The sequence below is a fragment of the Symsagittifera roscoffensis genome, chromosome 4 (genome assembly GCF_963678635.1).
Source record: "Symsagittifera roscoffensis chromosome 4, txSymRosc1.1, whole genome shotgun sequence".
NCBI classification, from domain to species: domain Eukaryota; kingdom Metazoa; phylum Xenacoelomorpha; order Acoela; family Convolutidae; genus Symsagittifera; species Symsagittifera roscoffensis.
The window spans coordinates 64,835,692-64,907,780 of NC_087065.1; the positions used below are offsets into that span (position 1 = coordinate 64,835,692).

The 72,089-nt window shown below is 38.6% G+C and overlaps 2 protein-coding genes across 2 annotated transcripts; one reads left to right on the top strand and one right to left on the bottom strand.

Annotated features, from left to right (window-relative positions):
• Nucleotides 1-26,783: 26,783 nt before the first annotated feature.
• Nucleotides 26,784-28,438, bottom strand: LOC134843522 (gelsolin-like protein 1). The gene has a single exon (XM_063859618.1). The coding sequence runs from the start codon at nt 27,946-27,948 to the stop codon at nt 26,878-26,880; it is 1,071 nt and encodes a 356-aa protein (XP_063715688.1). The 5' UTR covers nt 27,949-28,438; the 3' UTR covers nt 26,784-26,877.
• Nucleotides 28,439-29,616: 1,178 nt separating this feature from the next.
• LOC134843521 (serine/arginine-rich splicing factor 5-like) lies at nt 29,617-34,984 on the top strand. The gene is made up of 8 exons (XM_063859617.1): nt 29,617-29,745; nt 30,281-30,418; nt 30,990-31,060; nt 31,406-31,489; nt 32,262-32,331; nt 33,430-33,503; nt 33,631-33,765; nt 33,888-34,984. The coding sequence occupies exons 2-8, from the start codon at nt 30,293-30,295 to the stop codon at nt 34,741-34,743; spliced, it is 1,416 nt and encodes a 471-aa protein (XP_063715687.1). The 5' UTR covers nt 29,617-29,745; nt 30,281-30,292; the 3' UTR covers nt 34,744-34,984.
• Nucleotides 34,985-72,089: the final 37,105 nt, after the last annotated feature.

Consider the following 72,089-nt stretch of genomic DNA (forward strand, 5'->3'; position numbering starts at 1 on the left):
AATCTTCTAGCCTTCACCGTTTGGCCAATCATTCAAATAACGTCCTTATCCGTTCTAAATCGCCAATCCGGAAGGTTCACTGCTAAAATCCTGAATTCTGCAGAGACTGCATTTTGGCCATTCTGGTCGAATGTCACATACTCCCCGGACAGTCCGGTCAATGTCCTCATTGAATCGCGCAATGTTCTAAATGGTTACAGTGTCATCGAACAGAATTTACAAAATGCACGAAATTACTTTTACCTACGTCACATCGACTCACTGCAGAATATAAATGGCATCATACTACATCACTATAGCCTTCAAATTCTTTCATTAATCTGCACATTGAGGATATGACTTAAGATAAAACATATTTTCTGACTTCCAGTGTCAATATCCCGATTGAAACTTTTTCTCCTAGATTTAAAAGGTGTTGGCTTGCAGGACAGTCCTGCCAACCAACAAGCTAAAATTATCCTACTATGCTCCTTCCCTTCGGAAATCTTGCTTGTTTATTGTCCTGAATATTAAAACCAAGAGACCTTGTGGTTAGAAAGAACAATGCAACAACCTCCCTTCTCAAGAAGTTACTCAAGTTTTTCATGTCACCACAAAGTGATCAGTCTTCCTAAGTGATTAAAAACAATCATGCAGGCTGGAATATTTAAATATACTCTTCCCTCAAGCCTTTCTAAATAAATAATAAGTGTCTCTAAAGCCACTTCTGCTAAAATCAAAATGCAAATTTATAAATGCAACATTTTCAAAACTCAACAAAATGTTTCAGTTTTCAATTACAACTTGGTTGCTTGGTTTCTCACTTGAGTTTTTCACACACACAAAACAATTCTGAGTTTTGACTTTTCTTCATCATCCCTTTGTTCTCTTCTTTTTTCGTCGTTTAGAAGTTCTAAAACTTCTAAATTCTTCTAATTTTTTTTCTTGCTGCCTCTTGTTTTCTCGACTATTCGTCAATGCTCCATTTCCTCCTCCTGTGACACTGACTCCGCACTTTCGGTTTCCGTGTCTTGTAGCACGTCATTGACTATCCTGACGCTGTTGGAAGCCGTCCTCCAACACTTCTGCTCTTCCACCCTCTGTTTACAGCAAGGTAGGGGATCCACGTTTGATTCTCTGTTTCTACAGAAGCTGTTGTGGAGACACAACGTCACGTTTCTCTCCAAATCTTCTTTCAGCATCTCTGCCTTCTCATTTCCACTACGCTCGCTCGTCCTGGAAATTCTTTTCACAGCGGTGGTCACTGCATTCCGATGGGTCACGAAAGCTCGCTTGAAAGCTCCTGCCCCAATGTCCAGCTGATATTCACTGTACACTCTGCCATGTTTCGACATATGCTTTTTCGCATACTCGTACAACCATGCAGTCATGCTAGCTCTGAACCATGGCATCAATCGTTTTCTTGCCCATAACTTCTTCACTTCCATCGGAATGTTTAGAACTTTGCACATTGTCTCAAAAAGATCTAAATCTTTTAGACAATCTAATTTCTGCAATTGTTCTCTCGTCGGTGCCTCCTGTCTATTATTTTCTCTCACATGAGCTTCCAGCCATCGTATCGCCATCATAACTCCCACTATCACTATTGTTATAGGCTGTGATGAATCTGGTAAACCCATGGAGAGCAGCTCTCCAGAGTCCCAGATCAACATCAGATTACTACGCTTGGGATACCACCAGGTCTGCAGCAAGCAGTGGCAAGGAAACTCATCATGCGTCAACATGATGCTCCTCCAATTACGTTTTCCCGAAGCTTCCAGCAATGGTTCCACTTCCATCATCACTCGGTGGATTTCATCATTCTCATCTACTGCATTGTAATCTGTGACAGTTGATCCTCTCTGTTTCTGTTTTTCAAAGTCACTGAAGTTCCCGCTCACATATCCCATGAACTTCTTTCCTAGTATTGACTCCAACTCTTCTTTGGTTCTCTCTGGAATTGCTGAGAACATCTTACATAGTAACTCGTAAGACTTTTCAGACATCCTCGCTAACCTCACACACTTCGGCACTGAGAAGGCTTGATCCACAATCGTTCTTGTACTCTTCACGTCCACAGCTACGAAATGTACAGGATATCTGCTCTTGCACATTGGAGCCAACGTTGAACCCACCAAATATCGTGCTCCTGATGGTCTACAATAAGTTTCGCTGTGTCTGATGTTCATCTCCGTTTCGATTGCTTCCCTCCATTTTCCTATATACTTCTGCTCAGTCTGCAGAACTCCTGGGAATACTTCTACGCTGATGGCTGTGACCATCTCATGTTTCTGTTCTAGATTCAATAGTGACTCTAAAGAACCAAACATGCTGTAGAATCCTAGTGCTGTCACTAGATTCACATCGGTTCCTCCATGGCAATCTGCTATCAGTTCCGTTTCCGTTCTTGCTTTCATCACTACATTTCCAAACAATACCGTCAACTGCTTGTGTTGTTTCTCCAGGGTTTTCACACAGTCTAGACTTCCACAAACGTGACCCTCTAGTCCACAGACTTCCGCCAGACAGCTACCAGGTTTGACCCAGTCTTCTGGTCCCCAGCCAGGCAACTCCACTCTATCTTCTCCGTTGCTCTTAGAGGCTGTTATCATCACATTATATATGATGTTGAGGTCACGCAGGTTACAGTCCGCATTCAGTTCCCTCTGTATGTCCTGTGTCGCCCGTAATATTGAGTCAGCGTTGGGACTAGGACACCACGATGGTTTCATCAATTCCCACACTGCCATCAAGCTCGTTCTCAGTAATTCATCTGAGAATCCCAACCCAAATTCCACTCTCTTGTCGGATTTTGGTACTGAAGGTGCAGTCACCTCTTCTTCCAAGACCAGTCCCAATTTGGCCTGTGAATTGTTGACGCTTTTAATCATTACAATCCTGGACGTCCAGAATCTTAGTAACACCGCCTGCTCATAATCAAAGAAGCAATCGCGTATGTCTTCACTCAGGAAAGGATTGTACGCTATCCCTATGATCCCGGATACATAGCTATATGACTTCTTCTTGATCGGTCCACAGTATTCACTGGATTTCGGCAATGCTCCCATAGATTCTTTAGTGAGCCTCAACTCCTTGTTTGAGAATCTCCTGATCTCGTCTATCTTTTTCATGGGTTCCAATTCTTCAGGTTCTTTCATGTTCACCCTCATCGGTTTACTTTGCTGCATATGCAGCATTGCTAGTAAGAACATGGCTTTCGTTCGCTCATCGCCTTCCTCCAACATTTTAACACAAGTGCTTAATGCAGGTACTGAGATCTGCTCTATCAGGAATCGAATGAAACAGAGAGCGTCTCTCCGCTTTGCACACGCTACTGCTGCTCCCTCCTGGACTATCAGATCCCTCAGATTCGTCATAAGGAAAACTTTTTCCTCCTTTGATCTCTTCCTTTCTTCCGAATCATATTCTTCGCGAGTTAGTCCCATCATGCACCAGGCGAGCCTGAGTTGTAATTCTGTCCTTACGTAAGGTACTGCCACGAGAGCATGTATTCTTGGCGTAGTCCTCATTTCCTCTTCGAAATACCTCAATACTACTGCTTTCCATGGAAGGCTCACCAACTGCTCGATCGTCTCCGCCTGTACGTCAGACGACGCCAAAGTTCCATACGCCTTCTGCTTGAGGGTGGTGCCTTGCAACATTGTTTCCAGATAACCCTCCATGGCTTTTTCTTCTTCCAGGGCCATTACATGCCCTCTAGCCGAGTTTCGGTATTCCAACATCTCCATGTATCCACCGGTGGGTTCATCTATCGACACTGTCTCAGACACTGTCAGTCTGTTGTATTCCACTGGTGTTAGTTGTCCTGCAACACTTCCCTTTCCATGATTCATGGGAGATGGCTTGAAGTCCCTCATTTTACTCTCTCCACATTGACTGAGTATTTCCATTTCTAAAGTCGCTCCAGTCAGAGTGCGGTCACTCCTTTTGGATTTATAACCGGTTGACTTTAACCCCGCCATGAGAATGGGTGGCACCATCGCTATATCAGTTAATATTCTATCTGTGCCAGACAATTGATAATCACCTTGCCCCAAATCCATGACTTCCTCGACTCGTTTTCTTTTCGCTGAGTTACCAGCTTTCATCGATATTTCCGAATCCACTTTCGTCTTCCCAATCCTCCTCGGCATCACTCTGCTGCCTAACTTCATTTTCATCGCATTGATTTTATCAATCACCATTTTCGATCGCATCGTTCCTCTCCTGGTCCTTGACAGGTACACCACCTCTCCTTCATTGTCCTGCGGTGTCATCTTGATGGGAGAATTCGCTTCACTCTCATCAGTGGCTGAGTCGATCAATAACTCACTCAGTCTCCCTTCACACTCATCAAGCTTGTCAAGTACTCCTCTCATCAAGGGTTGATTGAGACCTGTTTTGAGAATGGACTGGGTTCATGAGGATTCTCTGATCGTTATTTCTTGTATTGCCAGGAGAGCTGCTCTCCGGCAAATTCCGTTTCATCTCCTCAAAGGCTGACGGAGGTTCCAGTGTCGAGATGCCTTCATCCGCTGGCTCAGTCGTTTCCAACGTGTCTGCATTATTCTCAAGATCACTGAAGATATTGAAATCCAGGCTGGATGTTCCTCCTGTCGATGCCCTGTCGTCCTCCCCACCAGCTTGATCTTGTTGCATAGGTTCTTCAGTCTGACGGTTTCCACCCTGTCCGTCATCTCCTTCTGACTTGTCCCTATTCGAGTTCGATGGTCCTTGTTTGTCATTGTCAGCTTCTTCCTGGAATCTCGGTATGAGCAATGTACCGGCTGATTTATCTTCCTCTTCTCCATGGACCACTTTGATTTCTTCGCAGCCGAAGGGTGCTAGGAAAATTCTCGTCTGCAATACTCCCGCAGCCTTCATCTCTTTTCTCACACTGGTCAGGATTACTGAGGCTTCAGGCAATTCAGTCCTGCCTCTCATCCTCATTGGAGTTAAGCCTAGTCCCCTCCATTCCTCATCAAATCCTTCAGGCTTGGGAGTAGCAGCGTTGCTTATTCGCCTTCTCGTCGCTTGATCCGTGTACGCAAATCGTGTGTACTGTAACACGGCGGCATTTCTCCCCACGAAGTATGGATCCATCGTCGCCGAGAAATTCCCTACTCTCCTTTCATTGGTTTCGAATGCTCTCAACCTAGGAGTTTGTACTACGGAGACTGCTCCGAGCAACATCCTTCTTATCAGAGGGAATTCAGGGATTGCTTCGGGTAGCTTCTTGTAATCGCCCCAGTCCTTCGTCTCTTCTCTCACCTTGTGATACGCTGCTGTGAGACGAGGCACTCTGGTCATTTCACCATTCGTTTTGTCATAGGGCCTCAGATTCCAAAGCTTTGGAAACACCTCGATGTGCCCTCTTTCTACTTCTCCCATGCGGTCACAGAAGTGATCGTCAAAATTGATGACTGTCATCTCTGGCTCCGATATTTTCGCAAATAACAGATCTTCACTCATGAGCTCTCGCAATGCGTGCTGCTCACACCAGTTCAGTGTACTACCGTCCACTGCCGATATGAGGTTCAGGTGCAACACCGACCTCCTATATGCTTCCACTTTAACGTCAGGGAACGCAAAGGTGACTGCTGGTCCATAGATCACTGTCACGAACTCCGTGACTCCTCTGATCAGCGCCAAGGGATCGATTCTCATAGCTAAGCTCAAATCTGTTAACAGCGGCATGCCTCCAACATGTCGTCTAACATCTTCCTCTCTTTCAATTGTCTCGTCTTCTCCGGTTCCAAAGCGATTTTGCTGCAAGAGATACTGGATAAGAGTGTGTCTCAGGTCTCTTATTTTGTTCCACGAGTCTGTGGATTTCTTCATATCCAGATTCCTCACTCTCTCTCTTTCATCTGCTCTGGACAACGTGCCAGTTTCATCAGCCCTCCCAAGTTTCCGTGGGTTATTGCGATCAATGTCAGAAGTCCATCTAGTCGCAGGTTCTGTATTCCATCCGTAAGCAGTATCACCGGTCCTTTCACGAAATTCTCCGCTCCAAATGTCACAAATAGGGCTATTAATTCCACTATCGATACTTTCACTACCGCTTGGAGGAATTCCTTTATCAAGTAGTGCGAGACTTTCGGGTAGACTTTTGCCAAGAAGGACGCGGTCCATCCGGCTCCCAACCCTTCTAGCATGCTGTCTGTCCTTTCAAATCCCTCCTGTCCTTTCACTCCCTGGGTCCAGAAGGTTTCCAGAGTAATCTGACACATTCTGTTCACGAACTCAGCTGTCTTTTCTCCGGCATTTTCCGCCAGGTTCACCTCCTTCAACAAGTAGGCGTGTATTTTAGTGAGCATTACTGGGCCTTGCTGAAAAGCATCTGCACCCAATGCCGCTACTCTCGGATTCAGGTGTAGCCACTGGTTTGCTTCCGGCTTGGTTCTCAGCACCATCGCTTCCAGATGAGCTCTCGTCTCCAGTGAATTTTTTCTTCTCGTGTCTTCACTCGCCACTTCCATTGCTCGGAACCACAAGTCGTTGGACATCGCCGTGATCACTCGATGGTCGTCATCTATTCCTGGTTTCAGTTTGAGTTGCCGACTGAAGTTGGACAGTTCCAACCCCAGCACTTCGTCCAACACCAACATGTGTAACGCGTGGTCCTTGAACCCTCTCATCGCGTTTGAGATATCTGACCATACTGCCGGCAGTTCAGCCTTAAGTGGCCTCAGGTTCTCCATTTCTATCATGCGATTCGGGGCTGATATGATCACATCATATTTTCCCTCCGAAAGTAAGGCTACCATTGCATACACAAATTTCAGTCCATCCGGGAGATATGCATATCCCGGAGACAACGCAAATACTACTCTCAACGTCACTTTATTGAATGATCCCTCCTTTGTCGCGTCTACCACTTCACCCATTGACTCCAGGATGTCTTTTATCGCTGGCCATACTGCGTTTTCTGCTGTTGCAGGATCTCTGAGCCTGCTCAGAAAACCTCTACTGTGTAGATGGTCATTGATGCCAGCAAACACAATCGTTATCGGGTTCATTTCTGTCTGCCTTTGTACCCCTATAGCCAATGACACTGATTGCAATAGGTCTAGGTCAACTGCGGCCAGCATTATGACGTCCGGCCAAAACAAAGACTTAGAGGTGTACACGAACTCTGAATTCGCTACTACCATGATTTTGGCCTTTCTCATCTCTGCTTTGTCGTAGGCGGCGAAGATGGTCTCATCTTTCTTTATCGCTGTCAATCCGCCATATCTCTGGGCATCACCATCTTGGTTCACTAGTTTTGGGTACACTCTCTCCTTCACATGACCAGGTGGTGTCGTCAATTGCCTAAATATCTTCACGTGTTGTCCAATCGGCGCTCTCGCCGTCAGGAATCTTCCTGGCCTTTCTTCACGATTCCTCTCATCATGGTTCAATCTCACATCTTGCAACGGTCTTGCATTCACAGGTCCTATTGTGTTGTTGGAGGGCAGTCGGCTATCATGCTAGCGGCTATCTTTGCTAGCGGCTATGAAATTTATGCTAGCGGCTATCAACCAGTCTACGCCGGTTATCGAGTACAATCTGCTGACGGATAGCGTCGCTCCATTCAGCATCCTCCTTGCATCTTCGATGAAGCTCACTCTCTGTAGGTCCAGCTTCATTAGTTCTTCTTTGTATATATGCCAAGGAGACGGTATGGATCGCGACCACATCAATGAGCCTCTGCTCGGTCTTTCCTCTCGACTGGTACTCGTCGTCTCCGATCTAGTGTCCGATCTAGATGTGCCGGCTACTTCTTCGATTGGTTGGTTGACAGGTCCTATCCTTCTCCTAGGATGAATTGTTCTCCTCATCGGTGCCTCTCCCAACCGATCCTGTACATCTGTTCTTCGACCTGGTTCACTGGAGCTTTGTTGCCGGTAATTTATGGCGGCTGGGACCGTACCCAAGCGTGTTTCCAGGTTAGGAGGCACAAAGGTGGTGATCACCGCATCACTCACCGTTCCCTCTTCCTTCAGCACTCCTGTGTCAAAGAGTTCTGCTTCCAGCTCATCCAACCGTTCTTGGAAGACTCGATTCAACCAAGCTTGTCCTTCGACACTGTCGAAGTGGATGCCATCTGTGGTCAGTCTGGCTTGATCCATGGCTCTCAATTCATGTTCAATGTCCATGAGGATCATTCTTCCGGCATTTCTATTTGCTAGGTTTCTCAAGATGTTGTTCCATCTCATGACTCCCTCGTTGTGCCTTCTTCCTGATACTGTCAGGCTTCTTGTGTTCATTGGCACAGTGCAAACGGTCAGTACCGCGCAACTTAACTTCTGCCAGAGAGTAGTAAACAAACACACCATCATTGCTTCCCACAGTGCTTCCTGCTCATCTGATCCTCTGGAGATGTCATTCGTCCCAACTAAGATCATCACATTGGGTATCTTCCCTGGATTCATCAGCTCCACCATGCGATATAATTGGGCAATCGTCGCGCCTCCAAAGGCCATCACCGTGGTGACCCACGAGGTCCTCAAATTCGACAGCACTCTGACTAAGCTGTCTCCCAATATCAGGTGAGATGTCCCGAGTGGTGGTTGCTGCAGGTTCACAGCCGGGCTCCAGGTAGCTCGATTGAAGCAGGCTCTCGGATCTGTCTCCGGAACTCCCGTGAAATTATACTTTAATTGATTATTCTTCTGCACGTCCATTACACGAGACACTTTCTTCGCTGGCATCTTCCTTACTTTTCTCTCTGTGATCTTCGAACTCCCCCTGAGTGGCGTCACGTCACTTATCCCTTGTCTGATTATTGTCTGGGAGAGTTGTACTCTGCCCGTATCGTCAATCGTTCCATAGGGTGCAGTCACCCCGGAACCTGGTGCATTCTTGTTAGCGACCAATCGTCCAGCGGTCTCTATCAGTTTTCTCACTGTCTGTTCTACGACGGGATCACCCAAGGTGTCACTAGGATCCGGGATTGTTACTCGGTTCGTCTCTGCTGGAAGCCGTGTCTCCGTTGTTTGACTCATTTCTCGAGGTGTCAAGAGCTCCATCGGGGACTGCCCACGAGGAATATCCCTTGCAGGTATCACTTTCTCAATGGACGTCGTCAACGCCACCTGCTCCGATCGCTCTTTGTATTCCTGCCTTAAGCGTTCGATCTCTTGACCCTGCTTTTTGTTGCAGTCTTCAAACAACTTTCTCCACATGTCCCGGTCTTCCTCCATCGCCAGCATGGTCTTCGTCATATCGTTTAACTCCTTCTTCGTACTTCTCAACTGATCGTTCATCTCGTCCAGATCTTGTATGGTTCTGTTCGTCTGAACCTTCTGTGTTACTTTCGCCCCTTTTGGTGGCACAGCTGCTCTCAGTGGTGAACCAGACGAGGTCGCCTCGCTGTTCATCTCCCGATGCATTCTCGTCAGCCCAGGTTTGGGCTTGGAGGGCATTGGCATCTCACCTGGTTGGTAAGTCCTAGAACTTCCCAACCCAGGCTCATTCGCCAAGTCACTCCCTGAGAGAGCCCCGTTTCTCCACCTCATCACTCTCATGTTCGGGCGGTCTAGTACTCCTCTTTCTCCATATGCTGCCATCAACAGGACTTCCGTGGGGCGGTCCCCACGGTTGTCGTGCCCCAAGATGTTAATCAGGGCGGTCAGCAACATGACCACCTCTGGGTCCTCCAGAGCGAAGTCTCGTTCGATCAGCCGACGATAGATCGCATCTACCATCGGTCCTACATATGCCTCTGCCAGGTCCATCAATTCATCCAGGTTGAAATTGTCCATACTGTTCTTTCCAAGTTTGATTTGATTTCGATTTCAAGTTTTGACTCAAGTGAGCAATTAAATGATCAATCAGGATCTAGAAAAGAAATCACGAATGTCACACTTGTCAATTTCACCTTAACATACATCGTTAAAATTTGCTTAAAGACAGTTCAGATAAAAAGATATTTATCCTAAAATTTATTAAAATCAATTGGTCTCTAAAATATTGGAATTCGACCTAAGATTGGACAGTCCAAACTTTGGATCTATTCCCAAGATCGTCTTTTAGTTTTTCATGGTCACTAACCCCTACTTGCCCATGATCTTAATAACCTAACACATAACATAACATAACGTAACATAACACACATATCACATATTACATGCAGCTTGGTCTTTGGCCTAACACCCTCTCGCACATCACTCAGCCTATACTTAAGTAATATTTCTTATGTAGATACACTTGTATGCTCGTATCAGAGAATATCACGTGTACAAGCGCGTACAATTCCCGAGGATGCAGTCTTCCTCTATTTGGATCGTACACTGGAAGCGAAAGCTCCTTCACGTCCATTTCCACAAGGAAGTCCCTCAGCCTCGTCAAAGACAAGACTAGGTTTTCTGGGTCCACGTGCTGCTTCTCTGTCGCCCTCGTTACCAAGAAGCATAAGTACTTTCCCGGTATCTGCGACACCGCCGGGGGTAAGGCTGCTACGCCCCCTATCCCTGGTCTTTGCTTCCAAAGGAATTCCACGTTTTTATATTCCCTCTTAAAATCTGCCGCTAGCGCCGTCCTAAAACTCATGTCTGCGGTGATAGCTACCGCACATGTTCTGTTTGTGAGTATGAAATCACTGTCTGTTAGTATTATGTTACTAGAATATTCATTTGGTAAATTAAAATATGACTCAACTACCCTGCCTATGTCAGGTTTCTTAGGTTCTTCACCTGTTTCTGCTTCTAAGTTTCCTGTTTCTCTTGCTATTCTCAATTTTTTTATTATCAAGTTTTCAGTGTGGGTAAGTCCTACCCCCACTCCCCGGACAAAAATATCCATCGGCGTCCCCGTCGATCGCATACCGGGTATTAAGTCAAGATTAGAAGCTGGAATGAGAAGTTGTCCTTCCTGGGCAGCCCAGGAAGGATCATCTCGTTCGGTCTTAATGTATTTCGCGCTTTCGCGATCTACGTCTTGAATCGTAACGCTGGTCTTTTCAGGGTCTGATGTCATTTCGTTCAGCCACTCTAAGACACGCAGGTTCGTCAGGTCTTGTTCATTTGACTGCTGTTGCTCATCGTCGAACTCCGCCTCGGGTTTCGACCAGTCGTCAACCCACTCATCGTTGTGATCATCGACTATGTCAATGTCCTGTGACACTGTTATTTCCTCTAAACCCACTACTTCCTCCACTATTTTCTTTAGATCTATCCTATCTACTACAAAGTCGTCACCGTAAGGATTGTATTTCTTTCTTAGTCTCGTCCCGTCTTTCTGACGAGTCTGCATCGTGAACGGAAGATCTGGTTCCATGTTCTTGGGAACCTCTGTCTGTTCGGAATCCTGCCAATCTTCCTCTGCGTAGGGCAAGGTTTCATCGTCCGCTTCGATCTGTTCGTTTGGATCCAGGTCCAATGGTGTATCCGTACCTTCCTCTACGACTTCGTTTCCATCGTTCTTCTCCCTGGTGCCTTTTTCATTGACCTCACAAGCAGGATCCATCATTAGATAATCCCCTTCTTCCATGTCTGCAGGTATACACCAGTCTTCTGTCGATGGATTGTGTGGCTTGATGTTCTCGTAGTGGGCGGCTCGGCCAGTACTCAGTCTATAAAAGCGTCCCTCTTGGTGCACCTCTGTAATCATGAAGGGTCCCCTCCACTTCTTCAGAAGCTTTTTTGTCCCTTTCGGTGGTATAACGTTCTGAAATACCCATACGTAGTCTCCCACCGAGTAAGCCTTTGCACCAGCTGCTTTCTTGTCGAATCTTTTCCTCTGCCTTGCCTGTGCCTGTTGAGTGTTTCGTCTACACAAGTCGTTCAACTCCTGTTGGCGTCTGATCACATCCCTCACGTAGACCTGTGGGGATGTTTTCTTTCCCTCATACTCTGGGTAGAAGAATGTCAAAGGTAAAGACTTCTCGTGTCCCGTCAGCATCATGTGTGGACTGACTCCAGTGGTGGAGTGTTGCGTGCTATTATAAGCTCCCATCACCTGTGGAAGGTATCTGTCCCAATCGGTCATGTACCTGGAACAATATACCCTCAGCATCGACACTAACGTCCTATTCTGTCTTTCTACTAAGCCATTCGTCTGAGGGTGGTATGTCGTGGAGTGAGCCTGAGCGACTTGTGACCGTCTCATAAGCTCTTTCGTAAGCTCGCCTACGAAAGCCGTTCCATTGTCCGATTGAAACGTCATTGGACATCCGTGTCTTGCTATCCACGTATTGATCAGGTGGTCGCATGTCTCTTCCGCCGAGGCAGTTATGCAGGGCACGGCCTCTGCATACTTCGTGAAGTGATCTATCATGACCAAGACTTGGTTGTAACCGCTGTCTGTCATGCATATCTTCTGGTGATCTATCTGCACCACCTCGTTGAATTCAGACGACTCAATTGATTGTAAAGGAAATCGCAACTTCCTAGGATCCTTGACCTGTTGGCATGACAGACATGCTGTCACCCATTTCTCGCATGCCTTTTTCATCCCAGGCCACTCAAAGCGCTTCAGGATCCTCTGATACACTTTGTCGATCCCTTGATGGCCCATCTGATCATGCGACCTGAATAATAGTTCTGTCTGATAGAGTTGCGGCAACACTATCGCGTTATATTTGTATAAGACCTTGTCTTCTTCTCTTCTCCTGCAAGCCACGATCCCGTCCTTGTTCAGATATAATCTCCCCTCCTTCTGCATGAAGTATTGTCTCAGGATCCTATAGCTGTCTTCTTCCAGGTCACCTTTGTCAGGTGCACCGTTTTCTATCCACCTTTTTAGGTTGCTTGTCATGCGATCATTTCTCTGCGCCCTTAGAAGGTCCGAGAGTCTGTATCTCGCCTTCAAGTACGTCTTCATGACTCTCATCTGACTGTTCAGCTCGTTGGGCTGATGTGTGTCTTCTTCCATCTTAACGCACCAAATCTTCGCCAACGGTTGTGTTTCTTGTTGAAACGGCTGAAGATCAGTCCTGACTACCTCTTTCTGCGGCAACAGGCTTATCGAACGTTTCGATACCGCTATCGTTTCTAAGTCATCCGCTGCGTTGTCAAAGACTCTTTCGCTTGGTATTAGGTAGCGATCACTGTCAGGATCCTGGTACACCTCTCTGTCCAGGTTTCTCGCCCGAGTTTCCACTAGTAGCGTGTGTATCGCCAGTTCTGACAGTTCTGATCCCGAGGTCGAATCCTTGTCTGAATAGGTGTTCATTCTCGAGCTTTCTGACTTATCATCCGTCGAAGGTGTTGTGCTGGAGACTGCACGCTCCTCCAGATCATGTCCGTATTTCCTTCGCATCCATCTGAACTCCCCGGACAAAACTTTGTTCTCTAGGTCCTGTTTCTCATCAGGAATTTTCTCGTCTATCTCGGACTCCCCGGACAAATTTCCTTGTCCCGGGTGTTGATCTTGTGATCGCTGGTTTTTCTCCTTATCCTTCTCCCCGGACAAATAGTCTTGCAGCAGATTTTGTTTTACAACTCCACCCTCTTTATCCCGGTCTACAAAGGTGACAGTTTTCTTTTGCTTGCCGCTCTCCCGTCCTTTCTGTCCGTAAGAAGTACTGGTTAAAATCTCTTGGGGTATTGAGGATACTAGTTGCTGAACTATTGTCCTACAATCCCTCTTGTTCTCTTCGTGCTGTTGTCTGGACGGCATGATCTTCACTTTCTCACTGACTGTTAGCGATGCCACTGCTGCTGTCCACTCGGGGTCATCTCTGGTCACTTCTCTTTCTAACAATCCACCCAGCATCCGCATTACTTGTGGTGTGACTTGCACCGTTTTATCCAATAATGAGAGGCTGTTTATATTCATGCGAGAGAGTTCTTGCTGGACCAGGTTCGAGCGCAGCAACAAATCCAAGGGGACCGGGTCCTCCCTTGACAGGATCTTTATCTCGGCTGCTTTCTCTACAGGTAACTCAGGATGCCCCGGAATTGGATGTCCAGACTTATCCAACCATCTCGTTAAGGGAAGCGCTTCATAAGTTTCTTTGTCCAGAAACGAGAATCCCTCCTTTACTTCCGCCTGATTGGCCTGCTTCTGCTCCAATCTTTCATAGAACTCAGTTTTCTTGCTGAGACTGTCAGCATTCTGATGTTTATCACGCATCCTATGTTCGATTATCATATGGTAGCCATCCAATCTGACTATCCATCTACCAATATAACTCTGATCCATCGAGTAGGTCTTCAACCAGGATAACGCTCTGTTGTCCACGCGTAACTTGAAGGGAGCGCTCCCCAAGTATGCACGGTACTTTTCCACGAAGGTGACTACTGCAAACATTTCTGCTTTCGGTGCGCCATATTTCATCTCTGTGTCACTCAAGACCTTGCTGCCGTATGCAATGGGACGGAGGACTGTTCTTCCGTTCCATTCTTGCTCTTGATGCAATATTCCTGAGATGGCCACCACCGATGCGTCTGTGTCAAGAACATACATGCCCTTTTCTGTAGGCATGCCCAGCACTGGCGCTTCGCACAGTTCCCGCTTTATGTTCTCGAAAGCAACTTGTGCCTCATCGTTCCATTCGAACTTTTTCCCTTTGTTGCGCATCAGCTTCTGCATCGGGTACACCTTGTCCGCGTATCCTTTTATGAATTCTCGGTAGTAATTGGCAAACCCTAGGAAGCTCATGAGCTGTGTGTCCGTTCTAGGAGCTTTCCATGTCAGCACAGCCTCTACTGCTTCTGGATCTGGCCTCACACCATGCCGGTCCACCATTCTTCCCAGGTACTTGATCGAATCCCTAAGGATTTCACATTTCGATGGTTTGCATTTCAAGCCTGCTCCTTTCATACATCCGAAGACCTCATCGAGTCGATCAATGTGATCCTCCAGGGTTGGTGTCGCTATGACTACGTCATCCACGTAGCACATCAAGAGATTCCCGTACTTTTTGGTCACTCCTGTCAAAGCCTGAGCCATCAGCCTTTGAAAGGTTGCTGTTGCATTGCACAAGCCGAAGGGCATCCTCTTCCACTGGTACAACCCCAATATTCGCACGCGAATCCGGTTTTCTCCCTGTCCTTCTTTCGCAGAGGAACCTGCCAGAAGGCAGAACCCAAGTCCAATGTGGTGAAGAACTTTGCATCACCAAGTTTGGATAGGCTCTCGTCTATTCGTGGTATCGGGTACGCATCTTTAATCGTTACCGCGTTCAAGTAACGAAAGTCGCAACAAAATCTAAGCTGCCCCCCTTTCTTTTTCGCCATTACTACTCCGCAAGCCCATGGTGATTTCGAGGGTTCTATCATGTCGTATTCAAGCAACATTTCTATTTCCGCTCGGCACGCTTCCGATTTATGTGGCGTCATTCGCCTTGCGCCTTCCCTATGGGGAACGGCGCCCTCTTCTAGTTCGATTTCGTGTTCGACGAAATTACAGCAACCGATGTCCGCCTTATGTTTTGAAAATACTTCGGCGTTCCGATCTAGGAGGTCCCGCAATTTTTCAAAATCTCCCTCACCTATTTTTCCTTTTAAATGTTCTATTTCTGGCAAAACCGGTTTGTCAGAATCTAGTTCATATGACGAGGGGCGTTCCGGAAAATTCGAGCAGCTTGATAAGCCGTCGTCCGTTTCGGATTTCATTGAAAACAATTTACGAATAGATTTTAATTCATTAATTCTCTTTAAGATTTTATCTTTATTTGCATGATAAGGACAGTCTTTCACACTATATTTCTTCAAGTTTTGTGTCTCTTCATAGTCGGTCCTCATTGGCAATGCGTAACCAAGCTTCTTTCCACGCTGGATTGAAACCGTGGTGTCCAATGTGTTCAACAACACACTGACACACAGTCCGTTTCGCGTTACCGAGAAGCTCCGGCCTAAAATCACCGAACTCTGACTATTTGGATTCGGTACTAAGCAAACCTGTTTGCTATCACTTAACGAATTTAAATTTCTCATTCTAAAAATTGCTACTACAGCTTGTCCTGGTTGTAACTTTACTTTTCTATCCAAAAAAACTGGTACCTTATTTTCATCTGTTATTATCCTATTAATTGGTCTCTTAACATACTTTCGGTCCGGGTTTCTAATCCGTATTAGACCGTTGTTCAAGTCAATCATCACGTCAAAGTTCCTGACAAAATCTCTGCCCAAGATGAATTGGTCGGCGTCGTCCAGATTCTCTACCACCAAGAAGCTCATCCAAAGGTTCCGTCCTCCCATGTGAAGGACCGTCACCGGTGTTCTTCCGGCTACGTAGATAGCTCCTCGATTTGCAGCGGCTAGTCGGAGATTCGTAGGAATCAAGTCTTCCCGCGTGAAGCCCATTCTCTCCCAGGTTTTTATCGGCATCACACTCACCACCGCGCCTGTGTCCAGAAGCCCTGTGACTCCGATTTTTGTTCCGTTGGTGTCAAGCAGGTGTGCTGTCACATCTGCTTCATATCCAATATGTACCGCGTCTTGTTCCATCATGGCGTCATGGCCTATCCTGCGGACTTTGAGTTCCTCTTCACCTAAATAGATCTGCCCCATTTGGTCATCATCTGTTGTTATGTAAGTCCTGGTGTAGATGCTGATTCCATCCACGTTCAGCATTATTTGATACGGCCCATAGACCTCCAAGTAGCGTCCATGAAGTTTCTTCATGCGAGGGCCACCCGTCGTTAGTAGTGCTCGCACAGCTCTCGACTCAGTGCGTGGCTCCACCTGCCTCAGATAATCTGCATATGTGTCCAAATGCATTAAAGTGAACTCTGATGGTTCACTCAAATTTCTTATTACCTGGTGTCCAGCCACTGAGATTATCGACTGTATCTTCTTTCCTAGCGGCGCCATGCCGAACCTCTTACCGGAGATCACTTTAAGTTTCATATCTAAACTGCTTGGTGTTTTCGTCTCTTCGAACTCCGTTGCCTCGAAGGTATTCAGTTGCTCCTGAAGCTTTTCATTTTCCAGTTCAAGTTTCACTTTTTGTTCGATCTCTTTCGTCACCAATTCCTGCTGTACTCTATTTAAAGCATCCTTTGCGGCTGCCTTATAATCGATCTTGAAGTCATCGGCCGCAGTTGCTGGTTCCGGTTCACGTGCTTCTTCTGTTACTGCTTGCATTTTCTTTGCCGCCAGCTCTTGAGGTTTGTCCTTCCTGCGTGCCTCTGCTTCGCTCAAAAGTCGAGCCTTGCTTGCTTTCACTCCTGACAAAGCTTCTTCATGCCTTGGATGCTTGATGTCCGCCACTGCATCCCAGAATTGCGGACAATCTGATTTAAAATGACCTTCCAAGTTGCAAAAGAAACACCTCGGGCCGAATTTCGCAATTACTCCTCTCATGAAATCCTCATGGTCCAACTCTGACGCATCTTCGTCCTCGAGGCTAAAGCCTATTGCTCTCATGCCTTGTTTGTAAGCTGGACATGCTGACACATGATGGTCTGTTGAACTACAATTAGCACAAGAGCGTCTCTTGTCCATATCGTCCCTCGGTTTGTACCAATTGTTCCCTTGGTTCGCTGGTCCGTTGTTAAAATTGCCATAATTGTTCTTGTAATATCCAGATCTCGAAGGAGGTTTCAACAAAAGATACTCTTTTGATTTGAGCCTCAACTCCTCCGGTGTTGGCGCATTGGTTGATAGTGGTGTGTAATGCGTTGCTAGCATCGTACGAAGTTCATCATTTTTCACACCATCGATGAATTTTGAGGCTACGGCCAGGTTCATCCTTCGGTTTGACTCATCCGGTTGGCTGCGTCTTCTCAGCATTTCCAAATCATCGAGAAACTTGTCTATTGTTTCATCTTCTCGTTGCCTCCGTTTCTCGAAGCGCATCATCGCCTGGTGCCCCTGCACCCCTGATCCGAAACGGTTTAACAAGATTTCGAAGATTTTCTCAGCAGTGTCACGTTGATACTGTTTCTTAGCCATGACACAGTTCAGGGCTGTCCCTTCTAAGTTGCTGGTGAGCGCGCTGCATTCCTGTCTCTCCGACAAGTCCTCTTCCTCGAAATGCAGCTTCATTACCTCTATCCAGGTATCAATACAGCCATCAGATTCGTCCTTGTAGCATCTTGGCTTCTTAAAGACTCTTCTGGACTTTTCACTGCGTTCATTGGTTCTAGATAACCGCGTCAGGAATGTCTCCAAAGACCTGTTCAGGGGTTCAAATGCTGTGGCCATTGCCGTAGCATCCCTTGAGTGTCCCGCCTGAGTGTCCTCACACCTTGTCGAAGGCTCTGTGTGCGGTGCATCCCTGCAATCCGAATCACCTTGAGCGTTTCCCGCTTGGCCCATGTGACTCCTCCTCGGGCTTGTATGCCCCATGTTGCCAGAATCGCTTCTCCCAGTCGCATGTGTGCTTTGCGTTGGTCGTTCGTTCGAGGTTTGTCTGTTCCCCGTTGAACTCGCTCTACTGTTCGGGCCCCATGCTGTATTACCCCTTGTGGCATAGCCTGATGAACTGCCCCTGCCTCTAGTGGATCCATTTGTCTTCCTCCTTTGATGTTCATTGAAGTTCACCCTCGGTTCCCTGCTGGGACCTCCCGAGTTCGGCTCTCCTTCTTTTGGTCCACTCTTGCTGCTTGGTCCACTCTTGCTGCTTAGTAGCCCGTCCAACCTATCCATGATAGCCTGCGTTCGCCTCTCCATCATCGCGTCTATCTTTGTGTCAAGAGACCCAAGAGACTGCTCTTGCTGAATTCTTAACTTCTCCATGTCGGCTCTTAAGCGTAACTCCCTCTGTTCCGCTTCTCTTGTCATTCGCGACAAGTTCCTCGTCATATGTTCGTCCGTTCTTTCTTTCAAGCGTTTTTCGCTTCTGTCAACTTCTTGTCTGTTGCGGTTTATTTCTTCCCGCAGACTTTCTCTTTCAATGTGAACTGCTCTTTCTAGTTCACTCATCCTTATCGACATCTGTTCATTTTGTTCTCCTAAACTGCCCACTATGTTGTTTAAGGCTTCTTCTAGTGCTGCCCCGTTATCCACGAGTGGCGTCACTAGTGGCGGTGTAACCCTGTCGGAGCCAGGTAACTTCGTGCTTGTCGAGATCCGGGCCTTGACTCTGTGCTTCAACGTCTTTTCATTATTTATTTCAGGATCCATTAACGCATTGCCGAGCCCTCTGGTTCTATTCTCTTCAGGTTGTGGCTCCGAACTTGTCCTAATCGCGAAGTCCTTTGACTGGCCCGGTGTGTTTGCCTCCTTACTTATCGTTGTCACTACACCAAATTTGTCCATGGTTCCAGTCTCTCTTCCGACGTGTGCCTCACTCTCCTGGATCGAACTATTGAGACTGACTTGAGATCCAAAGTCCCCTTGCTCCTCTTCATCCTCTTCCTCCTGGGACTCCCCATCGTTTCCTGCTCCTCCTCCCATGCTGAATGGAAAGATGTTTCCGAAGGTGTTCTTCATTCTTTCTGAGAATGATGATGACGTTGTTTGTTTCCCCGTTCCGCCTGCCATCATAGTGTTGTCTGTCGGAGATCTTCTAGTCGCCGTTACTTCAGTTGAGATGTCGGACAGTTCCGACATCTCCTCTCGATCCAATGTCCCGGTGGAAGTGGCAAAATCATGGCCTTGTTGTACCGGAGTAGATTCACTCGTCAGCCTTCTGCCTCTCCCTTCCAGTCCATTTACTCCCTGGTTGTCGTTCATGGTATGGTCCGTATTGACCTCCACTTCTAATAGTTCTCTTCGCTCTTCTGAGGTCTTCTGACTTCTCGTTTCAACCATTCTGCCTGAAACCGTCCCCCTTTTGTCAGACCGGGATCGCTTGATCCAATCCACAAAAGGATCGGTCATCGTTTTTCTTTGCTTTTCAGGTATGAATTTCCTAGAGCTATTACCTCGTTTTGGTATCCTCGACTTGTCTAAACTCATTCTTTATTTGTCACTTTCCTATGCCTACTCTTGACTCAATTGCTAGAGACCTTATAGTTTTATTAACAAAAATAATGACACAACACAATAAATTTCACCAGAATCTATTAAATAGTGACCACGAATCCCTGTATGTTGTCAGAGTACAGTTTGTATAAAATTTATTCACACTAGCCGATTATCGGTCCAAAGATCTGGAAACTAGCACAATATGATGTTATCAGTCAATTTAAAAGATAGTGTAGTCACTACCCAATCAAGCACAGTTTAGGTTGATTTAAAATCAAAAACAAAAAAATATATATATTGACACAATATGAATGTATATATAAAAAAACGTATGTGTCTTGTACTCTTAGTCGGTCGCAGTACAATAGTCGAACCTGTCTTTTAAAGAAAAAGCTTTCCCTGCTTGGTGCTGCACCAAACAGACAAAACTTTGAAGGCAGTAATTTTCTCAAGTGGGCGTCTATTGCACCCACCGAGTACTGTGTTACCTATCTGCCTTCGGACTGCCCGAGCTAGACCTACTAAAATCCTCAGGGCAGTCACTTTCCCCAAAAACGTATTATGTTTCAATCCACACCAATGAGTCACGCTCTTTTTAATTTAGACTTAGTGTCGCGAATATCCGAGTTCGGACCTGTTTTGTATTAGTCTGGTTCTTTTTGAGAGGCAAGTTACCAGTGCAGTCACTGATACCTAGCCTGTGTATTAATAACCTAATACCTCTCGCTTTTTAGTCTTTCTTTCGTTTACCTAAGTCCTTAATAAAATAATACCCCTCCGGATTGGCACAAATAGGACCCTTCCGGACTGTCAGAATATAGACCCCTCCGGATTGGGACCCCTCCGAGTTAGTTAATAGTAGACCCCTCCGGATTTGGACCCCTCCGAATTAGCAACTATAAGACCCCTCCGGATTCGGACCCCTCCGGTTTTGTGGAAAGTAGACCCCTCCGGATTCGGACCCCTCTGACTTCGGAGCCCTTAGCTCTGTCAAAGTAGCTTTTTGTACTTTTCTTAATTTCAGCTTATACCCCTCCGGATACGTTCTGCGTTGCTATTATGCTGTTTGAATTAACTGGGAAGGGTATAGGGTCCTTTCCTAGACCCCTCCGGGTTGAAGTTAAGGCACTTATTTGACAATTCACACTAACGGTGAAGGGTCTTATCACTTGCCTAACTTCGACTCTATTATGGTTGTCTTGTGCCTTCAGCCTTCCCTTTTTGTCTAGAACTGTCCTAAGTTACTTAGTTCAATCGCTATCAACTTTTGGTAGAGGTATAAGGGTTTTTCAGAAAAATTTATAAAACGTGAAGGGTGTACCCCTCCGGATTTGTGTAATTTGCTAAAAACAATCTCAAAAAATTTTCTCGCTCGCTTTTCCGAAAAATTTCTGATCCTATTAGTAAGCTCAGCTAATTTCTGATCTATTGGTACCAAGATCAACTCGATATGATCAGTAGTTCCAAAGTTATTAACCAAAACGTCTTTTTTCCGAACTCAAAAAATTTTCTCTCTTATAGGTTCCGCCTAACTTTTTCCGCAAATCTGGTCCTTTCGACCTAAAAATTATTGATCCGAGCTCAGAAGGCCTATACTCTTCTAGTTCAATGCAAAAGACCCGATCTAAAACGCTATTGTAGAAAAATTTTGCGAAAAACTATGCTACCTGGACCCCTCCGGATTGATGAATCCACCAAATCAAACACGTTATGTTCGATTTCTCTGCGACCCGGAAGGCTTTCGGGTAGCGGATTTTAAGACTTGTAGATTCACTAGTGGACGTTGTCCGAACAAATATTTTTACTGTCCTACCTCAAAAATTTCAAAAAAATTTCTAAATTTTTAATGTTTCTTACTATCAAAAAATGGGAAAATTTGGTTTTTGGTACCAAACTAGTTCCAACCACTTCCGAACTAAAGTTAACCGGTTCTACTTATTACAGTAGTGCAGTTACGATGTAACACACTAACTTAGCGCTTTTTTCCGTTTCAAAAAATATCGATATCTCAAAAATCGCGACTTGTGGGGGGATCAAAATATCGCTATTTTGACCCTAAAAACCGGTCTGTTTTCGTTGTTTTTCACTGAAAAACGATATGTGACTATTAATATAGGCTATATGAATAATAATATTAGTAATACTATACCCCTCCGGGTTTGTTTATTATCCAAATTAAGGTGCTTAACTCGGATATTCGCAGTTCGGTGAAGGGTCACTACAGTGCAGCACTGTCGAGCCCCCCACAGATTACTATCTTACTTTTTGTACCAAAAGGGATACAAAACTTGTTAACGATACCCAACAGTCGATTGTTGTTGTCGTTGAGCCCCTTCTTGTTGCTCCTTGAACTGCTTGCCGGATCGGTCTTCACCCAAGACCCTTCCGAATTGAGCGCAAATCAGCTGACCCTTCCGGATTGAGCGCAATTTATCATTAACGTGCTTAAATGCTCAAATAACCCTACAGTACAAGCCTCACAAACGGGCTACAAAATTGATCGTAACGATCCTGACTGATATAAATGCCTGTAACAACAATATACCTATCAACAACAAACGGGGGGGTTGAATCACATCTTGTCTGGGGGATGATTTCTACTGATTTTTTACTTTTTTACTGTTTTTGGTTTTTCCGGTTATTTTTTATGTTTTTTTTTTCTTGGGTACTATACTACTTTTTGTTTGGTTTTGCTTATATCTTTAAGTGTTTTTGGTCACAAACCACTCAGGGGATGAGGGGTTCATGATTCCCCCCACCCTTCCTGGTTCGTGAATTTTCGGTCTTAACTAGGTTAAAAAACTATTCACGGTAATCCGGAAGGCTTCCGCGTTCCGAACTACCCTTCCGCCCCGGCTGTTTAGGCCTATTAAGGGCGTTAATGTGAGCATCCGCTCGGCGCGGAGTGCTCGTTAACGGTTCCGCCGGTCATGATGTTATGAAAGAATAACACCCAGGAGCGCCATAAAAACATACATGTAACATTCGCCCGGAAGATACATATCGACGGATAACAAAACTAAGTCTTAAGACGACTGGCTAGCGTCTAAACAGAGCTTTGCATGTTTTTCACCGTCTCTACCAAGCCAGTACTTTTCGGTGGTCTTTCTTACATCAGGCTGACAAAAACGTTACTGTTCTCCGGCTTCGACCAGAACGCTCAAATTAACTGAATTACATGCAAAATTAGTGAGCTCATGGCTGGGTCTCAGTATCCCCAGACCACGAGGTCACTCCTAAAAACAGGGCTACTACTTATCATATTACTATTGTTTTTGTTCAGTAGATAAAAATCATCATCTCCATCGAAGATGGATCAACCCTTTCCCCCCAACTCCTAGCACCTCATCCTTGTCAAAACTAATCAAAATATCAGTTAAATTCAAGTCAGGACATGACAGGATGCTAAAATTCAATACAAGTTCATAAAAGTTCCCGTCCCGAGACCCTTCCGGATTCTTGAATCCGGCGAATCAAGCTCCTTACTCTTGATTTCTTGCTAATCCGGAAGGCTGGTTCTCACCCTTCACCGTTGTTGGCAAGGGCCTTGCAACTATTGTAGCAGCACAATAGTTGCAACTCGGAACGCTCTCTGCTATTCTGTATTTTGTTGTCGTTCTCTAATCTCGATTTTCGTACTGTTCACAATCGCAGATAAAAGTTGTTCTGTTTCTTTCTGCTATTTTAGCCAAAATGGCCGTTTTAACATTTCTCAGAAATGTTACGTCATCACTTCGAAAATTTAAAATTTAGAATTCCAGAATCTTCTAGCCTTCACCGTTTGGCCAATCATTCAAATAACGTCCTTATCCGTTCTAAATCGCCAATCCGGAAGGTTCACTGCTAAAATCCTGAATTCTGCAGAGACTGCATTTTGGCCATTCTGGTCGAATGTCACAAATTTCAGACCCCGTTTCTTGGGTTCCTGGTTGTCCTCTTCTTTCACTGCCTTCTCTAGGATGTCAAGTTTCTCGCGCAGCTCTGTGTTTATTAGTGTGGTGGCCAAAGCATATCTAGAAAAATCTGAGGAATTTGACTGGATAATGTGATGAAGGGACTCCTGACTGTAACCTCGTTAACTATGATACTTTCGACCTTCTGATTATTTCCTTTAAAAAAGGTAGACTAATTGACAAACGGAAAAAGCAGTCAATTTTATAACTGAGCATCCATTTCATGGACCGACCACGCAACCGAAATTTCACTCATCCGAACATTTGTAAATGGTCCAGTGACTTGAATGAGCAATCAGTCTATTCACTTGAAACCAATAAAAAGTCAAATCTTTCTAAAAAAACTTTCAAAAACTTTAAAACGATTCGAAATCCTAGAACGATACTAACTACCTATTTTTTGTATGCGTTTTGATTGTAGAAGACCGAAACATCTCGATATAGGAAAATTTTGCATCTCAGATGAAGATACTTTTTGGATGAGTAGACCTTTGATAATTTTTATGTGAGTGGCCCAATTTACAACTTTCGGGTGATTGAACCTCCTTAAAAGACCCCTTAAAAATTTCTGTGAGAGGACTGTCACCTTTGATTGCAATGATTGCTATTCACTAGACGAAGAATCCGGGGGTAATTCCAGCCACAAGTGTGATTTACAATTTTTTTGCTGTTCCGAACGTTTGAAAAATGGGGAGAAATTTTGTCTCCGGGTGTGTTTTAGCTTTTTTTTCTGCGCAAAAGCAGCTACCACAAATAATCATAGGAGAGAGTGTAGTGATATATCATAACAGGTAAAGATCTTTACAGAGAAAGATCTAGGTTTTTCGTCTTAATTCGAGCGAATAAAGCGAGCGAGCAGAGCAGGCCTACAGTAGCCTTTTTTAAAATGTATTTTACTGGAGTAGCGTTAAGTTTCGTTGAGTATTTTAAAGCCTTAATTCAAAACACTGCAAAAAAAATAGAATTTTCAATTTGCTTGTTTTTCTCTTCTCTGACTGTCGAATATGCCTAATCTCTAGTTTTTCCTGCATATGCTTTTTATCACACCACGCCGATAACAACGACACTAATTTGCAAAAAAAAATGTGTTGTATTTTTCAAGACTATGGTCGGAAAATTCTGTGCTACTTGCACAGAAAGCGACTATGCTTGTTACCTTTTGAAGATGTTAGTCATTGGAGTTTCAGGTGATAAGGTAAAATTAGTATAATTCCTCGTTCTTCTACTCTCAAAACAGCTTCCAGCTTAAGAGAAATTTATCTAGCTTCAAATTAAAAATTCTTGCTTTTGACTGAAAGCTTGCATAAAACGACTTTGATGCATCTCCCTGATATATATGACATACTTTTTTGCTTGTTAGACCGGCTTTTCCTCTATTTTTGCTTGCATTTGCTTTAGTTTTTCTTCATTTGCGTACATACTTTTCATTTTCTGAAAAATGGAAAAAATTTTCCTTAAGTAGTTTTCCTTTCTGGATTTCTGGAGAAATGTAAATAGTGAGAGGTGTTAATTGTGACTTTCCTTTTCATCATCGAGAATTGATATCAACTTAGTAAGCTAATTTTTGTTACCTTATTTTTTTTTTCGGAACAAGCTTTCAATGCACGTCATTTTTAACAACCCTGATATGAGCACCCATTTTTGTTTTTAATTTAACAAAAGTATAAACAGTATTGTTGGGTAGTTTTGTAAAAGTTAACTGGTTTATTGAAAGATAAATATAGTTGTGTTATTTTTGCTCTTTTTCACAGAAACTAAAAGGATTAGCAATCAGTTTGGAATCGGTGACTTGAAATTTTGTGGTAACAACAAATTAAACAATCATTGCTGAGGCAAATGGTCTAGCAACTAGTTCAGAATTCTAATTCAACATGCAGAAAAGAAACTTTTGGATGAAACAAGGAAAGGTTGGGATAAATAAGAATTTATTCCTAACGACAAGATACAAAAATAGCATTAACGCCCTGATAAAGCAGTAAAACTTAAGTGAGCGTTAGTGTTATACTACGGCTTTCCTTTTTTCTAAGCGAAGTCGCCTCTGTGTTCGCTTTATTAAGCTACTTTTTGTCGTGTTCTCTCTAGTAATTGCGGAGCGCAGCTTCGTCTCTGTGTATCGTAGTTGTTTTCGACTGCAATGCTGTCAGTTCATTGTTAGCTTTTTTCAAGGGCTGAAATGCTGTTTGTTGTAGCTTCTGCAAACTTTTTTTACTGTCTTATAGATTTGTTTGTTTCTTTTTGGTTGGTCATTTTTTGGGCTGAAATGATTGTCTTATATATTGGACTATTCGCCAATTTGTTATGCTATGATTAGTTCAAATTTACTAAGCAATAGAAAATAGCACGCATAATTATATTGAATATTTTGATGGTTTTATCATTTTTGAGAGATAGGGAAAACAGCATTTTTTTCAGTCATTCTTATGCTTGTTCTGCTAGCTTTTCTACTTGCAATTCAAAAATAAACCAAACTTTATAGGTTGCTTGAGTTTTAAAGCTTCACAAAGGGTTCATCTTATCAAAAAAGCGCCAGTCATAAATTGTTCTAATAATTCACAAAGAGCTGAAAGAGCATCTGTTTTTTTCTTTGAAATTCGAAAGTTAAGATTTTTTCAAGAAAGTCAGTGTTTTTTATGGTTACTTGCGTTCATCACTCTTTTCCAACTGTCGAACTCTATCGAACATCAAAATGGTAAAAGTCACAAAAATTGTAATCGACATCTAGTTTGGAAAATGAATTTCAATTTTCAGATTTTTCAAATAGGGTTATTTTGATGAGAAAAGTGGCCATCATAAATTGTTCTACAATTTCAAAATGCTTTAAGGCCATCTTATTTTATCTTTGAAATTCGGAAGTTGATTTTTTTTGAAATATTTTTCTCAATATTTTTTGTCAATATTTTTTTCTATAATCGTTGCGTTCATTGGCTCTTTTCTAACTCTCGGTTGGTTATTTTTTGTTGCTTAGAACGATGATTGTGGCCGGAAAATTCTGTGCTAATTGCCTTGCAACAGCTGCTTTTTCTGTGATTTTTCCTACTCGGTACTCTCTGTTGTATTTAGATAAGATATTTGATTTGAATTAGCATCCGTTTCAGTTATGAAATAAAATTGGGGAAAATAAACATGGTTTGTTGTAGTTCCATTGGTGTCCTGAATCAGTTGTAAAAATTGTTCTCTTCAAATCCTTCTTTGACGGCTGTTACTGGCTTGCAGGGATCCCCACTCTTCGACAGGTAGTTGAGCGAAAACTCAGGCCATTTTTTCTTCTCTTGTGGTGAAGCTCCTTTTCCAATCCAGACGTAGCAAACGTCTGGTTTGTCAAATATGAAGACATCGTTGGTGTCGAACATGGATTGATCGACCTTGCCCTCCGCCACTTTCTCGAAAGTCAAGTTCCCCGAGGCATCTGACAGACGATGCAGAGTACAGGTCTCTGACTTGACCCAATTTGTTGTGCCCTCCACGGGTTGATCATCTGAGAAGTATTTGTAGAATGGGTGGTCCGGTTCGACATCCCCATCGTCTAAAGTCTCACTCTTCATCTTACCAGTTTTCAACTCGTGGCAATGCTGAGTGGCCTTGAATTTCTCGTCCTTGTTACAGGTTTTGCCATTCCATTGGTAGATGCAGTCAGTCCCAATGAGAATGTAGACATCGCTGGGATCCAAATTCTGCTTGTTTATGCCAATTTCTTTAACCTCCACTCCTTTTTTGTCTCCGTGGAAATGGAACAGTTTGGGATCGGTCACTTTAGTCTCAACATGTCGGAACCCGCTCTTGGCTCCTCCTTTGACGTAAGTCATGATAGGGAAGTACGATTTGAACAACGGGGATTCGTGCTCCATGACCTCGCGATGCTGTACTGGTTTGTCGTCCAGAAGCGTATCCAACTCCACCGTTTTGTACGCGGCTGTTCCGTACTCGTCCTGGGTACTGTACTTTCCGATCCAGAAGTGCAGATCGTAATACAAAGCGTCCTCGTTTGGTTTCTTGTACGTGTTTAGAATGATGTACGAATCACCATCGAAGAATTTGCCGTAGCCTTCTTTGGGCCAATGCTCGACCTGGAAGTTATTAATTCGCCATACTTGGAGACCCACTTTAGCTCCAGCATTTTCCCACGCCTTTTCGGTCTCGGCCGACGCCTTCTTCACGTTCTTTTCGACGTCTGACCCAAACAGGGCCATGTTGGAATCCTTCCAGTCATATTCTTTCGCTTTCTGCATGGCTGTAGATGATTTGAATATTATGTCTTCGTTAATTCTAAACCAAATTTGATGACGAAAACGCACAATTAGTGAAATCTAAACAACCAACTGAAGTTGCGGATTTAATTAAAATGGTATTTGTATGCGAAGTTCCAAGTCCCGAATTTGCAGATGTTTTAAATTCTGAACACTTTTAATGTCACTTGCTATGAAAACGAATTAGTTGTTTCGGGCCAAATATAGGAATCGATTTTAGACAAAGCAACAAACTGGGTCAACAGTGAGATTATTTAATGGTATGAGTTATCACATAGATTGAATTTCTTCAAGTTGAGTAGCAAAGAGTTTTTTATTTGTTATAATTCAATTCTGTTGTGCTTTTGTACTATAAATGCAGCTGCTACTGTTTGTATTGTCGAATGGATGATTTTACGGATGTATGACGGCGCAAATTTAACAACCGTTCACGTCAATCGCGAATTAACCATCGCCTGAAGTTGTAACGCGTTGATTCTGGTCGCTTTTAAGTTTTTTTCGGCGCTGTAGTTTTGTACAGTTTTCGGACAGTGCGTCACAATAAATTTTTTATGAGCTTTGATTTGCTAAATATGAGTTTATTGAGCTAAATATTGTATATAATGTCGCACACAAAGCGTTATTTTTTGAACTTTTGTTTGTGATGATAAACTGTGCACTTGGTTTGCAAAAAGATACGATGCCTGCTGTAATTTTTATATTTGAACCTGTCAGAAATTTATAGCATGCAAATAGTTTATCCTATTTCTCTGCTGAATATGTATTTTTATAAGAAATAACTAGAAAAATTCAAAGCTGACTCTATCAAAAAAGTGTCTATCGTGATCGCGTCTCGAAATTGATACTGGAGCTATTTAACCTGATTTCCAAGGGTTTCATGTCATTATTAATTTATTGAATTGCCTTAATTGATGTAGGTTATACTTTTGGCTGGGGCGCATATAGGCAGGGATTCGATCTTCTCTCCACTCGAAAAGTTCCTCCTTTGGTGCCATTTTACAACATCCTTGCTCGGCCTTTCGACACTCAATTTTCTATTATTTTTTTCCAAAATCTACTCATATTGAGGTGGAAACGTTCCAAATAATGCCTAAAAACATCGTTTTTAACCTGTTTTTTTTAAAATAAATTTTGCTTGCGGTGCAGAAAGTTTTGTCAAAGTAGATTCTTTATGTTGCCTATTAGGGGAGATCTCGGAAAATCAATTTTGTCTGAAACAAAAATTACACAGAATTTTTGAAAATTCATTAGAAATCTCCGAAAAAAAATCCTTGATCCGCACCTGACTCTCCTTGATCTAATGCATTGGAAATTGCGTACAGAACCATTTCCCAGTAAATGAGTTGAGAAAGCAAAGTTAATTGTTCTGAACGACTGTCAAATGCTTCCGTGTTGGCATTGCAGGAACGGCTTTGTCCTTATGTTAGCAGGGAGCTTACAAGTCTCTTTGACTCGCAATCTAAGCGTGGGTATTGTATTATTTAACCATTGTTGCTAGCGATCCTTTATGGTAGTTGGTGCACGTATTTAAGTGTTCAAAATTCTATGTGCTTATTCCTGTTCTTGATAAAAGTTGTGTGCAAGCTTAAAGATTTGAGATAATTGCGTTCAACTAATTTAAAATGAGTAATACAACTTAACACGCTGATAGTTGCTAATTCGTATTCATTTTGAAATAATACTACTTAAAAATTAGACCAAAGTATTTTCCAGCTATTTTTCGTTGTTTCAAAATTCCGGCAATAGTAAAAAAAAAAAAGTTTTGAAGCTGCTAATCAGGTACTACCATTTTCGCTTTTCTGTTTTTGTTCATTTTCTCTAGCTTCTATTCAAATCATTGATTGTTTTTGCGCTTTCCTAGAAACTTTAAAAATCTATAGAAGTACTCACCAAAAAAGCGTTATTTCATTCACTGAATTTGCAACACTGGAAATTAATTTCTCGTTAATGATGATGATTTTTCTTTTGCAGTCAGAACTCAGATAAGATGGTCTAATACTATTAAAATCGAGTTTTTACAGCTACATTAAAGATTGTTATAAATATTTTAATGAAATTTTGAAGAATTATTTTCTTCTATTGCAGAGTTGTAAAAATGAATTAAATGAATAGAAACTTTCAAAAACATAAATTTACAAAATTTTCTCTCAAATTCGAATTTTCGACGTTTTTAAACATCGGTAAGGAGACGATTTTAGTTGAATGAGCAACAAGCGGAAGTTTAAGTTTATTCAGTTTATTGAACCGGATATTGGCTGAAATAAGTCCCCTGATGCTGAATTGTCAATTTGTTCACAGCAGATTTGCCTTTCAGTTGTAAATCGCAATGGCCCCTTCGCAGTTGTACGTGGGAGGAATCACCCGCTCTGTGCGCGAGAGAGACGTCGAGAAGTTCTTCAAGGGCTTCGGTCGGATCACCAACATCAGCATGAAGGGAAACTACGCATTCGTGGTGAGTTCAGTTACTTGAAGACCGTGTTAGTCCACGAGAAAAAAGACCAAGGATCAACCGTAGAATGTCCCCCCTAATCGATTTAGGGAGGGGGTACGGGAGAAACTGAAAACTGAAAACCAATTGTATTTGTGCGTTAGTTCGAAATGCATACTTTATACATAAATTATAATTCGTAGCTGGGGTGGACATTTTGCGGTTGTCACTTAAAGGGGAGATTGTACGGTTGATCCAAGAGAAAGGTATAAACTTATCACTTTTATTCGCCTTGTTCTATTGTTTGCTCAATGTAGTTTATATGGCTATTTTCTGGCCTAGGGAACGTTGCTTGACGTCTTTCAAAATGACAGAACAATCGTAGTTAATTGTTTGGCCTTTTTTATACCATGGGAGTTGGAACTTGATTGTCACTGAACGAAGTGATGACATTTTTCAGTGTGATTTTTTTGTCTTACAAATTCATTGGCTAAAAGGAAGGCAAATTTCGCTTTTCACTTACAAAGGTGCAAAGGGTGCGAAAAAGTATGGTTAACGTAATTTCGAAAAGGGATTTTGATTTCGACTGTTTCAGGATTTTGAAGACCACAGAGATGCAGATGACGCAGTTTACGAACTGGACGGCAGAAGACTCCTTGGAGACCGGTCAGTGCTTAATTAAATTGTTGAATCAAGTTATGTATAATTTTTTTTGATCTACTCACTCTAGGATCTCTCACCGATAAGAATGAGGAATTTTTTAAAAATCCATATCTGAAGTTGAATGAGGTAAAAGTATGATAGTTGGGTTCCAGGAAGAAGCAAGTATGAAATATGGGTCCCGCAATTTTTGTGAAAACTTCAAAAACACAAGTGAACAAATGCCAAAGTTGTTTTCGAAGATTTGAAGGCTGTAAACTTTTTCTTACCCATCTAAATTTAAAAGACCCACCCACCTATCATACTGAGGCATTGAATGGGTTCTGTGCTGTTGTACTGCTAATGTTTCAGTGTGCGAGTGGAGTTTGCTAAAGGCAACCCACGTGGAGGCAGGGGACGCAGCAGAAGCAGGCGACACAGCCCACCTCCTAACAGGTAGAGCATCTATTTGTGATTCAAAAAATCATCCTGAGCATCTTCATAATTATACGTCGTCATCATGGATTCAAAGACTGCGTTTTCAAAATTTTTGACTTTTAACCGCTAATTCTTTTTGAAAAGATAGATATGTAAAATCAAGATTGATTTGTTCCCTCTCACGATGACGTTTCCTCTCATAACTAGCCGATGCACGCAGTTCAGACCCTTATATAGGTCGTGATGATTTTGTTTGTTTTTTTTTCAGGAAAAGTCTCAACTTGTTCAGGCTCTAACTTTTTCGCGGTTTGACTTCGATTTCTTTTGAAATTCAGTTCATTTCCTTTGTTAAAAGGAAGGCGAACTCCACTATCGAACAGTAAAAGTAAGAGGGCAACGAAAAACGTGATCAACTTCTAGTAGAAAGTGGAATTTAGTTTTCAGATTTCACAGCGGTATAAGTTTTTCTATTTTTTCAGTCTTCTCACTTTGGGTTCATTTTATCAAAAAACTGTCAGTCACAAGTTGCTCTAGAAGTTCAAGGAGCATTAAGCCCATCTGTTTTTTCTTTGAAATTCGAAAGTTGGGTTTTTCAAAAAATAGTTTTTTTTTCTATTTACTTGCGTTCCTTGACTCGTTTCCAACTTTCTATTGGCTCTTTGCTGTGACAATTTCTGCAATATTTTGTGCTCGCGCGAAACCTTGTGTGTTTTTTCCGAAATGTTTTTTTTATAATTCCGAAAGAGTATCAGATGTAAGCTTTCTCTTAAATAGAAATGTTTTGATCTAGATACGGACCACCCTTGAGGACCAAGTACCGAATCAGAGTGGAGAATGTGTCGACCAGAATCAGCTGGCAGGTATGTTCACCAATAATGTTTGCTCTTTTCGGTAATTCCATTCTATAGAACCAAATGATACCATTTTTCTTGCTATATCATGTGACATGCAAGCTGGCTGAATTATAATTAATTGATGAATAGGTTTTGTCTTTTGTGTCTCTTGAGTTTTTCCTCTCGGAATTTGAGCATCTTAGTTTGGTTTGATGTGAAAATAGATGAAACTATTCGCTAGTGAACAGGTGAAGTGAGCTGGCCTCGTGTTGTCCCAAGGGGCCAATTTCAAAATGGGTTTGATCACAATCTCACGTACTAGACAGGGCTCTGGCCATACGCTCCAATCACTAATTCTGGCCTGGCCTCAAGGGGTTGTAGACCAGAACAGGTTGCAGGCTATCTTACTCCAGACAAATCTGGCTACGGGCCCATCAAATTGTCATATCTTCAGGAGTTACGCAACATGAAAGAATCAAGGATCTTTGGAGACAGTTTTGATCTAGAAGACACCTTAAAAGAAATCCTTGCTTTAAACTTTTAGGAAAGAGCTTTTCTCTGAAAAGCAATTGAAATCTTGACGCCCTAAATTGTCATGGAGGGGAAAGGCTGGCCAAAATTCTTTCCGCTTACCCTTGATGCGGAAGGTCACGTGTGTTAGCTGCCCAGGCATCTTCCTATAACATGATGGTCTTTTTCACTCAGAGTTGATGCTGGGGCCAAGAGGTCATGTGTCGCCAAATTAACGCCTCAATTTTTCTCTGTGCGAGTGTAAGAAACGCAAATGCAATTCTACAGAAAGATTTAGTAGTATTAATTCAAAACTACTTTAAAAGGAGCAAACATAAAAAAGCAATGCGAACAGATATTCATGGCGGAAGTACAGCCTAGGACGAAGATTGCTGCAAAGGCACTGGACGACTGGGTTACGGAATATCATTGAAGATGCCGATCTCTGGTTCAAGCTCAGGGACTGGGTTCTCGACGTCGGTTCACGATTTGATGAGCACATGCCTGGCCTGTGATCTTCTAAGAATGTTAAAAGGGGTCTAGATATAATATGGGCTAGGATGGTGTGATTGATGAGACTTGTATAAGGGTAATTATTATTTGAATGTTTTCCAGGATCTGAAAGATCACGCGAGAAAATACGGAGAAGTTACCTACGCTGAGTGCCACAACATGGAAGAACGTGTCGGGTATGTGCGCTTGATTAAACTAAGCGAATTTTTTTTTACACAAAAGTATAATGACAGTTATTTCAGGACTTTAAACTTGTTCATTCCGCATGAAATATCGCCATGAGTTAAATATCAATTGTTTTAGATTCATGGAGTTTGCCACTAACGAGGACATGAAGAGGTGTTTGGACAAGATGGACGGAACTGAGATGGCTGGTCGAGAAGTCAAACTGGAGGCAGTCAAGATTAAGTCCAGGAGCAGATCCAGGCGTCGATCATCGTAAGAAAACTCATTTTAACCTACAAAATTAGTTTTAAAATTATTGCGTTTCGTCTGCTGCTAACTTGAGTGAATTGTGATATGACCGGGTGATATTATGAAGATAACCAACTGTTGTTTAGTCGGTCGTCTAGCCGGTCAAAGAGTCGAAGTCGCAGAAGTAAATCGAGCAGGTCGAAAAGCCGATCTAAATCGAGAAGTGGAAGTCGGGGAAAGAAACGCGACCGAAAGAGAAAGACCTCAACTGGTTCCCGATCTAGAAGCCGATCTGGGAAACGAGACGCCTCCAAGGATAAAAAGAAAAAGGAGAAATCGAAGTCCAGAAGCAAGTCTGCGTCTAAGAGTCGTTCTAGGTCTCCTAAAAAGGAAGCAGAATCTCCTAGCAAAGACGCAGAGAAGTCATCTCAAGATGATTCTGAAAATGTCAATGGAGATGTGAAGGTCGAACCAGAACAGGAGGTGAATGATTCGAAGGACAAGGATTCTCCTACGAAACGAAAGTCTCGATCTCGCTCCAAGAGTCGTTCCGAGAAACGAAAGCGAAGCCGAAGCGTGGAAAAGAAGAGCAAAAAGTCGAGAAGTAAGAAGTCCCGTAGTCGATCGAGGAAGCGTTCGACTAGTAGATCGAAGAGGTCAAGGTCAAGAACTCCAGCGAGGAAGAGGTCCCGAAGCAGGTCACCCAAGAGAAAGTCGAAGCGTTCACGCAGCCGAAGTGCTGAGAAAAAGAAGAGATCGAGATCTAAGAGTGCTTCTCGCAGTCGATCTAAGAGTGGAAGCAAAAAGCAGCGCCTGGAAGATAGCGATAAAAAGAAGGAGGAGAATGAGAGCGGAACTGAAGCACCAGCAGCAGAAAACAAGTCCCCTAAAGAGCACCCTAAGTTTGACCGCAAAGGTTCCAGATCTAGATCCAGAAGCATGTCGAGTGAGCCAGCGCAAGAAGAGAATGGACACGGAGATAAAGGATCTGACCAGGAGTAAGAAACTGGTTATTCAACAGACGATCATTTATGAGACTTTCTTGGTTTTAACTTATGTTTTTTTTCTGTGATCAAAGAGTGGCATTTCAAATTTGTCTTACCGATACTTAACATGGCTCCCCTTTTGCAAAACCGATGACTTGATTTATCTACCTATCTTTTAAATCGAAAGATTTACGTGTTTGTTTCTTATTACCCCCTGATGTAAGTTTCAAGTTTAACTAATTTACCGTTGACTCTGATTTTTTTAAATTCGAAAGTGTAGAAATGTTCGGATCAAGATGCAAATAGCGTGGTGTAGCAAATTATCAAACGTATTTATAAACTGGAGGTTTTAATTGGATAGATTTTGCGGACCAGCTATTGCTCAATTTTGAGCAGTTCATATGAAATATTCAACAATTTTAGTTGAGAAACTGGAAAAGGTTAGCTCATTTTGATCTCAAAGCGTTGCCATTTTAATTCTGTTTTACTTAATTTATTTCAAGAAATTGTTCCGGCCCTTTCTATAAAGTGGAAAGGAACTGTGTTCAAGAGTGCATTGTTTTGGACCGGACCTTGTTTTTTGTTCCGACCATTTGAAAAATGGGGAGAAAATTTGTATTCGGGTGTGTTTAAGTTTTTTTGTTTCCAAGCAAAATCAGGTAACACAAATAATCATCGGGCTGGGTTGAGTGATATATCATATTACAACCCTTTCAAACATGTTTCGAACCACATCATAATTTTTCCCAGTGTCGACTGTTTGAAATTTTTGATTTTTCGTTTTAATTCCAGCAAATAAAGCAAGCGAGCAGGCTTAAAACAGCTGAATGCCTAAATTATGACCTTAAAATTCAATTTTCAGCAAGGAAAACTAATTTCTTGCTTTATTTTGGTAACCAATAACTTCAAAAGTTTTCCGCAAAAAATTTAATTTTTTTTTACATTATTTAGTTTTTTTATCATATTTGCCGAAATTATACTTTATGTCAGATTCTTTAATCACACCAAGCGAAAAAAAACTACACTATTTGGAAAAAAAACTTTCTAAACCTAGTTTTCTAAAAAACATGGTCGGAACTTTCTTTGCTACTTGCACAGTAACCGGGTATCCTTGTGACGTAAATATCACTAACCAAATACGAACGTGGAAATGGCGCAAAAAATGGTGGAAGTGCAATTTATTTTTGAGATTTACCAGCGGAATACAAAATTTACCTATTGATCCATTTTTCTCCAGTTGGGTTCATGTTATCAAAAAAGAGTCATAAATTGTTTGAGAAATTTGAAGAGCTTAAAGGGCATCAATTTTTTTCTTCGAAATTCAAAAATTGAGATTTTTTCAAGAAAGTCTGTTTTTTTTATTAACTTGCGTTCATTACTCTTTTCCAATCTTCGATTGGCTAAGTTTATTTCGGAATGCATGCAATTGAAATTTTTTTTGGTAAAAATTGAATATCGAGCTTTTGTTAGCCTGCTCAAGTTTTGTCGGCTTAGTTGCTACATCACAAAGAAAACAAAAGTTAAATCCTTACAAGTCAAAATTAAGCATGAACAACTTTTGATCTTCCCGAGAAAATCAAAACGACCTACATATCTGTATTGACAACGTTCAATCGACACTTAAACGTCATTTTTCAATGTTTTGTTGATGTATCTTCATTCAATACATGATTTTCACCAGCCTTGTAGTTTTCTGTAGAGCTAATTCTGATTATCTCAGCCAGGTAAAATAGAAAAAAGACTATGGAACAGCTTCAAAATTGATTTTTCCTTAGAAAATTGATTGTTCAATGTTGACGCTGCAATGTTGATCTTTTTAAGCCTATTCAATCAAATTTAGTCCTAATCCTTTTTCTTATGCATCAATAGGGGTACGTGTTTGAGATTAACTGGTCCCAATCAGACTGCAAACCGGCAAACATCCACACCATTCCATCATACACCTCCCCCCCCCCCCCAATTGACCAAGTTAAGAGCCTCTACCCCAGCTTTTTATGAATATTAAATTCTTTAATCGCTGCTTGTAAAATACTATTATATTTGGCTGAAAAATCTGACTAAGAACCAATTCAACTTCCTTCGCCTAACGGCTCTGAGGGGATTTTAACTTGGTCTAAAAAAGGTCTTATAGTTTAGATTTTGTACCTAAGAAATTATTACACTTGGAAAGGAAAATCTTCTAATCAGAAACTGGACTTTTAATAATCCAGTAAACAACATTTCTTACTTGCTTTTTTTAATTGCTGTATTATTGATCCTTAACAACTTTTAGGTTCGTTCCCACTTGGCCTAGAGGTAACGCCGTTACCTTTGCATCCTTTGGTCAGAGTTTCGTGTACCGGCCGGACCTTGTTTTTTGTATGTATGCAATTGAACTTTGTTTCCGTATGTATGCAATTGAAATTCTTTTCCTGTGAAAATTGAATCGTCGCTCAAGTTTTGTCGTCTTAGTTGCCACATCACGGATTTTGCTTGTGCCGTAAGTAAATTTCAGTAGTTGCTAGTGCAAGTGTTTTTCTATTAGTTTCAGGGGGCTTGAAAATTTTATTATTTTTTAAAATAGTAAAATCTTTTCGGCTAAATTTGTGCCTGTTTAATTTAAGGATAGTTGGTTTATTGCCTCATCATAGTTTTTTCTTGTTCTGTAGGCAAATTTCATTGAAGTCACAAGTGCAAGTGTTTTTCAATATAGTTTTAAAGGGGCTTGATGATTTAAAAAAAACTTTTAATTTATTTTCTGCTTCACTTAATTCGGCTCGAAGCTTGTCGGCTTTTTTCCCTCTTGGTAAGTTTTGTTCTGTTGCTATTTTCTTGATCAAATGTCTGGCATCTTTATCTAAAATGAACTATCAAGACTTATGAAAATTTTAATTTTGATAGACCTCGTTCTTTTTAAACATTTTCAAAATTTTTCGAGTTTGATGTTTGAACATTTGCGAGAACAAATGACTTGTAATCAGGAACTTGTCTTTTTTCCGTCAAAAATTTTCTTACACACATGTTGATGAAATTGATGATAGTTTATCATCGAACCTCAGCAACTTCTAGGCCCCGTCGCACTTGGTCTGGAGGTAATAATGTTACTTTTGCAACCTATGATCGGGGAATCGAGTCCCGGCCGAACCTTTTTTTTTGCAATGTCTGAAAATGATGTTTTTCCGGGAAAAGTTGGTTAGTCTGACGTTTGTGGTGTGGCAACTAAGCCGACCATTCTCAAGTTTCGAATTTTCCATTTTATTCTCAAGTTTCGTTGATTAACTCCTGTAGTTTTTACGCTTGCGATTAGCAACCGTTTTCAAATCAAAGTTTAGACTTTTTTCGGCTTACAACTTGTTTAACAAAATCACTTAAATCACATGGTATCTTGGTTCACAATGAATTCAAATTTCTAAGCGTCTTCAGCACACTTATTCTGGAGGCAATAAAGACGCCTCAGACGGCAAAGGTCATAGGTTTGAAACTGACCAGGACCTGTTTTTCTTTCAAACTGGAAATGATTTGTTTCAAAAAAATAGTTGACTTATTGTTTGTCTGCTTTTTGTCGACTTTGTTGACACATCTTAGAATTATTTTGCTCCATGCAGTTTTCATTGTAGTTGACTTTTATGTTTTAATTTACTGCTGCAACTTCTAATTCTACTACAATTGACTTCGGATACTTTTCTTTTTTATTTTTGTTCGCCTAAAAAATATTTCGACCTAAATGGTTTCGGTTTTTTTAATCGGTTGACAAACCTAAATTTAGGTCGTTCGAGAGAAGAGAGAACCATAATTTTAATGTTTTCCTCCAGATCGCACACAACGTTAAAAATCTAAAAAAAAAATTATAGATCAAAGCTTCTCATGACAAATTTTCATTTTCTTTCAATAACTGTTTTCGAATTTTCATTAAAAGCCGTCGAATGTGTTTCTCGACAGGTTTTTTTGCAAACAAAAAAAAAACATTCCAGATAATTTTTTGTTCAAAAAACAAAGCTTCTTAGTTGTGGTTTCTTCGAAAGATTCCGTTCTTTTTGGACTTAGTGGCTATCCTTTCCTTTCCTGTCTGCTAGCTTTCATTGCTCTTTTTGTAGTATTGCAAATGATGGGAAGCTCCGCTTTGCCTTTGTGTTAACTTTACTATACCTGACCGGTATATTATCCGTTTCTGTTGTTTTTTTTTCGCCTAGAAATTTTATTTTGTATTCGGCCTGAATGATTTCGGCTCTTGTTTTGTCGGTTTAGTGGATTGTTTTGCATCGGTTTAAAAATAAAAGACGATTAACCTTGTTTTCATTAAATCAAGTCTGTTATTAGTATTAACCTTTCAAGTTTAAGTTTTTTGATAACTCAATATTTTTGATAACAATATTCTTTGGCATTTTTTGTTTTTGGTTTAATTGGCTGTTCAAAATTGTTGTCATGAAATGTTTTGTTTTTGGATTAATTGGCGTCTAACTACGTGTGTGATTTTGGCTCAGTGAATGTTTTGACAATAATAAAAGCTTGTTTAATGCTAGTGGCTGTTTTGTTTGTATTTCCAATTTTTTGTATTTCCAAAACAATTGTTGATTTTTTCATGAAAACAATTTTTTGGACTTTTTGTTTCCGGATTAGTTGGCGCCTAGCCATGTGTTTTTGGCTTCGAAGACGCTCGGAAAATACTAAAAGCTTGGCTTATGATGTTGATTTTATATCTCATCTGTTGTTTCTGAGATCGAATTTTTCGTATTTCCAAAAAAAAATCTTCTTTTAAAGTTTTTTTTTGTATGACAACAATTCCCTTTACCATTTTTTGGTCTCAGTTTAAATGATATTTGATCACGGCTTATCCGCTTAGTGAACGCTCGGAAAATACTAAAAGCTTTTTTCATGCTAGTAGTTGTACTTCTCGTCTACTTTTCTGAGATTGATTGTTTCGTATTTCCAAAAAAGCTTTTTTTTTCGATTTAGTTATTTCCATTTCACTGACTATTTCGTAGCAGCTATCAATGCTACGCTTTTGTTGTATCGCAAGTAGTGTGAAGCTCCGCTTTATCTCTTTATTTATGTTTGCGTTGTATTGCAAGTGATGCAAAGCTCCTCTTCGCCTCTTTCTAAAACATAAGTTTAAAAATTGTACAAACATAAAGGGTAGAAAGTATGAACCTGTATTCCATATATCTCGGTCGGGCTGCTTAACTCCGGTAAAGAAACGATTCGTTCTCTCAATTTTTCTTAAACACTTTTGGTGCGCCTGATTTAATTGGGGGCTACTATTTTTTGGAGAGTCGAGTTGCTCTGATATAACTGGTCTATTTTAGTGTTCCGACCATTTACAAAATGGAGAGGAATTTTATTTTCGGGTACATTATAGTTTTTGTGTTTTCCACGCAAAATTGGCTACTATAGCTAACTATTGGAGCGAGTTGAGTAATATATCATTTTAAAGTCCTTACAGTCTTGATTCGAACGACCTTTTAAAAGTTTCAAAATTTTCCAGTGTCGAGAAAAACCGGTTTTAAATTTTTGAGTTGAAGTCTCATTTCGAGCAAGTAAACCAAACGTGTAGGTCCTATCAATAAGATTTTTTCATTTAAATAGTAAAAAAATTAACTTTACTTTATGAAAACGAAAACTAATCTTCAAAGCTTCGATTTTCTTTCTGATTTTTTTGACACGCTGAAAAAAAAACGACAGTAATTTGAAAAAAACGTGTTGTCTTTTTTAAGACTATGATCGGAACATTTTGTGCTATTTGCACAGTAACCGGCTATCCTTGTTTATGATGTTGGTGAAGATTGAAAATGATAGAACATCAGGAAAAACTTGTCACGAATAGGTTGTAGAATAATACAATTGAATCTATTGAAATAAGAGAGCTTTCAGTGGGCTCTCGGTCAAAATATTCAAGTTCTCAATCGGAAATTCGCAAATAATAATCAATCGTAGTGATTCTGAAAGACAAGCTACGTAACCCTTGCAACAAAATATCAAGTAATTTTTAAATTTGATCTTAGTATTCAGGATGAAAGCGGCAGTCGAAAATTTCACTCACAAATTGAACAAATAACAAATTACAAAATTACTTTAAAAAATTCAACCATTTAGTAACGCGCCTGAAAACAACAGATCATTTTGAAAGTTACACAAACAAACCTAGTCTTCTGGTGTTTAGCGTTTCATCATTTTAAATATTTTTGCCTTTCTTTTCATCTGGAGGATAAAAAATTGTGGACTGCTTTTTTCGAACCTGCGGAGAAAGTCGAAAGTTGAGTCACAATCACGACTGAAACGGTTTTTATAAGCTTTATGTGACACTTACAACGCAGCCTTCGATCATTAAAAGTCTTACTTAAGAGTCTGACTTAAAATTTGCAACCAATTAGCGTGTGATTTTTTTAAAAATTCTTTCTTGAACCTCGGCTTATATTTTTCGAATCGTAAATTATACAAAAAGTTTTCTTCGACTGTGCACAAAAAATTCAAGACAATGAACGGGGGTGAGTACACATTATAATAGACTGTGAGGATGCTAAGGTCAGTTCAAATTTTTTTGAGTCCCAAGTGACCGTCAGGTGCCATTATCTAGTCGGAAAAGATACAATTGTCCGATTGATGCAAAATTTGTACAATAATCAACTGACAATATTTGGAACCAAAGAATCGATTTTTGGGCTAAATTGACGTGTAATAAGGTTCATGTTCACAAGAGGCTTGCAAACTAGCAGCCGTGGCCAAGTAAGGCAAGGCATGCGTCTCTCAACACGATTGTCATGTGTTCGAATCCCACTTCGGTCACAGTTGGAGGGGTCCCGGAGTCATCCGCCTTGTCAAGGTGGGACCGGCTGTAGAAAATGGATGATATCACCCTCCCCCATGGATGGTCTCGCATTGAGCCAAACAGTCTAGAGTGTAGATTGCAAGTCATACTTCATCTGCAGTCAGAATAAGTAGCTCTGATTTGATTAATAGTGCTGAAATTAAAACGAGATTTTTTTCTACAGTATTAACTGGTCAACGGAAATGTGGCTTTCATTTCTCTTATTATTCTAACGTGCAAACTTGGTTAACGCGAGCAGAAACTGAGTGACTTATTCTGCCTCGTGCAAAAACTTAGCGAGCAAAAGTTCCTGCCTAGAAAAAAAATTTGTCCAAATGAAACTTGATAAATTAGCAACGCCCCGTAACTCTCATTTTCTAAATGACTACAATTTGATATTGATTTTTTTTGCCTTATCAACTTTAAAATCGGGACGCAACAAGACAATTTTGTGCACAATTTACCTGTATATCTGTTTATAAATCAGGCGATTTGTCCCTTGATACCTTGCAAACATTTTAAAAGGATAATTATGCTCGGCTTGCTCCGATTGAAACTCCCTCAGAAATCAAATTTATGTTTTAGAGGGAGAAACTCGATGAAACTGTATAATGAGTAAATGCTTTGGCAGAAGTATCGGTAAATACCAAAAGGCAGCAAAGCTTCTACGATATAACAACCACACGTCAAAAACATCGACAACTTGTGCAAATCTTTCCAATGCCAAAGTTGCGATACTTTTTTCCACAAAGCAGACCCCTTCAACCGTCATCTTCTTTGTTGCAAAGACCGAATCGAAAACATTTATCCAAAGAATGCTTACATTTAACGGAGACCTCATTTAAAAATATGGATGTGTTCATTATTGAGTATATCAAAGAAAAAACCTTATTCCAAAATGTCGCAATTTTGGAATTTGAATCAATTTGCATCCCATCCGTAGAACTAACAACGACGAAACTAGTAAACTGGATTGGGAAGCATGAACCAATTTTAGTGTCAATCACATTCAATTTGCTTGACAAACCCATTTTTTTGCGTGTCAAAGATCCACAATTCCTCATTCAACTGTTGGCGGAAAAAAATAAAGGGGAGATGCCATCAAAAATTCTTGAAATTGAGAATATCATCAAAAAGCGACTATTTATGTTTTTCTAGGTTCTTAACGAACAAAACAGATTCAATGAAATGGAAGCAAAACAGTACGAAGACGAACGTATTGAGGACAAGGAAGAAAAAGCTGCATCTATTCATTTCCTCAGGATTCAGGAAAATCAATTGAATGAATTAATGCAAGATCTCTAGAGATACACCAACACTCTAGAGATACACCAGTACTTGGTTTCAACAGTGGTCGGTATGAGATAAACTCATTCAACCATATCTCATACCCTACATAAACAACTGATAAAAAATTGAGTTTCTGGATATTATGAAGTTCTTGGGTAGAGCTTTTATACAAGACTCTTTTTAAAAAAACGTACCGGCCATTGAGATGAAAAAGTGCTTTCCATACAATTTGTTTGATACACCCAACAAGCTCAATCAACAACAACTACCGCTGATGTTTTTTAAAGTAAATTGGAGAAAAGTGACTCGCTCAAAAATAACGACGATTTTCAGAAACTTCCCAATACTGGGTTAACTGAAGAGCAAGCAAAGAAAAAACTTGGCGTAAAACAAAGCCTTTTACGGGACTGGAAAACTACGACAACTTGAAACCTATCTAGGAACAGGAAAAATTGCATGCAGAAAATGATTGAATTTCTTCATGAAAAAGGGACATATAATTTAAAGCTCGGCTGCTCACTACCAAATCTAGCGTATATCCGTCTACATAAGTCAACTGACTAAAAGTCCTACCTGATGATCTCGAGTGATAGTGACTTGCTCAAAAAACACGGGAAGGAACGACTGGTGATACTTCAATTGTTTTTTCAAGGAAAGCAGCAGAAAACGAGAATTTTCCTAGAAAATCGAACAACCTGAGCAGATCGGTCGTTGGAATCGTTGCCAATCAGCTATACTCTGATGAAATGTGCCAGGTTATGTCCACTGAGCTTTATACGAGATGGCACTACAATGAAGAAACACAAAAGTTCAAGTCAAGGCAAAATCGAGTTCGTACTGTTGAAAGAATGGTCTTTACCTGTTTTCAAGCTACCAGACCACAATTTGAAATTGAACGCTACTACCGGACAGAAACTCAGAAAAAAATTAATAGCTTCAGTGTTCATGGGTATTGTAACCGTTTTAAGACACTTTTGGAGCAATGGGGTATTATTTTCTTTTCTCTTCTTGTCAAAAAGCTAGACATATCCTTACTGATAACCATATCAAACGAGGAACCAAGAAAAGAGGTTTGGACACAATTCGAAAAACTACATTCGAGAAAAAGGATTCATCATAGAAGAAACATGGGAGTTTAGTTGGGGGGATGAAATTGAAAACAATGTAGACAAGAAAAATCACATTGGAAAAAATTATCTTTTCAAAAGATCATTTCCTTTTGGTTCAATACTGCAACAAAATGAAACTGAAACAATCTTCAGCTACGTGGAATGCAATCTGAATGTTCCAGATGAAATAAAAGCGAAATTTTCCACAGCACCTTCTATTCAAAAACATTGATGTTTCAGAAACGATATTGGGGAATGCATGAAGACATATGCGGAAGAAAATAGTTTGTTAAAACAGCCGCAACAAATGTTGATATCGAGCTTCAATTTCTCCAACGGAAAACCTATAACACCGCTTTTAATTTTTTACTTGGATCTTGGATTACAGTCTACAAAATTTGATCAATATGTACAAAGCACACAGCGTACAGTATTCAACAGTTTCGATCAGTCTGTTGTTGATGCTAGGCGAGCCGGTTACGAGAATCCGATATCTCACATGATAGCTGAAACAATGAAATTTCTAGAAAATTGTTCCTTTGGTTTAAAAAATTATGGACAGATCAAAACAAAACACGACGAAATATCTCGGCGACGAGAATGTCCAAAAAGCTATTATTAATCAGTTCTTTAGGAGGTTAAAAAATAAAGCAAAAGACTTGGTCGAATAGATTTTGTTAAATCTACTCTAGAGCATTGCGAAGCAAAAACAGTTGGGTTTGTTATACCTCAATACGCCATTTTAAAAAGAATTGTTTGGAACTGTTTTTATAAATTTTTGTTAAAAGTTTCGAGTTTAACAAATTTGAAGAACTCAAAACAGATACAGACTTTGTCTCTATTTGGCTTTGGCACCAGAAAAATTTTATGAATGTATCTTTCCCAGCAACAGAGCAGAATGGAATCAACAGCGAAACAAGGACTGTCGTGAAGATATTAGAGCAGATAAAAAAAAACAACTTTTTCTCTCGTACTTGCTGCTTCAAATACAAAAAACATGATACGAGAGAACTAAGGTTGCTCGAAGAAGAGTTCAGATGTACCAAAATTTTGAGATACTAATGATGGAAGAGATACTAAACCTCTAGACTTGTATAAGGTTTTATGCAGTAATTTTATATTTGATGCTGTAAAATAAATTATTTTGTATCTGTAATTAAGCTCTTTTTCAAGGAATAGTTCTTTTTAAACGCTACGCTTGGGTAAACAGCTCTATTAGTTTCGGTAATCCAGAAAACACTTAGAATCTTAAGCATTGCTGAATTGGCAAAATCGGGCGCCAATTTTTTTTGAAATTTACCATCTTACCAGCTAATAACCTGAAACCTACCACCTATCTTAATACATTGGCAAATCTATCTAGCAAAACTGGATACTATATAGCCTATCCTAAAACCTGGAGGTTTCTACGTCACCCCCCCCCCCCCCCCTCCAACCGGGCTGAACTACCCCGACTTTTTCTACTGTTTTAACAACAAAGATGATTCAATTAAGCCAACAGCCATGATTCTTCTGGTTTCTTGGCTGTCGTCTTCAATGAAGATTTTGCCAATTCCTATATTCTAAACTCTCAAAACATTACAAAAATGATTGTTGTTTCTAATGATGAAAGCAAAAACAATCCTAGTTTTTCCCAAACTCTTGAGAAAATTTTAGAAAAAAAATTGAGCAAATTTTGGAAAGACTGGTATTCGAAAACAGTGTGCAGGTATCTGTGCAAATTAACGCGTTACTAAGTTTATGCAAAAATTAAAACGCAATAAAATGGGCTTGACTTGGCTCTGTTTTCTAGATTTACGGAAAAACATTTGATACAGTTAAATTATCGAAAATGTTTTTGGAAAATTTCCAGTTTAATTTTGAATTTCTTTTCATCAAATTTGTTTTTTTTTGAATATTTTTTAGCAAACAAAAACTGTATTTGGAGTGCCGCAGGGCTCAGTTCTTATGCCCTTGTTTTTTTTTCAGATTTAGTCAACGATATTATTAAAATTACTACGACATATGACCTGAGTCTTTTCGCGGACTTTACTGTCTTTCTTTTTTAGTAATAGTTTAATGATAAAAATGTTTTCAAAAACAATGATCAAGTTAACATTGATTTTAAGGGGTTTTAATTGCGATCAAGTAAAAATTAAATACCACGATAATTCTATGTGCAAAATTTAGCCCAATTCAATGAAATTACGCATACGGGCGCGGTAGTTTCCAAAAAATATAGTAAAGTTCTATTAGGCTCATGTTGTACCTATAGTTTATTATTGTCTCCTTGCCTCTGGAAGCAACAACAAAAAAAAACAGTAATTTTTTTGTGCCTGAAAATTTATGCCTGAAAATTTTTTTCAAACGTAAGTTGATTTTTTGAGCACGGAATCAGAAAAATTCATGAAATTCAAAAATTCGTATTTGGTATGCCGCATGGCTCAATTTCTAAGGTTGTGTTCTTCTCAGCTTTTGTCACTAATTTTAATAAAACAACTGCGAAATTTGTCCTGGGTCTTTTTGCGAACGATACTGTCTTTCTTTTTAAAATAATAATAAAATCATAAAAAAGTTTAAATAAAAAATAATAAATTTGACAATGAATAAAAAGTTGGATTAAAAAAGAGCAAGGACTGCTGCCTGTAAAAAACACTGTCTCTCAGCTCCACAAAATACAACATCTTGCCGTATTGTAAGCCTCGATTCGATCAAAATTGTTTCTCGAGCGTGTGAAAAATCAATTTACAAACGTTTCAAATTGAAAATCAAGCAAAATTTACAAATCACGATAATATTGATGCAAATAGTAGCCAGATTGAATGGAATTACGCATAAGGGTAGGTTAGTTTGCAAAAAAAAATTAGTAGAGTTCTATTAGGCGCAAATGGTGTCTAAAATTTATTATGGTCTCCTTGTCTATGGAAGCACCAACAAAAAAGAAACGGAAATTTTTTTTCTGCAAAACAAATTCTGAGAGTCAATTGTTTCAACCGTAAGCTCGAACATGTGAGTTCAAAAATTATTTCTACCGTAAGCTCGAACATGTGAGTTCGAAATTGTTTGATCAAGGAATCAAAAAAATTCACGGAATCAAATTGTCCAATTTTTTCATGAAAGAGTTTTTCAGCTATTAAAACGTTTTTATTAATGGATGGATTACTTGAAAAACAGTGACAGAAGATGTCCAAAAAATGTGATTTAATTCAAGTACTATGACTCCTTTTTATCATTGTTAGAAAAAAAACTGGAAAGTTACACAAACAAGTCTAGTCTTTTTGTGTTTAGCATTTCATCATTTTAAATATCTTTGCCTTTCTTTTCACCTGGAGGATAAAAAATTGTGGACTGCTTTTTTCGAGCCTGCGGAGAAAAGCAAAAGTTGAGTCAAAATCACGACTGAAAGGTCTTTAAGACAGTGCCATGTCTTAATTTAATTCAAATTTTAAATTGTTGAGCTTAAAATATGGTTTTTATAAGCTTTATGTGATACTTACAAGGCAGCCTTCGATCATTAAATGTCTTACTTAAGAATCTGACTTAAAATTTGCAACCAATTAACTTATGATTTTTTTTCTAAATTCTTTTTTGAACCTCGGCTTATATTTTTTGAATCGTAAATTCTACAAAAGGATTGCTTCGACTGTGCACAAAGAATTCAAGACAATGAACGGGGCTGAGTACACAGTATAACAAATTGTGAGGATGCTAAGGACAGCAAAATTTTGTACAATAATCAACTGACAATATTTGGAACCAAAGAATCGATTTTTGGGCTAAATCGACGGGTAATAAGGTTCATGTCCATAAGAGGCTTGCAAACTAGCAGCTGTGGCCAAGTAAGGCAAGGCATGCGTCTCTCAACACGAGGGTCGTGTGTTCGAATCCCACTTCGTTCATGGTTGGAGGTGTCCCGGAGTCATCCGCCTTGTCAAGTTGGGACCGGCTGCAGAAAATGGATGATATCAATCTCCCCCATGGATGGTCCTGCATTGAGCCAAACAGTCTAGAGTGTAGATTGCAAGTCATACTTCATCTGCAGTCAGAATAAGTAGCTCTGATTTGATTAATAGTGCTGAAATTAAAACGAGATTTTTTTCTACAGTATTAACTGGTCAACGGAAATGTGGCTTTCATTTCTCTTATTATTCTAACGTGCAAACTTGGTTAACGCGAGCAGAAACTGAGTAACTTATTCTGCCTCGAGCAAAAACTTAGCGAGCAAAACTTCCTGCCTAGAAAAAAATTTTGCCCAAATGAAACTTGATAAATTAGCAACGCCCCGTAACTCTCATTTTGTAGTTGACTACATTTTGAGATTGATTTTTTTTTGCCTTATCAACTTTAAAATCGGGAAGCAACAAGACATTTTTGTGCACAATTTACCTGTATATCTGTTTATAAATCAGGCAGTTTGTTCATTGATGCCTTGCAAACATTTTGAAAGGATAATTATGCTCGGCTTGCTCCGATTGGAACTCCCTCAGAAATCAAATTTATACTTTAAAGGGAGAAACTCGATGAAACTGTATAATGAGTAAATGCTTTGGCACTTCAATTTTATCTTAAGCCCGGCCCAAAAAAAAACATCTCAGCAGTAGATTCTTATGAAAGTCAACCAAATTGCGTAATACACGGTTAAAAAAATTTTAAAACTTAGTTCCAATCCATCAGTTTTCAAATAATAAATAAAAAATTTGCATTAACACTAATAAAACTAATTTGTGTTGCCAAAACGATCTTTTAGAAGCTGAAACAGTTTTAAAATTTTTACAGTATACTTTTGATTGCTTTCGGAAAAAAAAGAGTTTCAATCAAACTAAAATTGAAAATTGCTCTACATGATTAAAACTGTAAAAAGATAGATTGGCCGGAACCATCTCAGCAAAAGTTTCAAGTCTCTAATCTGCGGAGAAGAGAAATCATCTCAGAGAGAGATTGAACCAGAATGAAACTCTTGAGAAAATTTTAGAAAAAAAATTGAGCAAATTTTGGAAAGACTGGTATTCGAAAACAGTGTGCAGGTATCTGTGCAAATTACCGCGTTACTAAGTTTATGCTAAAATTAAAACGCAATAAAATGGGCTTGACTTGGCTCTGTTTTCTAGATTTACGGAAAAACATTTGATACAGTTAAATTATCGAAAATGTTTTTGGAAAATTTCCAGTTTAATTTTGAATTTTTTTTCATCAAATTTGTTTTTTTTTGAATATTTTTTAGCAAACAAAAACTGTATTTGGAGTGCCGCAGGGCTCAGTTGTTATGCCCTTGTTTTTTTTCAGATTTAGTCAACGATATACTACGACATTTGACCTGAGTCTTTTCGCGGACTTTACTGTCTTTCTTTTTTAGTAATAGTTTAATGATAAAAATGTTTTCAAAAACAATGATCAAGTTAACAATGATTTTAAGGGGTTTTAATTGCGATCAAGTAAAAATTAAATACCAATTAAATTTCAAACGTAAGTTGATTTTTTGAGCACGGAATCAGAAAAATTCATGAAATTCAAAAATTCGTATTTGGTATGCCGCATGGCTCAATTTCTAAGGTTGTGTTCTTCTCAGCTTTTGTCACTAATTTTAATAAAACAACTGCGACATTTGTCCTGGGTCTTTTTGCGAACGATACTGTCTTTCTTTTTAAAATAATAATAAAATCATAAAAAAGTTTAAATAAAAAATAAAAAATTTGACAATGAATAAAAAGTTGGATTAAAAAAGAGCAAGGACTTCTGCCTGTAAAAAACACTGTCTCTCAGCTCCACAAAATACAACATCTTGCCGTATTGTAAGCCTCGATTCGATCAAAATTGTTTCTCGAGCGTGCGAAAAATCAATTTACAAATGTTTCAAATTGAAAATCAAGCAAAATTTACAAATCACGATAATATTGATGCAAATAGTAGCCAGATTGAATGGAATTACGCATAAGGGTAGGTTAGTTTGCAAAAAAATTAGTAGAGTTCTATTAGGCGCAAATGGTGTCTAAAATTTATTATGGTCTCCTTGTCTATGGAAGCACCAACAAAAAAGAAACGGAAATTTTTTTTCTGCAAAACAAATTCTGAGAGTCAATTGTTTCAACCGTAAGCTCGAACATGTGAGTTCAAAAATTATTTCTACCGTAAGCTCGAACATGTGAGTTCGAAATTGTTTGATCAAGGAATCAAAAAAATTCACGGAATCAAATTGTCCAATTTTTTCATGAAAGAGTTTTTCAGCTATTAAAACGTTTTTATTAATGGATGGATTACTTGAAAAACAGTGACAGAAGATGTCCAAAAAATGTGATTTAATTCAAGTACTATGACTCCTTTTTATCATTGTTAGAAAAAAAACTGGAAAGTTACACAAACAAGTCTAGTCTTTTTGTGTTTAGCATTTCATCATTTTAAATATCTTTGCCTTTCTTTTCACCTGGAGGATAAAAAATTGTGGACTGCTTTTTTCGAGCCTGCGGAGAAAAGCAAAAGTTGAGTCAAAATCACGACTGAAAGGTCTTTAAGACAGTGCCATGTCTTAATTTAATTCAAATTTTAAATTGTTGAGCTTAAAATATGGTTTTTATAAGCTTTATGTGATACTTACAAGGCAGCCTTCGATCATTAAATGTCTTACTTAAGAATCTGACTTAAAATTTGCAACCAATTAACGTATGATTTTTTTTCTAAATTCTTTTTTGAACCTCGGCTTATATTTTTTGAATCGTAAATTCTACAAAAGGATTGCTTCGACTGTGCACAAAGAATTCAAGACAATGAACGGGGCTGAGTACACAGTATAACAAATTGTGAGGATGCCAAGGACAGCAAAATTTTGTACAATAATCAACTGACAATATTTGGAACCAAAGAATCAATTTTTGGGCTAAATCGACGGGTAATAAGGTTCATGTCCATAAGAGGCTTGCAAACTAGCAGCTGTGGCCAAATAAGGCAAGGCATGCGTCTCTCAACACGAGGGTGGTGTGTTCGAATCCCACTTCGTTCATGGTTGGAGGTGTCCCGGAGTCATCCGCCTTGTCAAGGTGGGACCGGCTGCAGAAAATGGAAGATATCAACCTCCCCCATGGATGGTCCTGCATTGAGCCAAACAGTCTAGAGTGTAGATTGCAAGTCATACTTCATCTGCAGTCAGAATAAGTAGCTCTGATTTGATTAATAGTGCTGAAATTAAAACGAGATTTTTTTCTACAGTATTAACTGGTCAACGGAAATGTGGCTTTCATTTCTCTTATTATTCTAACGTGCAAACTTGGTTAACGCGAGCAGAAACTGAGTAACTTATTCTGCCTCAAGCAAAAACTTAGCGAGCAAAACTTCCTGCCTAGAAAAAAATTTTGCCCAAATGAAACTTGATAAATTAGCAACGCCCCGTAACTCTCATTTTGTAGTTGACTACTTTTTGAGATTGATTTTTTTTTGCCTTATCAACTTTAAAATCGGGAAGCAACAAGACAATTTTGTGCACAATTTACCTGTATATCTGTTTATAAATCAGGCAGTTTGTTCATTGATGCCTTGCAAACATTTTGAAAGGATAATTATGCTCGGCTTGCTCCGATTGGAACTCCCTCAGAAATCAAATTTATACTTTAAAGGGAGAAACTCGATGAAACTGTATAATGAGTAAATGCTTTGGCACTTCAATTTGATCTTAAGCCCGGCCCAAAAAAAACATCTCAGCAGTAGATTCTTATGAAAGTCAACCAAATTGCGTAATACACGGTTAAAAAAATTTTAAAACGTAGTTCCAATCCATCAGTTTTGAAATAAGAAATAAAAAATTTGCATTAACACTAATAAAACTAATTTGTGTTGCCAAAACGATCTTTTAGAAGCTGAAACAGTTTTAAAATTTTTACAGTATATTTTTAATTGCTTTCGGAAAAAAAAGAGTTTCAATCAAACTAAAATTGAAAATTGCTCTACATGATTAAAACTGTAAAAAGATAGATTGGCCGGAACCATCTCAGCAAAAGTTTCAAGTCTCTAATCTGCGGAGAAGAGAAACCATCTCAGAGAGAGATTGAACCAGAATGATTAAACAAATTTTTTCATCAAAAGTTTTCATCTTCAAATGCATATCCCCAGCTGGTTAACTTCCATACCAGCAAAAAACATGCTATGACTACTTCAAAGTCAACCAAATGCGCAGCATAAAATAAGAAATTTTCAAGCTATTATTCAATCCAACAACATCGAAAGGATGTTCAAGGGATGGAAGCGAGGAAAACAAGTGACTCTGTTGCTGATTTGAATAAAATCTAGGGAAACGAGGATAGTGAACAGCTACGAGATACTGAGATCAAAAATGGCCACCACCATGTATTCAGCTTTCAAATTTTGAAACTAGGTGCTGACCTGATTAATGAAAAACTGGAACAAGTCTTGGAAAACCAACACTGCTTTATTACGTATTACAAAAACAGGTTAATATCCTTGTTTCTACGCTCATGAAAATAACACAGCTTCTTAGACAATTCTATTGTGCTTTGCACGAAAGCAGATTTGGCAATTATACAGAACAAAGTAAGTCAGCAAGATAATATTGATATCACAAGTTTTGAACAAGCGAGACAAAATACTAAATGGTGATTCAAGTTGATTCCATTTTCGCTGCCTTACTCAAAAACTTGCCATTGGAATGTCCAGATTCAGCGATTCACGAGCCATTTCTGAGAAAAAACCCTAAAAACTGTTTCATTTTGGATTCTATACAAGGACGATATGTGTTAGCTTCAAGTGCTTGCAGTTCATTTACACGAAACAATTAATCTTGGAACATCCACCTTCAAGATATTTAATGAATTGCCTGAATCTTTAGGCTGAGATTCAAAACAGTTTAGCGGAGTTTTGATGGATAATCTGCCACAAGTTGGAGATGTAGCAGTGAAAAAGCATTGAAGGATTTTGCGGTGGGTGAAATAGCTCGGAGAAGTATCGGTAAATACCAAAAGGCAGTAAAGCTTCTACGATATAACAACCACACGTCAAAAACATCGACAACTTGTTCAGATCTTTCCAATGCCAAAGTTGCGATACTTTTTCCCACAAAGCAGACCACTTCAATTTTTTTGTTGCAAAGACCGAATCGAAAACATTCATCCAAAGAATGCTTACATTTAACAGAGACCTCATTTAAAAATATGGATGTGTTCATTATTGAGTATATCAAAGAAAAAACCTTATTCCAAAATGTCGCCGAAGAAATAACATCGACAAAACTAGTAAACTGGATTGGGAAGCATGAACCAATTTCAGTGTCAATCTCATTCAATTTTCTTGACAAGACCATTTTTTTGCGTGTCAAAGATCCACAATTCCTCATTCAACTGTTGGCGGAAAAAAATAAAGGGGAGATGCGATCAAAGTATCTTGAAATTGAGAATTACATCAAAAAGCGACTGTTTATGGTTTTCTAGGTTCTTAACGAACAAAACAAATTCAATAAAATGGAAGCAAAACAGTACGAAGACGAACGTTTTGAGGACAAGGGAGAAAAGGCTGCATCTAGTCATTTCCTCAGGATTCAGGAAAATCAATTGAATGATTTGATGCAAGGTCTCTAGAGATACACCAACACTCTAGAGATACATCAGTACTTGGTTTCAACAGTGGTCGGTATGAGATAAACTCATTCAACCATATCTCATCCCCTACATAATCAACTGATTCAAAATTGGAGAGATTGAGTTTCTGGATATTATGAAGTTCTTGGGTAGAGCTTTTATACAAGACTGTTTTTTTGAAAACTTACCAAGCCATTGAGATGAAAAGGTGCTTTCTATACAAGTTGTTTGATACACCCAACAAGCTCAATCAACAACAACTACCGCTGATGTTTTTTAAAGTAAACTGGAGAAAAGTGACTCGCTCAAAAATAACGACGATTTTCAGAAACTTCTCAAAACGGGGTTAACTGAAGGGCAAGCAAAGAAAAAACCTGGCGTAAAACCAAGCCTTTTACGGGACTGGAAAACTACGACTACTTGAATCCTATCTAGGAACAGGAAAAATTGCGTGCAGAAAATGATTGATTTTCATCACGAAAAAGAGACATATATTTTAAAGCTCGGCTGCTCACTACCAAATCTAGCGTATATCCGTCTACATAAGTCAGCTGACTAAATGTCCTACCGGATCATCTCGAGTGATAGTGACTTGCTCAAAAAATACGGGAAGGAACGACTGGTGGTACTTCAATTGTTTTTTTCAAGGAAAACAGCAGAAAACGAGAATCTTCTTAGAAAATCGAACAACCTGAGCAGATCAATTGTTGGAATTGTTGCCAATCAGCTATACTCTGATGAAATGTGCCAGGTTATGTCCACTGAGTTTAAGAAGAGATGGGACTACAATGAAGAAACACAAAAATTCAAGTCAAGGCAAAATCGAGTTCGTACTGTTGAAAAAATGGTCTTTACCTGTTTTCAAGCAACCAGACCAAAGTTTGAAATTGAAATCTACTACTCGACAGGAACTCAGAAAAAAATTAATAGCATCAGTGTTCATGGGTATTGTAACCGTTTTAAGACACTTTTGGAGCAATGGGATATTATTTTGTTTTCTGTTCTTGTCAAAAAGCTAGACATATCCTTACTGATAACCATATCAAACGAGGAACCAAGAAAAGAGGTTTGGACACGCTTCGAAAAAACTACATTCGAGAAAAAATATTCATCAAACAAGAAACACGGGAGTTTAGTTGGGGGGATGAATTTGAAAACAATGTAGACAAGAAAAATCACATTGGAAAAAATTATCTTTTCAAAAGATCCTTTCCTTTTGGTTCACGACTGCAAAAAAATTGAAAATGAAACAATTTTCAGCTACGTGCGATGCGATCTGAATGTTCCAGATGAAATAAAAGCGAAGTTTTCCACCTTACCTTCTATTCAAAAAATTTGATGTTTCAGAAACGATAATGGGGAATGCATGAAGTTATATGCGGAAGAAAATAGTTTGTTAAAACAGCCGCAATAAATGTTGATATCGAGCTTCAATTTCTCCAACGTAAAATCTAAAAGACCGCTTTTAAATTTTTACTTGGATCTTGGACTACAGTCTACAAAATTTTATCGATATGTACAATGCACACAGCGTACAGTATTCAACAGTTTCGATCACTCTGTTGTTGATGCTGGGCGAGCCGGTGACGAGAATCCGATATCTCACGTGATAGCTGAAACAATGCAATTGCTAGAAAATTGTTCCTATGGGTAATAAATAATGGACAGATTAAAACAAAACACGACGAAATATCTCGGCGACGAGAATGTCCAAAAAGCTGTTATTAATCAGTTCTTTAGGAGGTTAAAAAGTATAGCAAAAGACTTGTTCGAATAGATTTTGTTAAATCTACTCTAGAGCATTGCGTAGCAAAATTAGTTGGTTTTGTTATACTTCAATACGCCATTTTAAAAAGAATTTTGGAACTGTTTTATAAATTTTTGATAAAATTTGCGAGGTTAACAAATTTGAAGAACCCAAAACAGATACAGATTTTTCTCTATTTGGCTTTGGCAGAAGAAAACTTTTATGAATGTATCCTTCCCAGCAACAGAGCAGAATGGAATCAACAGCTAAACAAGGACTGTCGAGAAGATTTTGGAGCAGATAAAAAAAAACTTTTTCTCTCGTACTTGCTGCTTCAAATACAAAAAACATGATACGAGAGAACTAATGTTGCTCAAAGAAGAGTTCAGATGTATCGAAATTTTGTGTCTCCGTAGTAATATTTTTTGACGTTACGATAGTAAAAATCAAACGTAAGAGTTTAGCGATCAATGATTGATCAAACGCGCATTAACAGACTCTGGAGATGGTCCGAAGGCAAATTTTCGATAAGTATTGGATGAAGCAGTGAGTTTGAAATCAACTAATAGAGGATTGAAAACGATTAACCATGCAATTGAATTTTTTGACCAAAAGAAAAAAGACTGAACTTATTTTATCTTAAGCGGGCAGTTGAACGTGATGGAAGAGATACTAAACCTCTAGACTTGTATAAGGTTTTATGCAGTAAATTTATATTTGATGCTGTATAACCTGAAACCTACCACCTATCTTAAAACATTGGCAAATCTATGAAGCAAAACTGGATACTCTATAGCCTATCTTAAAACCTGGAGATTTCTACCCCCTCCTTCCGGGCTGAACTACCCCGACTTTTTCTACTGTTTTAACAACAAAGATGATTCAATTAAGCCAACAGCCATGATTCTTCTGGTTTCTTGGCTGTCGTCTTCAATGAGGATTTTGCCAATTCCTATATTCTAATCTCTCAAAACATTACAAAAATGATTGTTATTGCTAAAGATGAAAGCAAAAACAATCCTAGTTTTTCCCAAACTTTTGAAAAAATTTTAGAAAAAAATTTCAGCAAATTTTGGAGAGACTGGTAATCGAAAACAGTGTGCAAGTATCTGTGCAAATTAACGCGTTACTAAGTTTATGCAAAAATTAAAACGCGCTAAAATGGGCTCGACTTGGCTCTGTTTTCTAGATTTACGGAAAAACATTTGATACAGTTAAATTATCGAAAATATTTTTGGAAAATTTCCATAGTTTAATTTTGAATTTTTTTTCATCAAATTTGTTAATTTTTGGATAATTTTTAGCAAATAAAAGTTTTATTTGGAGTGCCGCAGGGCTCAGTTTCTATGCCTTTGTTTTTCTCAGATTTAGTCAACGATATTAATAAAACTACTACGACATCTGACCTGAGTCTTTTCGCGGACAATACAGTCTTTCTTTTTTAGTAATAATTTAATGATAAAAATATTTTCAAAAAAAATGATCAAATTAGCAATTATTTTAAGGAGTTTTAATTGCGATCAAGTAAAATTTCAATACCGCAAAATTTAGTTTGAAGTTTTGCATACGGGCAGGATAGTTTCCAAAAAAATAGTAAAGTTCTATTAGGCTCATGTTGTACCTATAGTTTATTATTGTCCCCTAGCCTATGGAAGCAACAACAAAAAACTGTAATTTTTTTATGCCTTTAAATTTATGCCTAAAAATTGTATTCAAACGTAAGTTTGAACATGTGAGTTTGAGATTTTTTGAGCACGGAATCAAAAAAATTCATTAAATTCAAAAATTCCTATTTGGTATGCCGCATGGCTCATTTTCTAGGGTTGTGTTCTTCTCAGCTTGGGTCACCGCTTTTAATAAAACAACTTCGACATTTGTCCTGGGTCTTTTTGCGAACGATACTGTCTTTCTTTTTAAAATAATAATTCAATAATAAAAAAGTTTAAACAAAAAATAATAAAATTTGACAATGAATAAAAAGTTGGATTAAAAAAGAGAAAGGACTGCTGCCTGTAAAAATTAATGTCTCTCGGCTCCACAAAATACAACACTTTTCCATATTGTAAGCCTCGATTCGATCAAAATTTTTTCTTTAGCGTGTGAAAAATCAATTTACAAACGTTTCAAATTGAAAATCAAGCAAAACTTAAAAATCACGATAATAGTGATGCACAAAGTAGCCAGATTGAATGGAATTACGCATAAGGGTAGGTTAGTTTGAAAAAAAAGTAATTAGAGTTCTATTAGGCGCAAATGGTGTCTATAATTTATTATGGTCTCCTTGCTATGGAAGCACCAACAAAAAAGAAACGGAAAATTTTATTTCTGCCAAAAAAATTCTGAGAGTCAATTGTTTCAACCGTAAGCTCGAACATGTGAGTTCGAAAAATTATTTCAACCCTAAGCTCGAACATGTGAGTTCGAAATTGTTTGATCAAGGAATCAAAAAAATTCATGGAATCAGAGTGTCCGATTTTTTCATGAAAGAATTTTTCAGCTAATAAAGCGTTTATTAATGGATAAGTTACTTGAAAGTCAGTGACAAAAAAAGTCCGAAAAAATGTGATTTAATTCAAAGACTATGACTCCGTTTTATCATTGTTAGAAAAAAAAGACTGGAAATTTACACAAACAAACCTAGTCTTCTGGTGTTTAGCGTTTCATCATTTTTAAATATCTTTGCCTTTCATTTCATCTGGAGGATAAAAAATTGTGGACTGCTATTTTCAAACCTGCGGAAAAAATCGAAAGTTGAGTCACAATCACAATTGAAAGGTCCTTAAGACAGTGCCATGTCTTAATTTAATTCAAATTTTAAATTGTTGAGCTTAAAATGCGGTTTTTATAAGCTTTATGTGATACTTACAACGCAGTCTTCGATCATTAAATGTCTTACTTAAGAATCTGACTGAAAATTTGCAACCAATTAACGTATGATTTTTTTTCTAAATTCTTTTTTGAACCTCGGCTTAAATTTTTTGAATCGTAAATTCTACAAAAGGATTGCTTCGACTGTGCACAAAGAATTCAAGACAATGAACGGGGCTGAGTACACAGTATAACAAATTGTGAGGATGCTAAGGACAGCAAAATTTTGTACAATAATCAACTGACAATATTTGGAACCAAAGAATCAATTTTTGGGCTAAATTGAGGGGTAATAAGGTTCATGTCTACAAAAGGCTTGCAAACTAGCAGCCGTGGCCAAGTGAGGCAAGGCATTCGTCTCTCAACACGAGGGTCTTGTGTTCGAATCCCACTTCGTTCACGATTGGAGGGGTCCCGGAGTCATCCACCTTGTCAAGGTGGGACCGGCTGCAGAAAATGGATGATATCACCCTCCCCCATGGATGGTCCTGCATTGAGCCAAACAGTCTAGAGTGCAGATTGCAAGTCATACTTCATCTGCAGTCAGAATAAGTAGCTCTTAGTTGATTGATAGTGCTGAAATTAAAACGAGATTTTTTTCTACAGCATTAACTGGTCAACGGAAATGTGGCTTTCAATTCTCTTATAATTCTAACGTGCAAACTTGGTTTACGCGAGCAGAAACTGAGTGACTTATTCCGCCTCGTGCAAAAACTTAGCGAGCAAAAGTTCCTGCCTAGAAAAAAATTTTGTCCAAATGAAACTTGATAAATTAGCAACGCCCCGTAACTCTCCTTTTCTAGTTGAATACATTTTGATATTGATTTTTTTGCCTTATCAACTTTAAAATCGGGAAGCAACAAGACAATTACGTGCACAATCTACCTGTATATCTGTTTATAAATCAGGCGATTTGTCCATTGATACCTTGCAAATATTTTAAAAGGATAAATATGCTCGGCTTGCTCCGATTGCAACTCCCTCAGAAATCAAATTTATGTTTCAGAGTGAGAAACTCGATGAAACTGTATAGGGAGTAAATGCATTGGCACTTCAGTTTTATCTTAAACCCGGCCCAAAAAAAAACATCTCAGCAGTAGATTTTTATGAAAATCAACCAAAATGCGTAATACACGGTTAAAAAAATTTTAAAACTTAGTTCCAATCCATCAGTTTTCAAATAATAAATAAAAAATTTGCATTAACACTAATAAAACTAATTTGTGTTGCCAAAACGATCTTTTAGAAGCTGAAACAGTTTTAAAATTTTTACAATAAATTTTTGATTGCTTTCGGAAAAAAAAAAGAGTTTCAATCAAACTAAAATTGAAAATTGCTCTACATGATTGAAACTGTAAAAAGATAGATTGGCCGGAACCATCTCAGCAAAAGTTTCAAGTCTCTAATCTGCGGAGAAGAGAAACCATCTCAGAGAGAGATTGAACCAGAATGATTAAACAAATTTTTTCATCAAAAGTTTTCATCTTCAAATGCATATCCCCAGCTGGTTAACTTCCATACCAGCAAACAACATGCTATGACTACTTCAAAGTCAACCAAATGCGCAGCATAAAATAAGGAATTTTCAAGCTATTATTCAATCCAACAACATCGAAAGGAAGTTCAAGGGATGGAAGCGAGGAAAACAAGTGACTCTGTTGCTGATTTGAATAAAATCTAGGGAAACGAGGATAGTGAACAGCTACGAGATACTTTTAAACGGATACTGAGATCAAAAATGGCCACCACCATGTATTCAGCTTTCAAATTTTGAAACTAGGTGCTGACCAAATTAATGAAACAAAATTTGCACGAAAATTTGGAACAAGTCTTGGAAAACCAACACTGCTTTATTGCGTATTACAAAAACAGGTTAATATCCTTGTTTCTACGCTCATGAAAATAACACAGCTTCTTAGATAATTCTATTGTGCTTTGCACGAAAGCAGATTTGGCAATTATACAGAACAAAGTTATTCAGCAAGATATTATTGACATCACAAGTTTTGAACAAGCGAGACAAAATACTAAATGGTGATTCAAGTTGATTCCATTTCTGCTGCCTTACTCAAAAACATGCCATTGGAATGTCCAGATTCAGCGATTCACGAGCCACTTCTGAGAAATAATCCTAAAAACTGTTTCATTTCGGATTCTATACAAGGACGATATGTGTTAGCTTCAAGTGCTTGCAGTTCATTTACACGAAACAATTAATCTTGGAACATCCACCTTCAAGATATTTAATGAATTTCCTGAATCTTTAGGCTGAGATCAAAACAGTTTAGCGGAGTTTTGATGGATAATCTGCCACAAGTTGGAGATGTAGTAGTGAAAAACATCTTTATCTACGATATCGGCATTGAAGGATTTTGCGGTGGGTGAAATAGCTCGGAGAAGTATCGGTAAATACCATAAGGCAGTAAAGCTTCTACGATATAACAACCACACGTCAAAAACATTGACAACTTGTTTAAATCTTTCCAATGCCAAAGTTGCGATAATTTTTTCCACAAAGCAGACCACTTCAACCGTCATATTTTTTGTTGCAAAGACCGAATCGAAAACATTCATCCAAAGAATGCTTACATTTAACGGTTAACGGAGACCTCATTTGAAAATATGGATGTGTTCATTATTGAGTATATCAAAGAAAAAACCTTATTCCAAAATGTCGCAATTTTGGAATTTGAATCAATTTGCATCCCATCTGGAGAACTAACAACGACGAAACTAGTAAACTGGATTGGGAAGCTTGAACCAATTTCAGTGTCAATCTCATTCAATTCGCTTGACAAACCCATTTTTTTGCGTGTCAAAGATCCACAATTCCTCGTTCAACTGTTGGTGGAAAAAAATAAAGGGGAGATGCGATCAAAGTTTCCTGAAATTGAGAATATCATCAAAAAGCGACTATTTATGTTTTTCTAGGTTCTTAACGAAAAAAAACAGATTCAATGAAATGGAAGCAAAACAGTACGAAGACGAACGTATTGAGGACAAGGAAGAAAAGGCTGCATCTATTCATTTTCTCAGGATTCAGGAAAATCAATTGAATGAATTGATGCAAGGTCTCTAGAGATACACCAACACTCTAGAGATACACCAGTACTTGGTTTCAACAGTGGTCGGTATGAGATAAACTCATTCAACCATATCTCATTCCCTACATAATCAACTGATAAAAAATTGGAGCGATTGAGTTTCTGGATATTATGAAGTTCATGGGTAGAGGTTTTATACAAGACTCTTTTCTTAAAAACGTACCGGCCATTGAGATGAAAAGGTGCTTTCGATACAAGTTGTTTGATACTCGCAACAAGCTCAACCAACAAAAACTACCGCTGATGTTTTTTAAAGTAAACTGGAGAAAAGTGACTTGCTCAAAAATAACGACGATTTTCAGAAACTTCTCAACACTGGGTTAACTGAAGAGCAAGCAAAGAAAAAATTTTTACAAACGTTTCAAATTGAAAATCAAGCAAAACTTAAAAATCACGATAATAGTGATGCACAAAGTAGCCAGATTGAATGGAATTACGCATAAGGGTAGGTTAGTTGGAAAAAAAAGTAAGTAGAGTTCTATTAGGCGCAAATGGTGTCTATAATTTATTATGGTCTCCTTGTCTATGGAAGCACCAACAAAAAAGAAACGGAAAATTTTATTTCTGCCAAAAAAATTCTGAGAGTCAATTCTTCCAACCGTAAGCTCGAACATGTGAGTTCGAAAAATTATTTCAACCCTAAGCTCGAACATGTGAGTTCGAAATTGTTTGATCAAGGAATCAAAAAACTCATGGAATCAAATTGTCCGATTTTTTCATGAAAGAATTTTTCAGCTAATAAAGCGTTTAAAAATGGATAGATTACTTGAAAGTCAGTGACAAAAAAAGTCCGAAAAAACGTGGTTTAATTCAAAGACTATGACTCCGTTTTATCATTGTTAGAAAAAAAAACTGGAAAGTTACACAAACAAACCTAGTCTTCTGGTGTTTAGCGTTTCATCATTTTAAATATTTTTGCCTTTCTTTTCATCTGGAGGATAAAAAATTGTGGACTGCTGTTTTCAAACCTGCGGAGAAAACCGAAAGTTGAGTCACAATCACGACTGAAAGGTCCTTAAGACAGTGACATGTCTTAATTTAATTCAAACTTTAAATTGTTGAGCTTAAAATGCGGTTTTTATAAGCTTTATGTGATACTTACAACGCAGCCTTCGATCATCAAAAGTCTTACTTAAGAATCTGACTTCACATTTGCAACCAATTAACGTATGAGTTTTTTTTCTAAATTCTTTTTTGAACCTCGGCTTATATTTTTCGAATCGTAAATTCTACAAAAGGATTGCTTCGAATGTGCACAAAGAATTCAAGACAATGAACGGGGCTGAGTACACAGTATAACAAATTGTGAGGATGCTAAGGACAGTTCGAATTTTTTTGAGCCCCAAGTGACAGTCAGGTGCCATTATCTAGTCGGAAAAGATACAATTGTCCGATTGATGCAAAATTTTGTACAATAATCAACTGACAATATTTGGAACCAAAGAATCAGTTTTTGGGCTAAATTGACGGGTAATAAGGTTCACGTCTACATTGACGTGGTCCTGCATTGAGCCAAACAGTCTAGAGTGCAGATTGCAAGTCATACTTCATCTGCAGTCAGAATAAGTAGCTCTTATTTGATTGATAGTGCTGAAATTAAAACGATATTTTTTTCTACATCATTAACTGGTCAACGGAAATGTGGCTTTTAATTCTCTTATTATTCTAACGTGCAAACTTGGTTTACGCGAGCGGAAACTGAGTGAATTATTCCGCCTCGTGCAAAAACTTAGCGAGCAAAAGTTCCTGCCTAGAAAAAAATTTTGTCCAATTGAAACTTGATAAATTAGCAACGCCCCGTAACTCTCATTTTCCAGTTGACTACATTTTGATATTGATTTTTTTTGCCTTATCAACTTTAAAATCGGGAAGCAACAAGACAATTTTGTGCACAATCTACCTGTATATCTGTTTATAAATCAGGCGATTTGTCCATTGATACCTTGCAAATATTTTAAAAGGATAAATATGCTCGGCTTGCTCCGATTGCAACTCCCTCAGAAATCAAATTTATGTTTTAGAGTGAGAAACTCGATGAAACTGTATAAGGAGTAAATGCATTGGCACTTCAGTTTTATCTTAAGCCCGGCCCAAAAAAAAACATCTCAGCAGTAGATTTTTATGAAAATCAACCAAAATGCGTAATACACGGTTAAAAAAATTTTAAAACTTAGTTCCAATCCATCAGTTTTCAAATAATAAATAAAAAGTTTGCATTAACACTAATAAAACTAATTTGTGTTGCCAAAACGATCTTTTAGAAGCTGAAACAGTTTTAAAATTTTTACAGTATATTTTTGATTGCTTTCGGAAAAAAAAAAGAGTTTCAATCAAACTAAAATTGAAAATTGCTCTACATGATTGAAACTGTAAAAAGATAGATTGGCCGGAACCATCTCAGCAAAAGTTTCAAGTCTCTAATCTGCGGAGAAGAGAAACCATCTCAGAGAGAGATTGAACCAGAATGATTAAACAAATTTTTTCATCAAAAGTTTTCATCTTCAAATGCATATCCCCAGCTGGTTAACTTCCATACCAGCAAAAAACATGCTATGACTACTTCAAAGTCAACCAAATGCGCAGCATAAAATAAGAAATTTTCAAGCTATTATTCAATCCAACAACATCGAAAGGATGTTCAAGGGATGGAAGCGAGGAAAACAAGTGACCCTGTTGCTGATTTGAATAAAATCTAGGGAAACGAGGATAGTGAAAAGCTACGAGATACTGAGATCAAAAATGGCCACCACCATGTATTCAGCTTTCAATTTTTGAAACTAGGTGCTGACCTGATTAATAAAAAACTGGAACAAGTATTGGAAAACCAACACTGCTTTATTACGTATTACAAAAACAGGTTAATATCCTTGTTTCTACGCTCATGAAAAAAACACAGCTTCTTAGATAATTCTATTGTGCTTTGCACGAAAGCAGATTTGGCAATTATACAGAACAAAGTAAGTCAGCAAGATAATATTGATATCACAAGTTTTGAACAAGCGAGACAAAATACTAAATGGTGATTCAAGTTGATTCCATTTTCGCTGCCTTACTCAAAAACATGCCATTGGAATGTCCAGATTCAGCGATTCACGAGCCACTTCTGAGAAATAACCCTAAAAAATGTTTCATTTCGGATTCTATACAAGGACGATATGTGTTAGCTTCAAGTGCTTGCAGTTCATTTACACGAAACAATTAATCTTGGAACATCCACCTTCAAGATATTTAATGAATTTCCTGAATCTTTAGGCTGAGATCAAAACAGTTTAGCGGAGTTTTGATGGATAATCTGCCACAAGTTGGAGATGTAGTAGTGAAAAACATCTTTATCTACGATATCGGCTTTGAAGGATTTTGCGGTGGGTGAAATAGCTCGGAGAAGTATCGGTAAATACCTAAAGGCAGTAAAGCTTCTACGATATAACAACCACACGTCAAAAACATCGACAACTTGTTCAAATCTTTCCAATGCCAAAGTTGCGATACTTTTTTCCACAAAGCAGACCACTTCAACCGTCATCTTTTTTGTTGCAAAGACCGAATCGAAAACATTCATCCAAAGAAAGCTTACATTTAACGGAGACCTCATTTAAAAATATCGATGTGTTCATTTTTGAGTATATCAAAGAAAAAACCTTTTTCCAAAATTTCGCAATTTTGGAATTTGAATCAATTTGCATCCCATCTGGAGAACTAACAACGACGAAACTACTAAACTGGATTGGGAAGCTTGAACCAATTTCAGTGTCAATCTCATTCAATTTGCTTGACAAACCCATTTTTTTGCGTGTCAAAGATCCACAATTCCTCATTCAACTGTTGGCGGAAAAAAATAAAGGGGAGATGCGATCGTAGGGAAAAAGAATAAAGGGGAGATGAAAGTTTTGTGAAATTGAGAATATCATCAAAACGCGACTATTTATGTTTTTTAAGGTTCTTAACGAACAAAACAGATTCAATGAAAGGGAAGCAAAACAGTACGAAGACGAACGTATTGAGGACAAGGAAGAAAAGGCTGCATCTAGTCATTTCCTCAGGCTTCAGGAAAATCAATTGAATGATTTGATGCAAGGTCTCTAGAGATACACCAAGACTCTAGAGATACATCAGTACTTGGTTTCAACAGTGGTCGGTATGAGATAAACTCATTCAACCATATCTCATCCCCTACATAATCAACTGATTCAAAATTGGAGAGATTGAGTTTCTGGATATTATGAAGTTCATGGGTAGAGGTTTTATACAAGACTCTTTTCTTAAAAACTTACCGGGCCATTGAGATGAAAAGGTGCTTTTGATACAAGTTGTTTGATACTTGCAACAAGCTCAACCAACAAAAACTACCGCTGATGTTTTTTAAAGTAAATTGGAGAAAAGTGACTCGCTAAAAAATAACGACAATTTTCAGAAACTTCTCAATACTGGGTTAACTGAACAGCAAGCAAAGAAAAAACTTGGCGTGAAACCAAGCCTTTTACGGACTGGAAATCTACGACAACTTGAAAGCTATCTAGGAACAGGAAAAATTGCATGCAAAAAATGATTGAATTTCATCATGAAAAAGGGACATATATTTTAAAGCTGGGCTGCTCACTACCAAATCTAGCGTATATCCTTCTACATAAATCAACTGACTAAAAGTCCTACCTGATCATCTCTGGTGATAGTGACTTGCTCAAAAAACACGGGAAGGAACGACTGGTGGTACTTCAATTGTTTTTTCAAGGAAAGCAGCAGAAAACGAGAATCTTCGTAGAAAATCGAACAACCTGAGCAGATCAGTCGTTGAAATTGTTGCCAATCAGCTATACTCTGATGAAATGTGCCAGGTTATGTCCACTGAGTTTAAGAAGAGATGGGACTACAATGAAGAAACACAAAAATTCAAGTCAAGGCAAATTCGAGTTCGTACTGTTGAAAAAATGGTCTTTACCTGTTTTCAAGCAACCAGGGGTCTACTACCCGACAGGAACTCAGAAAAAAATTAATAGCTTCAGTGTTCATGGGTATTGTAACCGTTTTAAGACACTTTTGGAGCAATGGGATATTATTTTCTTTTCTGTTCTTGTCAAAAAGCTAGACCTAGCCTTACTGATAACCATATCAAACGAGGAACCCAGAAAAGAGGTTTGGACACGCTTAGAAAAAACTACATTCGAGAAAAAGGATTCATCAAAGAAGAAACATGGGAGTTTAGTTGGGGGGATGAAATTTTAGAAACGATATTGGGGAATGCATGAAGTTATATGCGGAAGAAAATAGTTTGTTAAAACAGCCGCAACAAATGTTGATGTCGAGCTTCAATTTCTCCAACGTAAAACCTATAACACCGCTTTTAAATTTTTACTTGGATCATGGACTACAGTCTACAAAATTTCATCGATATGTACAATGCACACAGCGTACAGTATTCAACAGTTTCGATCAGTCTGTTGTTGATGCTTGGCGAGCCGGTGACGAGAATCCGATATCTCACGTGATAGCTGAAACAATGCAATTGCTAGAAAATTGTTCCTATGGGTAATAAATAGTGGACAGATTATAACAAAATACGACGAAATATCTCGGCGACGAGAATGTCCAAAAAGCTATTATTAATCAGTTCTTTAGGAGGTTAAAAAATATAGCAAATGACTTGTTCGAATAGATTTTGTTAAATCTACTCTAGAGCATTGCGAAGCAAATCAGTTGGTTTTGTTATACTTCAACACGCCATTTTAAAAAGATTTTTGGAACTATTTTTATAAATTTTTGAGAAAATTTGCGAGATTAACAAATTTGAAGAACCCAAAACAGATACAGATTTTTCTCTATTTGGCTTTGGCAGAAGAAAACTTTTATGAATGTATCCTTCCCAGCAACAGAGCAGAATGGAATCAACAGCGAAACAAGGACTGTCGAAAAGATTTTGGAGCAGATAAAAAAAAACTTTTTCTCTCGTACTTGCTGCTTCAAATAAAAAAAACATGATACGAGAGAACTATTGTTGCTCAAAGAAGAGTTCAGATGTACCGAAATTTTGTGTCTCCCTAGTAATATTTTTTGACGTTACGATAGTAAAAATCAAACGTAAGAGTTTAGCGATCAATGATTGAACAAACGCGCATTAACAGACTCTGGAGATGGTCCGAAGGCAATTTGTCGATAAGTATTGGATGAAGCAGTGAGTTTGAAATCAACTAAGAGAGGATTGAAAACGATTAACCATGCAATTGAATTTTATGAACAAAATAAAAAAGACTGAGCTTATTTTACTTTAAGCGGGCAGTTGAAAGTGATGAAAGAGATACTAAACCTCTAGATTTGTACAAGGTTTTATGCAGTAAATTTATATTTGATGCTGTAAAATAATAAATTTTATCTGTAATTAAGCTGTTTTCAACGAATAATTCTTTTTAAACGCTACGCTTGGGTAAACAGCTTTATTAGTTTCGGTAATCCAGAAAACACTTAGAATCTTAAACATTGCTGAATTGGCAAAATCGGGCGCTAATGTTTTTTGAAACTTACCATCTTACCAGCTAATAACCTGAAACCTACCACCTATCTTAATACATTGGCAATTCGATGTAGCAAAACTGGATTCTATATAGCCTATCTTAAAATCTGGAGGTTTCTACCAATTCCTATATTCTAATTCTTTGCCAATTCCTATATTCTAATCTCTCAAAACATTACAAAAATGATTGTTATTTCTAATGATGAAAGCAAAAACAATCCTAGTTTTTCCCAAACTCTTGAGAAAATTTTAGAAAAAAAATTGAGCAAATTTTGGAAAGACTGGTATTCGAAAACAGTGTGCAGGTATCTGTGCAAATTAACGCGTTACTAAGTTTATGCAAAAATTAAAACGCAATAAAATGGGCTTGACTTGGCTCTGTTTTCTAGATTTACCGAAAAACATTTGATACAGTTAAATTATCGAAAATGTTTTTGGAAAATTTCCATAGTTTAATTTTGAATTTTTTTTTCATCAAATTTTTTTTTTTTGGATAGTTTTTAGCAAACAAAAAATTGTATTTGGAGTGCCGCAGGGCTCATCTCTTGTGCCTTTGTTTTTTTCAGATTTAGTCAACGATATTAATAAAACTACTACGACATCTGACCTGAGTGTTTTCGCGGACAATACTGTCTTTCTTTATTAGTAATAATTTAATGATAAAAATGTTTTCAAAAACAATGATCAAGTTAACAATGATTTTAAGGGTTTTAATTGCGATCAAGTATAATTTAAATTCCACGATAATTCGATGTGCAAAATTTAGCCCAATTCAATGAAATTACGCATACGGGCAGGATAGTTTCCAAAAAAATAGTAAAGTTCTATTAGGCTCATGTTGTACCGATAGTTTATTATTGTCTCCTTGCCTATGGAAGCACCAACAAATAAAACAGTAATTTTTTTATGCCTGAAAATTTATGCCTGAAAATTTTATTCAAACGTAAGTTTAAACATGTGAGTTTGAGATTTTTTGAGCACGGAATCAAAAAAGTTCATGAAATTCGAAAATTCGTATTTGGTATGCCGCATGGCTCACTTTCTAGGGTTGTGTTCTTCTGAGCTTTTGTCACCCCTTTTAATAAAACAACTGCGACATTTGTCCTGGGCCTTTTTGCTAACGATACTGTCTTTCTTTTTAAAATAATAATATAATAATAAAAAAGTTTAAATAAAAATTAATAAATTTGACAATGAATAAAAAGTTGGATTAAAGAAGAGCAAGGACTGCTGCATATAAAAAACACTATCACTCAGCTCCACAAAAAACAACACTTTGCCATATTGTAAGCCTCGATTCGATCAAAATTATTTCTCTAGCGTGTGAAAAATCAATTTAAAAACGTTTAAAATTGAAAATCAAGCAAAATTTCCAAATCACGATAACATTGATGCAAAAAGTAGCCAGATTGAATGGAATTACGCATAAGGGTAGGTTAGTTTGCAAAAACAGTTAGTATAGTTCTATTAGGCGCAAATGGTGTCTAAAGTTTATTATGGTCTCCTTGTCTATGGAAGCACCAACAAAAAAGAAACGGAAATTTTTTTTTCTGCAAAACAAATTCTGAGAGTCAATTGTTTCAACCGTAAGCTCGAACATGTGAGTTCGAAAATTATTTCAACCCTAAGCTTGAACATGTGAGTTCGAAATTGTTTGATCAAGGAATCAAAAAAATTGATGGAATCAAATTGTCCGAATTTTTCATGAAAGAATTTTTCAGCTAATAAAACGTTTATTAATGGATGGATTATTTGAAAGTCAGTGATAAAAGAAGTCTGATTTAATTCAAAATGTGATTTAATTCAAATACTATGACTCCTTTTTATCATTGTTAGAAAAAAAAACTGGAAAAATTCTCTTTCATGCCTACATATGATTTAGTTAAGTTAAACAGCAATTAAACTCTGTTTTTTTGCAAGCTTGTTTTCCAAGTTTTCGAAACTTAGCCCAAATTTTTCTTCGCTCAAAATCAACTTTTCATCTGGTTGTGTTGTTTTATCCACAAAAATAATTCAATTGAATTAACAATCAAGAAATCTCTGGTTTCTTGGCTGTCTTTTTTGAACGAATGTTTTGCCAAATCCTGTATTCTAATCTCTTGCACAATTACAAAACCGATTGACATTGCTTAAAGTAAAAGCTTAGCATTTCTCAAGCTAATAATTTTTTTGAACTAATTTCAGCAAAATTTCGGAAAAGGTGTTTGATTTCCGTAATCAGAATTCATGAATATATGCAGTACAACGCGTTATTGAGTTCACGCGAAAAAAAAACAGATAAACATGAGTTTGGATCTTTTTCTGGGTTAAACTGTTAATCAATCAATGTTTTATGAAGACTCATTGCTAACGGTTATTTGAAAAAGTTCAGTGATTTAATTTAAGAGTTTTATTAAATAGACAACCATATGTTGAAAACTAATGGATATTTTCCACGAAACAAAAAGTTAGCAATGCCGAAAGGCTCTTTTCTTAGGTCTCTGTTCTTCTCAGTTTAAGTCGACAGTTTTAAATAATCATTCCGACATCAGACCTGAGTCTTTTTGCGTACAATACTGCCTTTTTTTTGCGATGTGTGATTTTTGCGAGTAAAAAAATGTCTATCAGCTTCATAAAACAAAAAATCTTGCCATATGTTAAACCTCAATTGGATCGAAATTTTTCTCTAGACTGTGAAGAAGTCAATGCTCCAAATTTTTCAAACGGTCCAATTTTTCAGGTGTTTAATTGACAATTGAGTGTAACTGACAGATCACTTAGCTACTGTGGGCAAAAAAAGTAAACAGATTCAGTGGAATTATGCGTAGGGTCAGGGTAGTTTTCAACAAAAAATCTATCAGGCGTGTGTAGGTCCTATAGTTTTATATGGTCTCCTTCTCTATGTTAGCACAAATAAAATAAGCCAGTTAAAAACTAATGCCTGTTCAAAATGAATCCTGAGAACCATTTTAATCGAACGTAAACTCAAACATTTGTTTTCGAAAAGTATTTAGCTCTGAATCAAAACAGTTCATGACAATAATTTGTCTCAGTTTTTTCATGAAACAATTTTTCAAAATTTAAAACGATCACCAATAGAGTATTTGAATGTCAGAATCGTTTGCAAAGGGAGAAATATGTTAACGATTTTACATTCGTTTTATCGATGCAAGACGTAAGTTATGGAGAATTCTCTTTCATGCAAAACAGTGAAAAGCCTTTGTTTCTTGGTCTCAATTAAAATTTGATCTGATGAAAATGAGACGCTTTTTTAAAAAGGTATTTTCTTGATAGTTTTTGCTTAGACCTGTTTTTCTGGTATCCCACTCTTTAACCCTACGATATTTAACCACCTATGTTTACACCCCCTATATTATAACCCCGTAACATGATAACCCCACAACAATTTAACCCCCTTTTAATGACAATAATTTGTTTCAAATTAAGTCCTTTTTATAAGTACAGGAGTAGTCCAATTAAGTTTACTAATTGAGGCCTGAAAAGCTAGTCATAATTCACTTGATGCCTCTCGCATCTCAAAAATAATTGCATTTCGATTAGTTAGAGAAATAATCCCTCACTCACGCGTTTAAAACAGAGATAACCTATATGGTGCTAATTGAAGGCAACAAAAGACGTTGGTGAAATTTATAAAAAAAATTATACTGCCTATTTCTTTAACCATTGTTATACCATTCTATCAGATCAGATATAATGTTTGAAGCGTCATTCCACTTTACTTTATCTTCGAAAGACAAACAAAAGCTAGTGGTATCAGGCCACGAGTATTACCTTAAACACAACAAAAAGACAACAAAAAATTGAAACTGCTCGAAGTACCAAACCCATAAATGCCGCGCAACAGCAATTACGCATGGAGAAAACTTTATTGAAACGAGGGGTCAACATAATCACGATTTTTCCACGGGCAAACTTGATGCTCGAATAGCTTTGAAAAACATCAAGGATCTAAGCGATAGTAACACCCCAACCGTCGCAGTCGCAACCGCCATTCAGCCCATTACAGACGACATTGCCACTCAACTAGCCCTACCATCCAAAGAAAATTTAGTTCGCACTATACAACGAGCGCGCAAGCAACGAGAAGAAGTCTTACCAGTCTCCCCAGCAACCAGAAGTTTCGAAATACCTGATTTTTTAAAAAATTTTATAAGAGTTGACAGTGGGCAAAATGATCACGAGAGGACTATTTTATTCGGCGACCCTAAAATGCTACATGTCCTTGGAGCATCCAACTTTTGGTTGGCTGATGGAATTTTCAAAGTCACCCGCAAAATGTTTTATCAACTTTACTCCATACATGTTAGTCTTTCAGGAATAGCCCCCGCTTGCATATATGCGTTCCTGCCCAATCAAACAGAAAAAACCTACCACCGTTTCTTAGAAGCCCTAAAAATACTAGCTCCTGAT

Coding starts and splice junctions, on each gene's coding strand:
- LOC134843522 (XM_063859618.1), bottom strand. CDS start 27,948: ATGCAGAAAGCGAAAGAATATGACTGGAAGGATTCCAACATGGCCCTG.
- LOC134843521 (XM_063859617.1), top strand. CDS start 30,293: ATGGCCCCTTCGCAGTTGTACGTGGGAGGAATCACCCGCTCTGTGCGC. Junction 31,061..31,405: donor AGAAGACTCCTTGGAGACCG/GTCAGTGCTTAA, acceptor CTAATGTTTCAG/TGTGCGAGTGGAGTTTGCTA. Junction 33,766..33,887: donor AGATCCAGGCGTCGATCATC/GTAAGAAAACTC, acceptor ACTGTTGTTTAG/TCGGTCGTCTAGCCGGTCAA.